Below are 72,089 nucleotides of genomic sequence, written 5' to 3'. Positions count from 1 at the left end.
GATGAATTCAATGGGACAGGAGCAGCCGGTGCCAATTAGTCTACCAAGGCAGCCAGCTTTGTGGATTTTGGGCAAGAATTAGAACCAGGTGGTGTGGGGTTGGTGAACTATGAGGTTGGTGAATTATGAGCCTGTGGTTGGGAGATCCCCTGAGGTGATAAGATTGTGGATGGTTTGGGAGATAATGGTTTGATGATGAGAGGTGGAGTCGTGATCAAGGGGCAGTAAGAGGGGGTGTCAACAAGTTGGTATCTGGCTTTGGCAAGGTCAAGGTAAGTAAACCACACTACCACTGCACCCCCATTGTCAGCTGGTTTAATGGTGAGGTTGGGGTTGGAGCAGAGTGTGTGGAGGGCTGCACATTGCAAGGGTGAGAGGTTAGAGTGGGTGAGAAGGGTGGACATATTGAGGTAGTCAATGGCAATTGGAGATAAAGAAGTTGAGGGAGGGTAAAAGGCCAGCATGGGGTGTCCAAGAGAATGGAGTATGTTGGAGAGGGGAGAAAGGGTCTTTAGAGGGTTGGTGGGAGTCACGATTGAAAAGGTAAGCACGGAGGTGGTGAAAGAAAAGTTCAATGTCGCAACACATGCAGAATTTATTGACCCGGGAGCATAGTTGGATGAAAGCAAGACCTTTACTGAGGACTAATTGTTCATCCTCAGTGAGGGGGATATCTAGGGGAATGGTGAATATCCAGTAGGGCCTGGGGCTGGGACCTGGTGTAGAGCTGAAATTGGGAACGGGGGTGGAGACTGTTTCTGGAGCGGGGGCAGTCATGTGATCATTGGTAACATCATCACAAATGATGTAAATGTTGGTGGTAATGGAGGTAGCAGTAGCATGTTTGGTGAGGAAGTTCCAGTGAGTGACATCAGTGGGGGCAGAAGTAGCATTGGTAGTGATGACCACAGCGACAAAAGTGATGTGGTGGGCAGCATTTGCGGAGGCTGTAGTTCTGGCGAGAATTGCAGAAGCAGTATGGTCGGCAATGACCACAGCGAGTTCGACTGTGGGAGAGTGAAAGTGACACAGATACTATCTTACTCCTGACTGTTTAATTTGAGAGACATCTTGAGATAACAAGGGCCTGGCAAACAGCAGATGCAGTGAAATTTGGGAAACAGAATTAAATCTTTAGTCTTATGACCTTCAAACCATGTGATTTGCCCCCAAATGTTGCTCAGAACCTTAGAATCACAGAAATAATGCAGCATATTTTTTTCTTTCACAAAAATGAATCATTAAATTTCATTTGGCACGTGTCCACTATTTCATCAACCTACCTATATCTTTTTGAAGTTCTACAATATCGTCCTCATGGTAGACAGTACTTCAAGTTTTGTACCATCTGCATGTTTTGGAAGATTATTGATGCATCAAGGTCTAGGTCATTAATATATCAGGAACTGCAAACACGGAACCCTGGGAAACATGATTATAAAACTTCCTTATTCTGAAAAACAAGTATTCAGCACTAGTGTTTTCCTTCACTCAGCCAATTTTGTACCCACAGTTGTGCTATCCCTTTTGTTTCATGAGCTAAAACATTGTTAACAGCGATATGCTATCAAATGGTTTTTACAAATCCAAGTATGCTACATCAACAGTATTACCCTTTATCAATTCTCAAAAATCTCAAGCAACTTACCAGGGTTTTCCCATAACAAATCCTTAATTCTTTAATTTTATACCAAATTGCCATTCTAGAGGCTACCAACATTCTAATTTTTTTCTTTCTTTCCCTGATTCCCACCCACCTGGTCACATCACTGTAACATACAAACACCAACCTCTCACCTCACTACTTTCAGGCATACCAGAATGAACACAATTTGCTAATTAACTCTCTGCTAGCATCAGCAACAACATTTTTTCAAGAGCGATGCTATGTCCAACTCTCAGAACAGACCTTTGCATTCACAGGCCTGTATAATATGTATATTTCATGGTCCTTGACACCATCTTATCCCAAGATAAGCATGCTGATCTTTGTAATCTAATAGCTGAATTTTAGCAGACACTGCAGTTTCTGTGAATGTAATACTTGTGCATAATAGTTAGTTGTAATATGTATCTGTTGGACCAATACCACAATATTCATACCCAATTTCTTATGTAATGGGGGTAACATAAGCATTGCTACATCAGAGGAAACAATGCTGGAGGCAGAAGTCACATAATAGTCATTAGCATTGCTATCTGTAACAAAAAGACTCAAAGATCTTGCCAGTAGATATTTGAAAAACTAGTTGAACAATAACCGACAAAAGCTTTGGATATTGGAGAATTTGTGCAATTAGCAGCATCAGTTTCTGTAAATCAAACAGCTGTACAGATCTCTAGATAAGACTGACAATAAGACACAGCTAATTTCCTTTTGAATACAATGTGTAGTTCTTTCATGTTAATATAAATTTCCAAGATTGCCTCACTTGTAAATGCAAAGTCTGAAGTTACAAATACAATCAATATTGAAGTTTACACATCTGTACCTCTACCTGGCGAGGAGGAAAAAAGGAATGGCTGCTTATCTGGTTTATTAAAAATAATCAAAGCTAAACTGTTCTACGAACTGATCCAAATCTCCTGTAAAAAGTAAGACTGTTTAAAAACTCTTTCAAAAGGCTCTACATTAAAAGGTTTTACCTCCATGCAGATCTCTGTCAGTTCTGTCATTTTCTGTCTCCAAATCAGCATAAAAATGTACAAAGCCCATGTGATGCCATCATTCCTTATTTGGTGTGAACAGCACCTGCAGGCTGAAACCTATAACTAGATGCCTACAATTTTTAAAGAAGCATTTAAAAAGGAACCAAGACCAGTGGAGCAGTAATATTAATTTACACTGACAAAGTCAGTGACACACTGCTTAAGATGGACAGTGCAATGTTTTTAAGGCATATTCATAAATAATTATAGATTGAAACACATCCAGTAACACTCTTACTGAATTACAACAATGCAAATGATGTATACAGTGGAGGGACGGTCTGTGCAGATTTAACACAACTAGTCTTCCCACTGATGGACAGAAAAATCCAGAAAATATCAGGAAGGTGCTCAAAGGCAAGCTCAAGATAACAATTAATTTCAGAATCAACAAACTCCAGTTCATATCATATAGACAGGCATCCTAAGAGTCTATTGATCAGTTTGTCAGAAGATCCCATCGGAAAGGGCATGAGTGAGGTTTTTCAGAAGAGTAACTGTCATAAGGGCTCAGTGAGCCAGTCTTTGCTTCTACACCAATAAAAGCCATTAGACAGGATCTTCCGGACAAGGGAAATGGGCATGGCATTAATGCATTACCTGAGGGTGGATGCAAGTCTCAAGCCATAATGGCAGGCAAACAGCAATTATATGGCTTTATCATAGAATTCCTAAAGTGTGGAAACAGACCCTTTGGCCCAACAAGTCCACACCAAACCTCCAAACAGTATCTCACCTAACCATTCCCCTACCCTGTCACTCTGTATTTACACCGAACTAACACATCCCTGAACACTATGGGCAAATTAGCATGGCCAATTCACCTATCCTGCACATCTTTGGATTGTGGGAGGAAACCCGCACAGACACGGAGTGTGTGAAAATTCCACACAGTCGCCCAAGGCTGGAATCGAACCTGAGCCCCTGGTGCTGTGAGGCATCAGTGCTAACCAATGATCCACCGTGCCGCCACTTTAGGTGCTACAGTCGGCAAAGCATAAAGTCTGTAACAGATGCTATTTGCCACATCACCAAAGGTTGTCCAGTCTTTTTGGATATCGATAAAGCATGTGGCACCAAGGAACAATGGGGGCAGATGTGCAGGAAATCTGGTTGCAAATGATAAGGCAGGTTATCAACAGGATGGCACAACATCACAATGCTGGAAACAATGTAAATGTGAAGAAGGTGCACAAACACAAACACTTCACTGTGGTTCAGAGTCAACCAATGAAAGGCAATTTCAGAAGATGAACAGGCTTTCCATATTGTGATTCCTACACACCATGTCAACATCGTAAGGCAATCAGGAGCTTTTACACCCATGAATATCATATGGCCTGAACAGGCAGTACACTACTGGGCGGCATGGTGGCCCAGTGGTTAGCACTGTTGCCTCACAGCGCCAGAGACCCGGGTTCAATTCCCGCCTCAGGCGACTGACTGTGTGGAGTTTTCACGTTCTCCCCGTGTCTGCGTGGGTTTCCTCCGGGTGCTCCGGTTTCCTCCCACAGTCCAAAGATGTGCAGGTCAGGTGAATTGGCCATACTAAATTGCCCGTAGTGATAGGTTAAGGGGTAAATGTAGGGGTATGGGTGGGTTGCGCTTCGGCGGGTCGGTGTGGACTTGTTGGGCCGAAGGGCCTGTTTCCACACTGTAATGTAATCTAATCTAATCTACACATTAACAGCCAGAATTAGCAAGGTAGCTTATACCAACATATTACCAATTTGCATCCTGAAAGGGAAGTACCCCAATAAATGGCATTCCATGAGCTCATTAAGAAGCTGTTTCACATCAATACAATAGATCTCTATTCATGCTTTACCAAAATCACAAGAGTGTCAAAACACAAGATAAATTTGGCTTGCTGACATCTTCCACTTAACAAATATCAATCTTTCAGAAGTGGCCAGGACTACCAGAATCTACTGATTTCAGTGAAGTCACAGCTCATGAAATTCAAGCCAGACCCATTGTGGCAGAATAGACTTTAAACAGCACAATTGAGTTAATCAATTGTCTCCAAGAATATAACTTTGAAGTGAGATATAAGCTAGGCACCATGTTGATTGCAATTAACATGCTAAGCAGAATACCCAACCTCATCCCTGCAGAAGGCAAACTCTCATGATTATCTGCGTGGGTTTCCTTCGGGTGCTCCGGTTTCCTCCCACAATCCAAAGATGTGCAGGTTAGGTGAATTAGTCTGCTAAATTGCCCACAGTGTTCAGGGGTGTGTTAGTTTGGGGTAAATGTGGAGTTGTCTCCACAAGTACAAAAACACCCAGCCCAAAAGACATTGTCCCTCTCCATTAGGACCAAAAAAGTGCCAAATAAACATTGCCATACTTGACAAGTGCACAAATCCATTTTGGCAGATAATCTCAGCTCAGTGGATCCTTGCACGTGTTTAGATAGGGAGCACAGAAGCAGTGTACAGCAGGAGGCATTAGAGGAGAGGCAGATGTGACCATGTTTCTCAGTGGAGGGAGTACCAACACAGCCAGGCTCAGCTAGAGATAGACACAAGACCGCAGGCATCTCTGCAAAGTAGATTCTACCAGCATTAGTAGATGTGCTCCCCCATGCCAGAGTTTCTGTGGTAATGATGGGCCATGACCAGGGAACAGAAGAGTTTATCTAGTACATGTGCACCAAAAGTTCACAGCAATGAACACAATGTCCTCCATGGAGTTGGTGACTAGTCCCTTGTAGAACTTGATGTAGCAGCAATTGGAGTTTGTGCAGAAACGAAACACTTTCCTGATGAAGGGCTTTTGCCTAAAACAGCGATTTTCCGGCTCCTTGGATGCTGCCTGGCCTGCTGTGCTATTCCAGCACCACTCTAATCTTGAGAAATTAAACAATGACATTCACTGTGTAGCTTGGAATGGTCAATGGTGCAGGGACATTTGGTAGGAATGCCAGGTATTTCCTCTAACCAGCCAGTACAACTGTCAAGAGTGAAACATATCACCAAGAAAGATGAAGGTGCCTTCAGCAGGGTGTACTTTCTGATAAAAAGTTAGGGGAAGCTTCCAGTCCTAATGGTGAGACCTGTGACCTAGCAATAAATCTCAATCTCATGTTAATGTCTCACATTTGTTCTTTTTCAGCTGAACCTGCCATGACCTGATAAATATTTCAGGCATTTTCTGTTTTCAATTTCAATGGATGATTTAATTGCAACTCCAGTTACTACAGTATGATAAAATTAAGGTGCTGAATGTTTCCTCTCCAATATCAGGATAATAATGAACAGAAAAGAACAGTGCATCAGATTGCAAAGGAAAACAGATACCAATAGATAATACATCAATTTGCAATCTGGGCCTTGTGACTATTTTCCTTTCTAATGAATACTGTAAAGCTTTGTAAGAACTATAAAAACTTGGAAGGAGACCAATACTTACAGAATCTACAATATCTTAAAATTACCATTAAGTTATATGAACAAAATAAGGAATGATACTGTACTCATGTAATTTTACCCTTGTCCAAATAGACAACAGAAACTTTATATGAAACAGGTTGACTTTGGGAGACCTCCACATGATTGTTTGGGTCTGCAATAATTGTGGCAGCTTACAGACACAATTTGTCCAACTGTCCCCAAAGGAACCACCTCGCGGCAATGAAGAAGCTCATAGGAATTCCTCTGCCTCAAAGATCAGTTAATCATCCTCGAGGTCTGTTCCCAAAAGGGAATCATCTTGAAGCAGGATCATAATGAATGATAGATCAACACAAACTGCATCCTTTCCAATCAGCAAGGGAATATGTTCCTATATGTGCTTTAATGCTAGTCAATACATCATACAACTTACACACTAGCTTTTTTTTCTCTTCATCTTTATCGGAGGGCACCTCAGTGCTGGTTGCTCAATTTGGATGCATTTTCATGCAGATGTTTAAATCGGGTATTTCATTTGCAATACCAGATGTTTAGATCTGTGTATATTGTAATATAATCTACATACATGGCCTCCGTGAAATTCATGACCATATTACCCATTTGTGTGATCAGTCAAGTGTATGTGTTACTTGTAGTAACATTGTTAAACAGTGGGCTTCACTTGTTGCTCAAACATTGAGATACTTTCCCCTTCCAGTGTTATCTGAGATAAACCAGGCCCATTGCAGGGCTGAGAGTGACCACCTTAGAGTCTTTCAGGAGTTTACCTGATATATAGCAAGGCGTAATCTAATAAGGGTAGCCATTATCACTCAAGATAGCATTGATGCATCACATTTAAAAATCAAATTGCACAGTGAAAAGAAATGGACTTTGACCCTGTTTGAGTTTGCCAGTAAAGACAACCTTCTAGCACGTGGAACTGTAGGAATGCCAACATGTATAGTGATGAATACAGGTAGGTTTGTAATGGGGCATACTCAGGCTAATTTTGTCACCAGTATAATAGAGGAAAGAGAGCCCATTTGACTTTTCCTTTCAAAGTTCTTTTGAAAGTGGATTGGAACACAGGAACAGATCCATTAAAACATAGGAGGAAATTCATTTGTGCAACTGCAGGTTCAATTGGAGCAACCTTATCATTTATACATCAGAATGATAGTAGAAGGTTAGATGTCATCCCATCAACAACACATTTCCAATGTAATCCAACAACATTTTTGAATGCTTGGTCTCAAGGGGAATCCCATGGCAAAACCATTAATTTTGGTATACATGGTATCATCAAACTTGAACAAAATTAAATTGTGATGCTAAGTATGTAGACAGTATGTCCCAAACACTGGCAGGTTTTATGGAAGTGCATATTACTTTAGCTTTTCCCAAAAAGCAAAGTACTGACAGTACTTGACAACTTCCAAAATTAGGCGAGATTCTGCATTAGATGACCTAACTCTGACTGTGATGAATTACACTGACAACTAATTTTAAATTCTGCATTAGGCTTGAAGTGTGGCACACATGCATTTACTGGACATTCCATACATTGATACACAGGGCCCTTTTGTTTGCCAACTCAACAAAATAGGTGAGAGTCATTTGCTAGCTCATTTCTCAGGGCAATGCCCTCACCAGAGGCAAAGGCAATCTGCCTGGTTTAAATTATAAATGAATCATGAAACTTTACAGTACAACACAAGTTATTTCAATCCATCACATCTTTACTAGTCCCTGAAAGACCTACCTAGCAAGTCCCTTTCTCCAGCCTTGTCTCCATAACCCTCAAAATTCATCACTTTCAAATATATACCCAGCTCACTTTTGAAACCTCCTATGGAATCCACCTCCCCTATTCTCCCAGCTAGCATATTCCAAATCCTAACAATTCTGAGTAAAAAAGATTCCCCTCCTCTCACTCCTAGCTCTCTTGCTGAAAATCTTGAAATTATGACCTCTCGTTACTGACATATCAACTAGTTGAAACAAAATATTTTTTTTACCTTGTCAAAATTGTTCATAACTTTGAACATCTTAATAAGCTTCAAGGAAAATAACTCAATTTATTTCACCTTGCTTTGTATCTTTAACAAAAATTCCTAATTTCTGCTATTATCCCAGTAAATCTCTCTTGTATTGTCTACAGGGCATAGAACATCCTTCCTTAAATAAGATACCCACAGCTGAACACAATAACAGCCTGGCTGTTAATTGTCAATTATAAATGATTGGTACAAACTCCCTTGAATTGGTATTTATGTGAATTATTCTGATGAGTATAAGACTAAAGCTCATTTCTCCCTCCAACTCTATTTTGATTTAGTCCCTACCCTCCATTTCACTGTTTTGATCACACAGCACTGCCCTTTGATGTGAAGGGCAGTGTTTGTCACTGGCCACCCGGATGTTTTCCTATCTTCCTGGTGGTGGAAATTGAATAAAGATTCGTGCACTTTGTGTCTTTCACTGTGTCTCACACGTATACACACACACCATATAAAGAAAAAAAAAGAAGAAAAAAAAGACTAAAGCTTCCATAAAATGTATTTCTTTTAGCAATATTTTATTTTGCTGCAATGTGAGATCAGTTGTGTATCTTCCGCCACATTCCATCTGAGACCTTTCAGCTCCCACAGTGGCAGTGCAAAAATTCTCTGCCTAGGTTTATTCATACTCAGATCCCTGTTCTATTCTAAACCATAGCTGATATGGTAGCAGAACTATGGCCAGATTTTAATTCTTCTGCTATTAACTAACGTGTTAAATACTGTATTGATATGTTCACAGTGAAGACATGAATGATGGGTGTTGTGATATGATGACATACATTCATAATGACAGTATATCTTAACCTACTGTCAATCATGACACACCTCAAGGTACAAGCGGATGCATTAGTCATATGGCTTGTTGCTAGTCTACTACACCTAGATCTCAGTGAACATTATTTTGTCATCCTGCAGCCATGTCTCTTTAGTGGCTAAAAGACCGGTACATACTTATTTCTAGATGCAGTCTCAGTTAATTTGTTTGTTTTTGAATGTTATATGCATTTAACTATCCTCTAATGTTACCTGTTAATTTACTCTTAGATTTGAATGAACATAAGAACAAGAAGCAAGAGTTGACCATTCAGGACATCCAGCCTGTTCCTCGTTCACAAATTGCTGATCCAATTATAACCTCAAACCCCCATTTCCAACATCCCTGAAAACCTTTCGCCCAGCTTCACTAGAATCTATCCAACTCTGCCTTAAAGAAATTCAAGAACTCCACTACTCCCTATGGCTTCCTGTCAGAATCTACTTATCATTTCTCACATTAAGACCTGGTTCTTTCCATTTTCTCTATTCTTAGTTGAATCTTCTAAAATCTCATCTCTTGCTCCATGATTCAATGTAAAACCTGTCTATGTTCCTGGTTATGCAACTCACAAGATCACCAATCCACACACTGTTCAGGTGGAGACTGTCTTTTCAGTTCAGGTTCTACTTTCTCCAATACTGATGCCAGTGTCCCATGAACCTGATCCAATTTCTAAAACATCAGACTTTGATCCGTCATTCATCTCTCTTATTTGATTTGTTCTGTGCTTTTATGCTAATAGTTCAGTTAATAATCCAGATGTCATGACATTTGAAGTTTTGCTTCTTATATTGGTGCCTAGCTCTTCATACTTTTAAAAAGATACACATATTTTTACAAGTATCTTTTTCCTTAACCTTTTCTTTAACTGGTTTTATCATGATAACTGGATGCTTCTTGATCCATGGGCACCAGTCACATGTACCCTTCATCCACAGACATTGGTATCTGACAGTTGCCAGCCCCTCAGGATCCTCATCGCATGTCTATGATCCACTTACAGGCACTCAGGAAGCAGAAACAAGCATTTCAGGGCCCTCCAGCATCGATACTGTGCTGTAAGTGTATTGCTTTGTGTTGTTACTTTCAGACACTATTTCTTTTCTGTCTTACTGAATAGTATGTTTTTCAAGAGCAAATGTTTAGTTCAGAAAAAAAGGATAATGTATGATGGCATGATCCTTTAAGGGAATATAAACTCCTATTATTCATTATATATCTCAAATTAGGATGCAAACATATTCACCCCATGGCTTGTGAGTCTCTTTGGTCAGCAATGATGGAAGTCATATGCATTAGTTTGTTGGGCAAAAATCGTGGAATTCCCATCCTAATGGCATTGTGGGTCTACCTACAGCTTACCACCACCTTCCCAAGTACAACTGGGATGGTCAATAGATCCTGGCCCAGCCAGTGAAGCCCACATCCTACGAGTGAACATAAAAAATTAGCTACCAGTGAATATTACTTGTATGTAATCCTATTTTTAAAGAATGTATTTAACATTCCTTAAGTATTGTGCAATTGATTTATATTTTTTGAAGAAAAGAACCTAACAATGTATCAGTGCAACTTGATGTGAATTACATGAGCAATAGCTTTGTACATAAGCTGAAATTTTCAGAGGATGGAGAATGAGAGACTGGTCAAGAGTATATTAAGAATCATCAAATGTAGAGATACAAAATTGGCAGCATGAGGTTTCAGTAGCTTATGAGCTGAGACAGGATAAGCTATGATTTATGTTATGGAGGAGAAAGAAGAATATTTGGTAATGGAATAGATCTGTGACTGCAGGTTTATCTCAGGGTTACTTCGGATGCAAACATATCCCCTGTGCTCGCAGGACCACAGTGTTATCATCAGTCTTAGCATCAAGAACATAAATAGAAGCAGCAAAAGAGGTATCTCTTCCTGGTTATCATGCCTGAAAAGGTGGTCAGATTGCACATGAACACATTATGAAAGCTGCCCACATCTTAGCAATTCATTTGCAGATTCCTTGGCAATGCAATCCATCTGACAGGCCTTTTAAGTGAAATAATTTACATAATTCTCAATTTGAGATTTAATTGTCATGTACATTCCATCAATCACCGATAGCACTGTGGAAAATCCATGAAGTCTATATACAACTGGTGCATGTCCCGCTGTGTGTTTTTTTTTAAATAGCTCATGAGATGTGGGTGTTGCTGACGAGGCCAGCATTTATTGTCCGTCCCTAATTTCCCAGAGGGCTGTTAAGAATTAACCACATTGCAATGAGTCCAGAGTCACATATAACTCAGACCAGGTAAGGATGACAGATTTCCTTTCCTAAAGAACATTAGTGTACCAGATGAGTTTTTTTTTAACAATCAGCAATGGTTACGTAGTTGCCATTAGGCTAACTTTCAATTCCAGAGTTTTATTAAATTATAATTTTACCACCAATTTGAACCCATATCCCTGGAACATTAAGTTGGAGCAAATTACTGTAGATGCTGGAATCTAAACTGAAAGCAACAAGTGCTGGAGATCACAACGGGTCAGGCAGAATCCATGGGGAGAAAGCAGGCTAACATTTCAATTCTGGATGACTCTTCTTCAGAGCAGGTGAAATGTGTAGGGAGCAGTATTTATGCAATAGTGGGGTAGGGTGTCAAACTAGGTACTCTACAACCTTCTGGGTTCAACATCTTCAAATTGTGAACCCACTCCCACTCCTTCCATTTTAGCTTTATTTGTTGCATTCTCTGTCACCATTCCCTCTCTCCCTTCCCCCCTGTCCAGAGGGACTGTCTGTTCTTTCCAGTTTGGCAGTTAGACACACCATTGCTCTGGCATTTTCACATTCTGATCACTTAAACCAAACTATCAACATCCTTTCTCCCCCAGCAACCTATCTTCTCCAATACCCCTCCACAATTGCATAAATACTGCCCCTCCACACTTCACTACAGTTCTGATGAAGAATCATCTAGACTTGAAATGTTGGCTTGTTTTCTTTCCATGGATGCTTCCTGACCTGTTGAGGTCCAATAGTTTTTTTTGTTCCTGTGAAAATGAGCGAAGCTCAGCGCAAGCTGCAAGATCAGCATCTCATTTTCCATGTGGGGACCCTATAGCCTTCAGAACTCAAGATCAAGTTCAATAACTTTAGGATCTGAACATCTTCTTCCATATCCTTTAACACACCCACACACCCTTGTCATAACATGGGCTGCTTTCAGTATAGCCAACTCATTTTCACGACTTATAGTCCCCATTATCAGCTTTCTTTTCCTCCCTGTCTTGCCATCATCCATCTTTGTCTTCCAAATGTTGTTCTTTCTATCTGGGCTCCATTTCCACCTATCCCACTACTCCTTTTATCCCATCCACTGTCTTCAGTGTAAATACTATCTGAAATAACTCCACAGAGGTGGGTAACTGTCACCAGTCATCCTTTATTTACACAGACATAGTACTTGATACTGATCCAGCTTCCTCAGAGCCAGCTCGCACTATTCATATTCATTTTCTCAGTAATGTATTCTTTACTCGTACTGGGCCCAGTCTTTGGCAGAAGTATCGAATGGGTCAAGCTTCCCAAATAACAGCATGATGCATGAAATGCTTATCCCAGCTCAAAGACAGCTGTTGCGAGCAAATTTCTTCAGGAACATATTTTCTCATTGCCACTGAAATAGCTCCTCAGAGGCTGGTATCCCATCATCAAGTCACCCTTTATTTACGCATGCATATACAAACCTCTAACACTCCTGTTTATGTCTGTCAGCCAGAGCTCCCTGATTAGACCAGATTAACAACCCTAATTAGGGAACTCATTCTATGAAGTCCACCTGGCTGACCTCATTACCATCACTACACTGTCAGTTCTGAAGAAGGGTCACTGAGCCCAAAACAATAATTGTCCTTTCCTTCCACAGATGCTGCCAACCTGCTGATTTTCTCCAGCAATCTCTGTTTTGTTTTCCAGCACATTAGCATAAGATTCTGGATTACTAGTCCAGTCACAATTATTATGCCACTGCCTCCCCCCAACTATACTGTGGTTATGTCACATTTGAGCAATGCTGCTACCCTCAGGAACAGGGTGTTGGTAACTTTTCAAGTTCAGGTCCTTATGGCTCCTTGACTAATGTTTCAAATACTGTTGCTGAGAAAAAAAAGCCAGAGCCACAAATGTTGAAGCTTATTCCACATACTTATTGGTATTCTGTCCCACAAATTTATAAACCTCTTTCAAAAAGCTTTGCTTTAAATTTTTATTGGTGACTTCAATTTTAACATACACGTTGAAACATTTTGACCATGGCTGGAGGTCATTGCAGAGCTTGTCAAAGTGGCTTGCTCTTCATAAACTGAAGTCATCTGATAGATAGTTCTTCTGATAATAGATCCTCACATGACAAAACATTTACTGTCTGGGGACAACAGCATCTTGTTAGCTGCTAATTCAATTCATGGCACTTTATTCTCTAGACCTAGCTGTCTCTGCAGCTCCTCTTCCTCTTCCATTATTATGACAAAGAGTGGTTATTCTAGAAAAGCCACATCAAATGAAAAAAAAACAGCATGCAGTAATCAAACTAATCAATATTCCCAGAAATGCATGACTTATGCTGTCCTCAGTGATTGTGGAGCTTTATCAGTCTCAAAACTGATTTATTCACATGACCAAAGACATGGACAAAACTACAAAAGGTCTATGTGAAAGTTTAAAGAATTATCACATAATATTCAGGAAGTTTGAAAGGATTTTTCATCAGTTAGGAGAAGCAAAGTCTTACTTTTATTAAAAATATTTTTCAATAGATATAGCACATATTGTTACAGGAAGTACGGTATTGTACACAAGATTTCATCATTAAGTAGCTTTTTTTTATTTTGAAGTCAACTAATTAAGAGGATGATAAATTTATGGGACAGAAAACAAATGAATGTGATGCAATAGGAATTAACAATACACTTTATCATGGTCCTAATACATTTCTTTCAGGAAAGAAAAAAAAATCTATTTTTTTTTTAAAACCAGAAAACCACTGAAAAGTATAACAGCCTGAACTTTCGAGGCTCAAAACCTACATTCTTACTGAACTAAAGAAGTTTTCACACTGTGTGAAATGTTATGCATATAGTAATCAGGGCAAAAGGAACATAATTTAGCAAGCATCCACCAGACACAGTTTTGACCTGTGACAAGCTCCAATCATTTCAACCTCAAGGAAAAAATCTAATGATTGTTTTCCATTTATGATTAAGTTCTCTGCTTAGTATTTTGTGCCAACAATAACCCCAAGTCTTGTCACTATGTAAGTAACATTGATTGACATGTTGTCAAAAGTACGTAATCAAAATCAATGGCTGTGTCTAATAGTTATATATTTCAACACAAGTCTATATGATTGATTATATTATTTTACGCAAATATTTACTATAGTTTCCAATGCATTTTGATTCCTGGCTAGAGCATTATGTTATAAATTCACTCCAGACATAACATTTTCAGAAAAATGTTGACTGTGAATGCTTGTAAGCATCAACCTTTGACTTTTTATATATTCTTCTTTGTTTGGAGAGGTAACCGTGTAATACAACAATAACCATCATAGTTTTATAGAGTCAGATGTACAGCACGAAAGCAGACCCTCCAGTTCAGCTGGTCCATGCCAACTAACTATCCTAAATTAATCTAATCCCATTTGCCAACATTTGGCCCATATCCATCCAAACACTTCCTATTCATATACCCATCCAGATGCCTTTTAGATGTGTATGGAAGGACCTTCCACACCTCCTCTGGCAGCTCATTCCATTCACATGCTGTGAAAAAGTTGGTCTTTAGGTTCTTTTAAATATTTCCCCTCTCACCTTAAACCTATGCCCTCTAGTTTTGAACTCCCCTACCCTCGGGAAAAGACCTTGGCTATTCATCCTATCCAAGCCCCTCAATTTGAAAAACCTCTAAGCTCACCCCTCACCCTCCAACACTCCAGGGAAAATAGCCCAAGACTATTTAGCCTCTCCAAGTAGCTCCATACCTGGCAACATTCTTAGAAATCTTTTCTAAACCTTTAAGTTTCACAATATCTTTCCTTTGGCAGAAAGATCAGAATTGAATGCGGTATTCCAAAAATAGCCGAACCAATGTCCTACACAACTGCAACATGACCTCCCAACTCCCATACTCAATGTACTGACCAATAAAGGCAATTTTGATATGGAAAAATGGGTATTGGTGCTAATAAAGTTATCAAATTTAAAAATGACAAATGTAAAAGATAAGAAATATTTGATTGTTCTTGACTGAACAAAGAGGGACTAAAAATAAAATGTGAGAAAGAACTATAGAAATAACACAGAGCAGATAGTGAATCCAAGGAGTCATGAGCATCTACTTCGTTCTAATGTTATGTCTATAGTGTTTGCCTATAGTTCCAATCTCTAGAAAAGCAAGTTGCATAGGTAAGTGGGACAAAATGGAGGGTTCAATCATTCCAATCTCATCTACAAGCCCTGTCCACGCTACTATTCTGCTATAACAAATTACACTTCCCGCGCACCCATTCTTTGTTTTTACCTTTGTCTTGTTTTCACATCCTTTTGCCTTGCATCGTCATCATCATCATTTTTGTTGTTTGATTATTTTTGTCCTCCACTCTATCAGATCTCACTTCCTTTTATTCTTTCGTGCTCTCACTCTACAGGAATCTTAAAAGCTGTTCCTCCTCAATGTCTTCCAGTCCTGATGAAAGGCAATAAAAATGAAGAATGTTGGAAATATTCAACAGGCCAGGGAACATCCACGAACACACAAAAAGAGCTAACATTACAAACCAATAAACATTCATCACAGGAATGTGTTGGCTACACCATACATCAGAAATGTCTTTAACCTGGTGAAGTATTTCCGGCATTTTCTGTTTCCATTTCAGATTTCTGCAAAATTATGTTTCTACTGTAAGATATATCACCTGAAATGTCAATTGAATGTATGCTTGTTGCTCTGTAAAGTCCTTTCCTTCTATTTAGTAATACATCTCTTTGCAAAGTTCAGAAAAGAGAGTGCAGGTGTTCTTTGTGACAGACAGAGAGAGATGCAATATAATTTCTACTTTTTCTCCATCTAGAGCCTGACCACAACAATGATGTATTTTTCAGAAGAAGTTTTAATCCCTTGCATGCTGTAACATTTAACAACAGGCAAAACAGGCTGTCCAGCCACAAGGAAAAATAAATATTTAACACACACACACACACACAATAAATGAATGACATAATTCACACCTCTTTATGTTAATTTGGTTCCCTCAGATCCCTCTTTGTCAGACTTCAAAATTACAGACACCAAATCTGGAGCAACTATCACATTTGAGTTTCTTTAAATATTCAGATATTAGCAACTGTAAATTCCAAACGTGATCTTGCATTCTTATACCACTTCAGGTCTCTACAAGGACATTTACATTTTAGAGGCCTGTTCAGCCTCTAATGTATTAGGTGAGAGTTGAATCGAGGAATTTGAAATGTTTAACTAATTCTACATACAGTGGACTTTACCAAAATATGTGTGCCACTTTTTTAAAAATAAAGTTATTCACTTAATGTAACAATATCTTGGGCTATCTCTTTGGATGTTGTTTAAAAATGCATGAATTTGTTTTTTTTTTCAGTTATCAGTTTTCAGGGGAAAAAAATTCTTATTTAATATTCCTAGCAAGAATGTATGACCATGAATGGCAAAGGATTACAAGTAATTGCTAATAGTTAATACTTAGAATTTATTATTAGCTCAAAACTCAAATTCCCCAAAAAATCAACCATATAGTTTTCAAGCTTTTGTGTATGTGAAATGATACAATGGCTTTCAGAGGTATTTTTGTCCTTTTCTGTTTGAAAAAACTTTTGAGACCCAGATGCAAAGTTGTCTCTTCTAAGAATTATTAGAGTGATAGCATCAAACTTTAAAAGATCATTGTTGTGGTTCTGTTCGCAGACATTTGTGTTGCAGACATTTCATCCTCTGTCTAGGTGACATCCTCAGTGCTTGGGAGCCTCCTGTGAAATGCTTCTGTGATGTTTCCTCCGGCATTTATAGTGATATGTCCGGTTGTCAGTTCCAGCTGTCCGCTGCAGTGGCCGGTATATTGGGTCCAGGTCGATGTGCTTATTGATTGAATCTGTGGATGAATGCCATGCCTCTAGGAATTCCCTGGCTGTTCTCTGTTTGGCTTGTCCTATAATAGTAGTGTTGGCCCAGTCGAACTCATGTTGCTTGTCAGCTGAGTGTGTGGCTACTAAGGATAGCTGGTCGTGTCGTTTCGTGGCTAGTTGGTGTTCATGGATGCGGATCATTAGCTGTCTTCTGTTTGTCCTATGTAGTGTTTTGTGCAGTCCTTGCATGGGATTTTGTACACTACATTGGGGAGAGAACCACTGAAATTAATTAAGGAAAAATTGAATTTGGAGAGCACACGTTTGGACTGTGTGTAAAATTTTAGTCAAAATGTAAATAGAGTGGATGAATTGGCTAGACAGCATTAAAAGTAACACAGCATGTAATGAAACAGGCAAGAAATCAAAAACTTGTACTAACACATTATCTCAGAGGAGATAATGTGTTAGTATTACTACCAATGATAGGTGAATCTTTAATAGCAAGTTTCGTGGGCCTTATCAAACTGAAAAGAAAATTGAGTGAAGGGAATTATTTGATAAGACCGCCAGGTAGAAGGAAAACTCACAGTGTGTCGTGTGAATATCCTCAAATGGTATTTTGATATGGAAGGATAGCAATGAGGGAATATAGAACTTGTTACAACTTGGAATGAAGAACTAAATCCAAATAAATTTCATTTTGATATTCTTCAAATTAAATTGGATAATAAAGGAAGTTCTCAAACATTTGTATAAATTATTGAGTTACTTTCCAGAGAAAAATCAAAATGATCTTAAAGAGTTATTGCAATCACATGAAGATTTATGTGGGAATAAGCTGGGAAGTACTAACGTGATTACACATGATGTAGACATAGGAAATGCTATTCCAGTTAAGTAACATGCTTATAAAAACTTAAACCTTTAAAATTGGCACAGGTTTAAAAGAGATTGAAAGTATGCTCAAAAACGATATAATAGGAGTGAGTTGCAGCGAATGAAGCTCATTTATTGTAATAGTGCCGAAACCAAATGGTACCCAACAACTGTGTATTGAAAACTGTATTGAAAAAGTGGGACAAGGAACTTATATTTCGAAGCTGAACTTACTCAAAAGGATACTGGCAGGTACCTATATCTGAGAAACGAAGGAAATTTTGGCTTTCGTGGCACCAAATGCACATTACCAGTTTAACATTATCCTATTTGGTATGGAAAATGCACTACTACATTTCAAAGACTACCCAATAAAGTCATTTCAGGATTACCCAATTGTGTGGCAGACATCAATGATCTGGTGATTTTCAATCACATATAGAAAGAGCAATTGGATTGTAGAATTGTAGGCTTGGTGATAAACCTAGCTAAGAGTGAATTTGCAAAAGCCCAAGTCAAATTCCTAGGCCAAATTATTGGACATGGTCAAATGGCTCCTCAGGATGTGAAAACAAATTTTATTGTGGGTTTTCCCATACCATCATCAAAGTACTATGATTCCAGAATGGTTTTTAGTCGAATATTTGTACTAAATCTTATCAGCAGGTTGCTCCACTGACTGACTTGAAGAAATGCAGGAAATTTCAGTGTAATGTCAGAAAGCATTTGACAGCCTAAAAGCTGTGTTAACCACTGGTCCAGTGTTAGACACACCTAATTGCTCAAAGCCATTCAAAGTGGCTATAGATGAACACGATGTAGGTGTCAGTGCTATACTCTTGCAAGAAGACAATGAGAAGATAGAAAGACCTAGTGTGTAATTTTCCAGAAAGTTGAATATTCATCAACAGAAATATTCTACAATTGAGAAGGAGACCTTGAATTTAGATTGGTATTGCAAAAGTTCGTCATTTATGTTGCCAGTAACATGTCTGAGTCAACTGTAGATACCGATCATAACCCTTTTATGGTTTTGGAAAACTTTAAAGATAAAACTACTGATCTGTTTAAATGAAGTTTATTATTACAGCCATTTAATTTGCAAAGTATACATGTAGTAGAATAAGAGAATGTAATTGTTGACATGTTGTTGTGACTTCGATGAAGATGAAGTTGTTCATTGACAGAAGAAACAGGCTAAAATGGACTGAGCACTGAATGTCTGCATGCTTCGAGTCAATGTAATGTATATTAGTGTACTAAAGCGTAAGGTTAAAGATTTTTTTAAAAACTAAGCCATCTGGTATATTGATGGTTCATTTCTTTAAGGAGGGGTGCCGATATTATGGCTTTGAGAGGTGCATTTTGTTCTTTTTTTTGAAGAGAGGGTTTGAGACAGTTATTGCTTCCAAGCCATGAAAGTAAATATCTTATGAGGCCCTGGGTTTTTTTTTAAAGATAGAACAATAGAAGCAGCATGAAAGGGTGGAGTCAGGCTCCCACAGTTTTAGTTTAGTTTTCAGTGGTTGAAGTTTTTAAGTTAGTTATAGAAGCTGCTATACATCTCTCTTGGCCACAGCAAAAAGTTGGAGTTCTTTCTCTCTCTCTCTGTCTTTGCCCAAATCTTGTCTTTTCTCCTGGACTGGAAAAGATCGTATGTGAGACAATCTACTTCACTGAATTTGCATTTGCCAAGGGGTTGTTTATGGGATGTTACTTTATTAGAAGAGTTATTGTTTAGTAGTTGAATAATCAATTATTCTATTAAGTTTTCCAATAGAGTTCAAGTTATGCCAATTCTTCTTTCTTTTGTTTGTACCGAGTGTAAGAATATCATATTTTTGCTTAAAGCTGAGTAGTGTGACCAATTGAATTACATCTGGAACATAGCACCTTACATTTGCTATTAAATAAAATGAAAGTTAGTGTCTAAGTTACCTCCTTAATACATTTGGTATTACCTCCTTTATACATTTGGGTTTGGTCTGGTTCATAACATGCAATATCTAGATAGAGAAAGGTCACTTGTTATAGGACATGGAGCCCATATGTGCCTTATGCTTTACAGCTACTTTTATACAGTATGTTTATAAAGTCCTTGTGCAAATTTAAATTCTAACAAATTTGGACTTATAGGTAACAAAAGTCAATTGTAAAAAACATGAAAATATATTTTGCAGTTTTCAAGGTTGTTATTAATACATTAATTATGCTGAAACTAATTGAAAATTATGGCAGTAATAACAAAGATGTACTATTGGAAAATTGGATTGAATGATGTACAATGTATCACTAAAGATAGTTGTCATGTTGAAATCTATATAGCTTCACTGTACTATGCTTAAACATTATGAACAAAGCTCAATTTTCTTCATAATCTTAGATATATCCAAAATTGTTAAAGTTCTACAATAACTTTAGAAATACATTGACTGTAGTCTGGTGAAATCATCTCCAAAGGTCATAATTATTTTAACTGGTCACCAGAGGGTGCTATGGAAATGTTTCCAGTCAGGTTTTAAGCTATTCCTAATAAACCTTACATGTTAATTTTACGACATTCGCAAATTATCATTTTACACTTATTGTTTCATTGAATCCAAGCCAAACTCTACCACCTACAATATTGAACAAGCACATTATGTTAAAAAAAAATAAGGGTTTCCTCAGGAACTAAAAAAGTGACAAATACTTACATAACTTTATCTTAAATTAACCTGCAGAGAGGAAAGGAATTAACTGAAAACTAATCTATTTCTTTCAAATGCAGACAGAAAACGAGACAGATGAATCTCAGTGACACAGAAGGTAACAATAACTTCAGAACAGAAGCGAGGGTCTAATGCGGCTCAGTGGTGGACCCAAAAAAGAAATATTTATGACAGTAATGGTAAAATCAGTCACAAAAACAGAAATTGCTGGATAAAGTCATCAGGTCTGGCACCATCTGTGGAGACAGAAACAGATTCAGGTCCAGTGACCCTTCTTTAGAATTGATTGTAGCAATGAAAGATTTGGTAAATATAAACTGAAGCGGGGGGGGGGAAACAAGGAGGAGGACAGGTATAAATGATACATGCAGATAGAACCCACAAAGAGAGAGAAACAATTGGGCAGGCAAAGGAAGGGTTAAAGGTCAGTCTGGGAGAATTAATAGCTGCTAATGGGGCCATTAATGGCTGACAATACGATGGTTATGGTAGCAGTCAAGGCCTGATGTATGGAGTTGGGGTAAGGACATGAGAGAAGGTGCTTAGGCCCTAAAAGTATTGAACTTATAGCTGCAGAGGTCCCAAGCAGAAAACCAGTTGTTGTTCTTCCAGCTTGTACTGAGCTTCACTGGATCATGACAACAAGTCCAATACAGAGATATTGGCCAGGGAACACAGTGCTGTGTTGAAGTGGCAGACAACAGGAAGCTTTAGACAACTTTTGTGGACAGAACATAGATATTCTGTAAAGTGATTGCCCATTCTGCATTTTGACTCCTCAATGTGGAGGAGACCCCATTGTGAACAGCAAATACGGTGGACTAGGTTGAGTGAAGTGAAGATAAATTGCAGCTTCACCTGGAAAGTGATTCCAGAATGGTCTTCCAGTCTTGAGAGCCTCGAAGTGAAGTCCGGCACCATTTGAAGTTCAGACCTGTCACAGAACAGATCGAAGTTCCAGCGTGGACTAGGTTGGAAGGATGTTATTCTGAACTTTTTAATTTCTTTATTTTTCTAATATATTCCTATGATCTGTAATGTTGCGCTTATTTCTTTCATTTTTCTATTTTTTCCCCCTTAAGTATTTGTACTTAGGTACCTTTGTACCTAAGATGGTGCCTTAAATGGCGACTTGTAAACTTTCACTGTACACATTTGAGTACTTGTGACACTAAGGCTAATTCTAAAGATTCTAAGGTGTGTCTTTGGCCTTGGATAGTGAGGAAGGAGGTAAATTGGCAGATTTAACACTGTCTGTGATTGCATGGTAAGGTACAGCAGGGGGTGTGGGGAAGTGGTGGGAGTGGACTAAAGTTTCCCAGAGGAAACAGTCTCTGCAGAAGACTTATAAGGGAGGAGAGGGGAGTGTGTGTCTGATGTTGGCATCCCACTGGAGGTAAAATTGATGGCTAATGATCCTTTGGATGTGGATGCTAGTGGGATAATAAGTGAGGACCAGGGGACCCTATTGCTGTTGTAGGAGGGAACGGAACGGATGGGGCCAGAGTGCAGGAGATGGGTCAAACATGGCTGAGGACCCTGTCAACCACACTAGCCACTGTTGAGGAAGAAGGTGGACATTTTAGAGGCCCCCTTGTCGAAGTTGGCATCATTGAAACAGATGCAACTGAGTCCGAGAAACCGGGAGAATGGAATAGAGTCTTGAGAGGAAGGAGGACGTGAGGATGTATAGTCAATGTAACTGTGGGAGTCAGTGGGCGTGGAGTGGAGAGAAATGGCCAGCTTATCCCCAGAAATGGTAACAGAGATTTTGAGAAAGGGAAGGGAGGATTTAGAGATGAACCAGGTGAAGGTGAGGGCAGGGTGAAAATTGGAAGCAAAACATTGATAAACTTTTCCAATTCCAGACAAAAGGGAAACAGCACTAAAGTCATTGGTGAAACAGATAAAGAGTTGTGGGGAGGGGCTTCAAGTAGGACTGGAGTAAGGAATGTTCCACATACCCCACAAAAAGACAGGCATAACTGGGGCCCATGTGGGTACCACGGCCCCTACTCTGACCTGAAGAAAGTGAGAGGAGTTAAAAGAGAAGTTGTTCAGGTGAGGCCAAGCTCAGCCAATCAGAGAACAGTTATACAAGGTATAGTGATCACACTTTTTTCCCCCCTGAAGTGGAGAGCCCTAAAGCCATCCTGATTGGGGATGGATGTGTAAAAAGATTGCGACTGGAGCCTTCAAACTAGAAATTGATGTAAAGCATCAGAAGAATAGTGGATGAAATTGGGATGGAACTGAGCAAAGGAAGAAAGCAAAATTGAGTTGAGATAAGATGAATCTGGTGGGATAGGAGCACGCTGAAACAATGGATCTGCATGGGAAGTAGGTAGAAGCAAGCTGTGTGCAGTTGGGAGGGTGAAGCACAATAGGTGAGGGAGAGGCACCTGACGCCTGGAGGAAGAACGCCTCATCTTCCACCTCGGAACATTTCAATGCCAGGGCATCAATGTGGACTTCACCAGTTTCCTCATTTCCCCTTACCCCACCTCACCACAGTTCCAAACTTCCAGCTCAGCACTGTCCCCATGACTTGTCCTACCTGCCTATCTTCCTTTCCATCTATCCACTCCACCCTCCTCTCTGACCTATCACCTTCATCCCACCCCCATTGTACTCTTAGCAACCTTCCCCCACCCTCCTCCCTGACCTATCACCTTCATCCCCACCCCCACTCACCTATTGTACTCTATGCTACTTTCTCCCCACCACCACCCTCCTCTCATTTATCTCTCCACCCTTCAAGCACTCTGCCTCTTTCCTGATGAAGGGCTTTTGCCCGAAACATTGATTTCCCTGCTCCTCGGATGCTGCCTGAACTGCTATGCTTTTCCAGGACCACTCTAATCCATACTTCCTCTTGTTAATGGGTTGATCTCAAAGAATTGTGTCCCTCACGTCAGTTTCTTATGACCGAGGGTCTTACCATCTGCTGATGCCTATGTTGCAATTCATGAGGAAAGCCTTCACAGAATCTTTAAAATGCTCCCTTTGACCTCCTCTCAATGGAGTTCCTTCCTTGAGTTGAGCGAAGATGATTTGCTTTGGCACTGAACTGGAAGTCCAGAGGCCTAGACTAATATACACGTGAGCAGGGCAAAAGTGAGGACTGTAGATGCTGGAAACCAAAGTTTTGATCAGACTGGTGCTGGAAAAGCACAGCAGGTCAGGCAGCATCTGAGTAGCAGGAAAATTGACGTTTTGAGCAAAAGCCCTTCTTCCTGATGAAGGGCTTTTGCCTGAAACGTCGATTTTCCTGCTCCTTGGATGCTGCCTGACCTGCTGTGCTTTTCCAGCACCACTCTGATCTAATATACACAGGATATGAGTTCAAATCCATCTATGGCAACTGGTGCAATTTAAATTTGAATTAATATTTGGAATTAGTCTAAGTAATGGTAACTGTGAAATTAATTTTGTTTGCCAATTATTTAAAACCCATCTGGTTTTTTAAATAAAAATCTGCCAACCTTACCTGGTCTGCCCTAAAAGTTATTTCAGACACATAATGGTAGACTCTTAATTGCTCTTTGTAATGGTCTAACACTTACACCAAGTACAATTAGGGATGGACAACAAATGTCCCTGAAAGAATAAAGAATATGACATTTGCCATCCTTTGTGGCTGCAATCGTGTCCAGTGTTAGCTGAGAATCCTTAATCTCAGGTTGCCTGACTTCATGTCAAGGGTAAATGAGGTGAATTGGTGGTCTCTTTCAAGGAGAGTACCAGTGATATCCTGGATGCATTTAGGAGTTGAAAATTTGCGATTTTATTAGAAATGCCCAGTAGATCCCTGAAACAATCTACTGGCAAACAAATAAATGGCAGCTATTACCTTTAGCACTATCAATTGCCAACTAGTCCATGTGACTCCAGGTCCAGCAGCTAGCATTGTTGTTACATAATGAATCAGGACATCCTGGGTCATCTTTGCCACAAGCTCTCACATCTGCAGATACCTGCATTTTAGCCTTTAGATTTTGTTTCAAGCAAGATCTCTCCTTCTCTTCCTTAAGGACATATTCAATACCTCCCAAATATAATATATTATACTCCAGAGAGAAATAATGATTATAAGCAGGAATAAAGAATCCATGTCTAAGCAAGGAAGTTAAAACATGACAAAGGCAAAAACTAAGGCATGCTATACTGCAAAGTTGGTGGCAGACGAGAAGATCAGAAATCACGACCAATACGAGGTATCTGAAGTAGCAATAAAAAAAAGTGCAGGAAAGAATTATGGAAGAAAACTAGTGGAAACCATAAAAAACAGATAGTGAAAGCTTCCTTAAGTATATAAAAAGGAAGAGAGTAATTAAAGTGAATATTGGTCTCTTAGAAGTCAAGTTTGGGGAGTTAATAATGGAACACCCAAATGGAGAATGCTGACATTCTTCCAATAGTAACAGGTAATACAGAATTTGTAGAAAAGGAAGAAATTAAAACAATCGCCATCAGTAGGGAAAACGTGCTGAGCAAACTATTGGGTTTAAGGTCAGACAAATGCCCAGGAGCTGATAGCCGACACCCTAGGGTCTTAAAGGTAGTGGGAACAGAGATAGTGGATGCATTGGCCATAACATTCCAAATTTTCTTAGATTCTTGAAAGTTTGCAGTGGTTTGGAAAAATGCTAATGAAATGCCCTTATTCAAAAAGAGAGGGCAGCAGAAAGTAGGAAACTAAAGACTAGTTTAACATATTGAAATGAATTATTTAGGAAATAGGTGATGGGAAATTTGGAGAGTCAAAACACAATCCATCAGAGTCAGCATGGTTTTATGAAAGGTAAATAGTGTTTTACTCATTTGCTAGAGTTCTCAAAAGATCTAACAAACAAAGTGGATAATTGGCAGTTGTAGATGTAGTAAATCTGGACTTCCAAATGACATTTGATATGTCAACACAAATGTATGATCATATGGAGTTCGATTAATATATTATTTAGATAGAGGATTGGCTAACCAGCGGAAGGCAGAGAGTTTGAATGAATGAGTCTTTTTCTGGTTGGCAAGCTGTAACTAATGACATGCCACAGGGTGCAGTTCTCAGATCCCAATAGGCGTCTTTATAATCTATATGAATGATTTGGATGTAGGGATAAAACATACTATAGCCACATTTGCAGATGACACTAAAAAGTAAATTTAAATTAAGCACTTCAGCTAAAATTTGGCAGATCAAGTTCACCATGGATAAGACTGGGGTTATCCAATTTTGGTGAAAGATTAAAGAAGACAGCTTATAATCTAAATGGAGAGAAACTTCAAAATGCTTCAATGCAGAGGTATCGAGATATCCTCAATCATGAAATGGAAAACTTGTATGTCAGTACAGCAGGTAATAAGTAGGATAAATGGAATTTTGGCATTTATTGTGAAAAGAATAGAGCATATAAGAGCAGGGAAATATCATTGTATTTGTGCACAGCATTGGGGAAATAAAATCTGGAGTATAGCACACAGTTTTGGTCCCCTTATTTGAGAACGTATGTAATTGCATTAGACGCAGTTCAGAGAAGGTTCATTAGATTAATTCCATAGATGGAATGCATGTCTAATGAGGAGAAATTAAGCAATTCTCCCACATCAGACTTTGAGCCACACATTCATCCCTCAAAGTGTACATACACCATGTCAAATTACATGTGCCTCAGTTAATAACCTAGAGAAAATAACCCTTCTAAACTAGCATGTAACTCCCCCGAGAATCTTTTTCCTTGTCCTGCTAATTATGTTGATACCAATATTGGTCACAACTGGATTTTCTCCCTCATAATACAAGTTACTCTCCAGCATTATGCAAATATCCTGAACTGATACCAGGCAGGCAACAACGATCTTTGCTGCAGGGAATTATGTCACTCTCTCTTACTTTACCAGGCCCAACAATCACTACATTCTTTGGCTACGAGTTGAGTTTTGGAGGCGGTAGAATGAGAAGAACCTAACTTCTTTAGCAAACGCTAGCTGTGGTTCTAGAATTCACTGCTTTATTGCAGAATCTCTACATCATTGGCTTCTATATTGCAGATTCTCTGTGCTTCAGAAATGATCTGATCAAGGTAGACATTATCTAGATAAGTGTCTGATCAGAATTTCACACCATGTTGCCCATACTCTTGAGGGCCAAAGGCAGCCACTCACTCTAAAACCATACATTAGCATCACAGGTGGAATTCTATCAAACAATTGAGTAAGGTTGCATATCATTTTCAGTGCCAGTATGATGCAATGTATGTAGGCCAATAGTTCCAAAGACTGACAGGTCATACCAAACAGTATGTGGTTTTGGTTGTTTACAGAAAGCAAGTTACAAGACATTGGTAAGGCCACATTTGGAGTTCTACATACAACTCTGGTGAAAAACGATTTACAAGGATGTTACTGAAATTATAACGTTTGCGTTATGAGTGGCTGAATAAACATCTCTATGACTTTTCACCAGAGTACGGGATTCCAAAACAAGAAGGCATAGGCTCAGAGGTGAGAGGGGAAAAGATTTAACAAGGGCCTGAGGGGTAACATTGTCACACAGGGGTGATGCATAAATGGAAACAGCTACCAGAGGGAGTGGTAGAGGTAGGTACAACTACATTTAAAATACATTTGGGAAGGTACCTGGATAGGAAAGGATTACAGGGATACGGGCCAAACACAGGCAAATGGGACCAGTTCAGTTTCGGAAACCTGGTTGGTATGGATGCGTTGGCCCAAAGCGCGTGTATCTGTGCTGTATGACTAGAAGTTAACAATGAAACCCAAATAATGCACTTGAAACACACACAACATACAACAATAGATTGGATTCCACAAATTAATCTGTATTGCAGACACTTGAAATCATAAACCATTTATACCGCGAGTCCCCTCCGTTGCTGAACACCCCCATACCGTGAACTCTTCACTGTTTTATAATCGATTGAAAATTACTTCCTAAATCACTGACTCATTACTGCGCATGTGCACTTTATAGCTGCCTCAAAAGGTCGCCAAGATATCCGACTCTGAATCTTATTGAAAAACCTCTGGAGTATAATTCCGTGAGTAAGATCGTTGAGTACAAGCAGAGACTTTATTTTAATGGGATGATTTGATGATGATGGTTGTTTCCTATTAGCGGGCATTCTCATAGTCACCCCAGCGGTGTGGGTCCTATTCTTTCACGTGTTGCGCTAAGATGGCGGATCTTCAGATGAAAATTATCCGCAAAAGGTTACAGAAGAAAAACGCCAAAATTAAACAGATCAATTTAGCGGCGAGAGAAGAAGGTTAGTGAATGTGAGGCGGGCAGAGGGGGTGAGTTACAGCCGAGAATCTCAATGTAAGTTTAAACTTATAGCGTCTCCCTCATCCTCAGAGTCATGCAGCATGGAAACAGAGCCTTCGGTTCAATCAGTCCGCGCTGGTCATGTTCCTAAACTCGACTAATCTCACCCTGCCTGCACTTGGTCCTTATCCCACCAAACCTTTCCTACTCACGAACTTATCTTAGTGTCTTTTAAACGTTGAAACTCTCCCTCGGCCACCACTTTCTCAGTCAGTTCATTCTATATAGAGTCATAGAGATGTACAGCATGGAAACAGACCCTTCGGTCCAACCCATCCATGTCGACCAGATATCCCAACCAAATCTAGTCCCACCTGCCAGCACTCGGCCCATATCCCTCTAAACCTTTCCTATTCATATCCATCCAGATGCCTTTTAAATGTTGCAATTGTACCAGCCTCCACCACTTCCTCTGGCAGCACATTCCACACACGCACCACTCTCCGTGTTAAAAAGTTGCCCCTTAGGTCTCTTTTATATCTTTCCCCTCTCACCCTAAACCTATGCTCTTTAATTCTGGACTCCCCCACTCCAGGGAAGAGACTTTATTCTATCCATGTCCCTCATGATTTTGTAAACTTCTATAATGTTGCCCCTCAGCCACTGGGGTGCGGGGAAATGTTCTTCATGTCCTTTTTAAGCCTTAAACATATATCCTTCTTTTTGCACTTCCCCCAACCTAGGGAAAAGACCCTTGTCATTTACCTTATTTATGCCCTCATGATTTTATAAACCTCAACAAGGTCATCCCTCAACCTCCTACCCTCCAGTGAACAAAGTCCCAGCAAATTCAGCCTATTTTTATAACTCGAGCCCTCCCTTTTCAGCAGCATCCTGGCAAATCTTTTCTGAACCTTCACCAGTTTAATTATATCCTTCCTATAAGAAGGCAACCAGAACTGTGCGCACTACTTCCAGAAGAGGCCTCACTCACCAACATCTCTTACGATCTCAATGAGCTGTCCCAACTCCGATACTCGAAGACAAGCATACTAAATGCCTTATTAACACAAATGACACAAATTTCATAGAATTGTACACCTGAACCCCTGAGGTCTCTCTGTCCAGGGTCCTACAATTAATTGTATACAATATCTGCTGAGCAGTTCTCACCCACCCTCCCGCCACCGCCATTCACTCTTCAGTTGCTCCTGCATTTGCTCTCCCTTCCCCCAATTCACCCACCTTGCCCCATCAGCCCTCAGATCAACCATCTTTTCATTCAATGACAGAGAAGGCTCAAGGGCCTAATTGGTTCACTCCTATTGCAGTGTGGTATGGACCTCTCCTGATGTGGTCTTCTGTACATCAGTTAGACTGAGTAAGTATCTGAGCCAGGACTGCAGGGACCGACCTGACCACCAAGTCACCGCCCATTTTAATTCCCATTCCTTCTGACATGACCATTTTTGGTCGCCTCTATTTCCACAGCAAATCAGACTGCAAATTGGAGGAACAACACCTCATCTTACGTCTGGGCAGCCTACAGCCTAGAGGACGCAACGTTGAGTTCTCCAATTTCAAATAACCTCCTTTCCCATCCCCTGACTCTCTCCCTTCTGTTCCTCTGATCGACCCTTCTTTCCAGCTACCAACCGGATTCATTCCTTCCAATGACTAATCAGGTTGTACCCTCTACCTGTTCACCTACCTACCACCCTCCCCCCAGTTTATCTACAGCTCCCCTTACACCCACCACCAGTCCTGAAGAAGGGTTATACCCGAAACATTGACTTCTTCACCTCCTGATGCTGCCTGGCTTGCTGTGTTCTTCCAGTCTCCTGTTTGTCTACCCTCTATCTCCTTTTCCTTCCCCCACCCCCTAAATCCCTCACTGATGCCCACCTCCTATCTGTGTCCCTTGCTAACCAATCTTAACTTTCTTCACTGACCTTGTTTTCAAATCTACAGGTGACCTTCTGATTTCTCTTATTTGTTGGCTGTTGTTATGCATGTTGCTAAATTTTTACTTTGCAACACTGACTATAATTCAAAAGCAAATGGACTGCGAAGTCATTTGGAATGAGATGAGATCATGAAAGGTGCAATGCAAGTTTTCATACTGTTTTTGGAGTTGATTCGTTTATAGTTAAATTCTAGTTTCATTAGTTAGAATTCTAGATTCTGTAACCAAGTAAAAGATCAGAGCCTGTGTGCAACTCTGATACATGAAAATGGTGTGAATTTGGACTCTATATATAAACAGATTACATTTTCTCTTTAGTGGTCAAACAAAAGAATGTGGAAAATGAAAAACCACAAGAGTCAACAACTGATCAGGAAATCATGCCAGAAGTATTGAAGGAAGAACTAAAGCTTATAAAGGATGAAACTGAACAAAAGTCGGTGACAAAAATCAAAAAGAAAAACAAAAGAAAGCTTGCAACTAACATCCAGGAAATTGGTAATTTTGCTTTGAGTACTTCAGTAATACATGTGCAATAGCTTGTCAGACATGAGTACAACTTGTGTTTTGGTGAAAATATATGCTGGTGGAGCTTATCATTTTGTATTCAACAGGATGGAATTCCAAGAACACCAAATTTCAATGGGAAAAAGACATTTATGCTACATGAGAAACATTAACACATGCAAATGCTCAGGCCCTATATGAGGTTGCCAGTGAAGCCAATTTTGTAGCTCATGGAGATGCAGGAATTGTAAAGTGTATATTAACCAATGAAGATGAGCTCATGGTTGGCCTGTATTTTCCAAACATTTTTCCCCACTGAACTCTGTTTGACAGCTTGAAATTTACCACATGAGGCAGGTTGGTATTGAGGAACTGAGAGCCTGAAGAGACAGTGTTTGACCTTCAGGAACTTTTAAATTCCTATCTTGTTCCTTTTTGTTTTTGGAGAGGAATTGGACACCAAAGAGCTCTTGGTTAAGCTATGTCCATGATTTCAACAACAGAGGATTTAAGAAGGGACTCACAGGTGTTCTCTCTCTCTTTCTTCTTCTGCACGGATAACCTAGATCCATGTGCAACATCTATCTCCAGAGCCAGAATTCAGTGCTTTGATCTGCATCAGCACCTCAATCATAATGTGTGGAACATAAGAGCAGTTGTGTGCAGTTAAAGGAAATGGTGTTCATTGCTGTTAACTGAGGTTCAAGCTTCATGGCAGCCATTTCTAGCTTGGAGCTTGTGGCCCCAGAAATTGGGATATTCTGTTGTAAAATAGTAGCGACTCCATCAGTGGAGTTCTCATTTACTACATATAGAAAGGGAGTTTGTTAGACAACTCCATTTCACATATGAAATTGAACCAATTAAGGTGTGTATGTGTAGACTGCAGATTGAAATATAACAAATGTATCACCTATCTATCAGAAATATGCAAGAAGCAAGAGTCATTCCATCAAAATTAGTGTCTTTGGAAGCTGATAAACATGTTGTCAACAGCTATCCCAAAAGGCGATTCCATGGCTTGCGTTCAGGTAAATGGTGTTGAAGCTGAAATTAACTGTACAAGTAACTTATGTTCATAAATTCAGTTAATATAGATTCGGGTACTGACAGCATGTGTAGATTGCTAGGATATGGTGATGGAGCATAAATGTCTTTGGCTTCCTTGATCAGCACATTGCGAATATGCTAGCAATGTCCACTGAGCACATGGGTATGGTATTTTGATATGTAGGCCTATTATAATTTTGTGATTAAGAAGAAATCTTTCACCATGCATTTGGAAAAGTTGCTCAGAACTGGTTTTGGCAAGTCACTCAATTTAGCCAATTCATGAGTAATAATTGCTATTCTAGTTAACACTAATATCAAGTGCACAAGTTGTAAAAAAAAAAGTCACGTAATCGTTCACATACAAGATAATGCTTACAGGGATATCACTTGTGTGTCTTGCATAGCCCATACTAAGTGGATGCAGCAAACCTGGGGGACAAACTGAAATACATCTCTGGCAAACTGCTACACCTTGTCAATTCTAACAAACAATTTTGTTCAGTCACAGTTGAGTCGGGTCACGTGGTCGTGTGTTATAGTAGATCCGATGGCTCCAAATTTGCATCCATTGTTAAAAATTAAATGTATTTTGTCATTACAGTTTCACTGATTACATACTCTGTAAAATCTGGTTATGCTAGGCATAATTGCACTGCTTAAACACTTCTGTTTAAGTGAATTTACAGTCGAGATATGTTTCAAATAGTATTGCTTTTGGTGGAATCATGTGTTGAGGCAAGATAAAATCAAAAAATGGAAAGGAGTTTAATCACCTGAGATCAAGCGGTTTATGTCAGTCTAAGTTAGTAATTTTCAACCAGTCTGATCAGGCCATTTCCAAAACGCAATCAGTCCACATGGCAACCAATCAGCATACTATGTGCAATATAAATTCTTGTTCTTAGAAATTTGGTAATGCTGTCGTGACGAGTACAAGACAAAGCTTCAACAGCATGTCATTCTTTTTTTTGTCAAAAATTCAAAATAATTTTGTCATTGAAGTTGTAGAATCAAGAAGTAATTTAACTTGGAATTGGTCAACTTTGCAATATGACAATAATTGTTTGTATAAATTAAGAACAGGCACATTTAGCACAAAGCTTTTTTTTAAAATAATATCCCAGTATTGAACACGGAGTAGATATTGTGCAGTTGATCGGTTTAACTCCCAACTTAGATGAAAAGAAACTTTAAATTATTAGAATTACACTAGATTTCAATTGGTTTATTTTGTCTATCTAATGTAATTATTATGTATGTTTACAGATATTAGGGACACTTAAGGAAGAATGTAGAATGATATCGTCATATTCTATATTGGTAGCAAAAGGAAGCTTGTTGCTGAATTTTTAAAAACAAAAGTGATGGGATAAAAACATTTTCCTGATTTTCATGGTGTTTCATCCTCCAAAATTGATACTCTGTATTACTGCGATTCATAACTGATTGGGAAAATGAGTTTTTTTTTTATACAATAGGGCACTTTATGGTCTCCCCTTGAAAGCCACATTTTCATTCTTCATACACTTTTCATTTCGCTAACTCCTTTATTAGGTAATACAGTCACGTGGTAACATTACCTTATATATCAACACAATTACAGAAAGTATTTGGGCCTTCACTGTAGTAGTAGAGGGACTAATCAATGTCTGCAATCATCAATCACATTACATTGAAAGGCACAGCACACAGGGAAAATGAATTTCCTAGATGTCACAGTATTTAAATTGGCATGAAACAACAGGCATTTTAACAAAAATTGACAATCATGCACTTCTACACAAAGCAATTACTATAAGATTCGATCTAATGTAATTGCATCACACATCCAAAAAGCTGGAATATTTTAACACAGGCAGTTATTACTCTTTTGTTAGGTCAAACCGACATTAACCTAGGAGTTACGATTGACCAGAAACTGAACTAGACTAGACGTTTAAATAATGTGATTATAAGATTGAGTCAGAGGTTAAGTATCCTGCAGTGGCTAATTCATCCTCTGACTCCCCAAAATCAATACACAATATTCAAGGCAAAAGTCAGGAGAGTGATGGAATACGCTCAACTTGTCTGAATGAGTGCAGGTCCAACAACACTATCAAGGATAAAGCAGGTTGCCTAATTGGCATTATATCCACAAATATTCACTCCTTCCAGTACTGACGCTTGGTAGTAATGTGTACCATCTACAAGATATACTGCAGAAATTAAGCAAGTTTCCTTAGCACCTTCCAAACCCACAATCACTACCATCTAGCAGAGCAACAGAAGTAGATGCATGGGAATCTCCAAACCACTCACCATTCTGAGTTACAAATACATCATCATTCCTTCAGTATCACTAGTTAAAATTCTGAGACCTCCTCTTTAAGAGAATTATGGGGTACGTACATTAAATTGTCTGCAGCCGTTCGAGAAGGCAGCACATTGTTATCTTCTCATAGGCAAAAAGAAGCAGACAATAAAGCTGGGATGCCAGTCACACTTGCATCTCATAAATGAATTAGAAATACTGAATACTCCAATCTAAATTTATCATAGTGTTCATTGCAGCAGGATCCATTACAATCTTGCCCACGTATAGTTCCTGAACATATTCAACCTTAAAGTAGACTAGAACATTGAGATTCCACATTCTCCTGAAAGTAATTAATTACCTCAATGATTTCAAGTTTTCCAGCTTCCAGTCAACCAAGTAATTCTCCGTTGACGAGCTTGAACCTTTTATCTCTTCTTTACAATACCTCTCTCCCTCCTTCCCACCCTGTGCTTTTCCAATCACAAGTGACTTACCAGTAAACCTATTAGCAGCAAGCACATGACACAGTCAGCCTTAATTGGAGGAGTACTTCTCACTCTGCTTCCATTCAGCTTACAAAGACAACTTTGTGTGTGTTTCAGGGCAATTTGGGACTTGCAGGGAAAAATTTGTACTTTGTCCTTATGTATTTTGAGGATTCTAATACATGGCCCATGACACTCTGTTTATTTTAGTTATATCACACAGTTTGCAGAAATCAATAATTTAGAATCCAGATTCTGGATATTTAAGCTCTTGTTACAGATTAATTTTGTATTGGGAGAGAGCTTCATTGTATTGTGGAGTTACAGCGTAGGCAAAGATGCTAAGCTTTAGTATTGCTAATGCACCTGTCAATAATCTAACTTGGGTTTTATTCTTTTACTGTAGAAATCAAAAAACCAAAGAATATTGAACCAAAAGAGGCTGGTGACCTGGAGGTGAACGAAGCTGATGACTTAGTGATACAGAATGAAAAGGATGAGGAAAATGAAGAACAGTCTGAAGATGATGGAGGACCAACTTTGCCTTTCGGGTTGACGGGTAAACATGTTTTGATGTTTAACCCTTTGACTGCTGGTGAATTGTTGCTGCTACGTGTGAAAGCAAGTTGGAATCCAATATCTTGGAGAAAAATATGTGAACTTGATCTTCAGGACTGAATTAGATAGACAGGTACTGCGAGTCAATGGATTGGTCAGGAATGGTTGAGATGATGACGTAGAGCTGGCTGTTTTACCATAATTAATAACAAATCTGATATAAGTACTGATGTTGCCAGAGCAGCATGTCAAGGATCTTAGATTTTGGGAGTTCGTGATCATTGCTAGGCAGTTGATTATTTTAAAAAATATGTGGTTGGTTTACTGATGCCAAAAGATGATTAGGCAGTTGACAGTGTGTCGAACTCATCAAAGTTGTGAAAGCTGCATCCTGTTCAGTCGTTGAAGTGTTAGGGAACTCTTCTGGTTCTTTGTCCTCCCCTTCTAGTCAATCTTTCATCTGAAGAAAATAGCCACCTAGCAATCACTGCAATCTAATAAGGACTGTCCTCTGCTTGAGTATTTTTTGATACTTCCTATGTTTATGGCTGGCAATCTACCCTGACTAAAAAGATTCAGACAAGTGACAATGAGCGCAGGACAGATGTAGATCTGTCTGATATAACTGTTTCCCCTTTGCCCATCTTCTGAAGGTTAGTTTTTATTCATTTTGGGAACAAACATCTATTTTCCCAAGCACTGCATTGATAACTTTTTTCAAATTTGTTTTCTTGCATCACACTCCTGACAAGTGCAAGACAAAATGCTTTGGCTATTTTTCTCCTTTTTAGGAATGTTTGCCTTCTGTACTGCCAACCTCTTGTAGAGCTGAGTCAGGTTGGAAACCATATATGAGCGGGTTCAAACATAGAATTTTTTTTAAAATTGCATTAATTTGTAACAATCTTTCAAGGTTCCAAGAAAGGGAGATTGGAAATGGGCTGTAGACTGCAAGGACCTGAGTAGTTCAGGGTAGATTTTTCAGTACCAGTAACATGGAAGGAAAAAAACCGCTTGAGGAGGGGAAACCTTTTACATACCAACATGCAGAGAGGCAGGAAGGTGAAGTTGGATGTTCAGCAGTTTTGTTAAAGCTGTGTTGATATTGTAAATGTCAAGGCAGGTGTTCTCATCTCTCTCTTGTGTTTAGCTCTTGAATCAAGGCTATGATGCATTCTGAAGAGGAGTGGTTCTGTTGGAATTTGAAATGAACATTGGTCCTCAGGCTGTTGGTGCATTGGTGTTGATTGAAGATTCAGTTAATGAATCCTTGTATCACATGATGATCATGGCATGGCTTTTAAGAAAATACTTTGTCAGAATAGGTTATCTTCTTTGATAGTTGTAATATACATGGGAAATCTTTCATTTTATTCTATGTAACTCAATCCAGTTTCCCAAAGGGAGCAGATGATGCACAGGACTTCAGCATCAGAGACAGAATAATCCTGACTTCCCAGAGTCCGAGCACAAATCAGGAATGTGATGAGTTATTTGGATGAGAGTGCAGATCCAGCAAATCTCAGACAGCTTGACGCACAGAAGAGAAATCAATCCATTTGATTGGTACTGCATCCATCTTAAATATTTACTCCCTCCACCATCAATGCATGGTAGCAGGAGTATGTATCATTGCCAAGGTTTCTTTGACAAATTTTTTTCAAAACCTCATCACCTACTATCCAAATGAGCAAGGACAGCAGGCACAATGGAAAACAACCACCTGATTCCCCAGCAAATAACTACCACTGATCCAAATCCTAGAAGTTCTCCTTCACAGTTCTATACATATGGACTGCAGCAGTTGGAAAAAGGTGACGCATTATTCCCTTCTCAAGTGGATCAGGGGATGAGAAATAAATCCTGTTTTAATCTGTTGCTTGCACATTGTAAAACTGTTGAAATAAGAAGCCTCTTGACAATTATGAGGCTTGCATGCTGACAGGGTACCATGTCAGGTTTTATTAGTTCAGACCAGATTAAATTAGAAATTAAAAAAAAACAAGTGTCTCCTTAAACTTCAATTGTTGAAATTTTTCAAAACCTAAAAAGAGAGTATGTAAAGAATGTATTTTTGTTAAGGTCCGCTTTTCACAAAAAAATTGTCTAGGGTATTGCAGTTTAAGTGCAATAATCATCTTGGACCAGAGTTGAGGAAAAAATTTGAGATGCAAAGTAGGAGCATTCAATGGCCCTGCCTCTAACAATCTTATGAGGTAGAATATTTCCAAAATTGCACAATCCTCAGAGGGAAATATTTCCTTCCAATCTCTATCAGAAAAGGGTCATCTGTAGTTTTAAACAGTTTCCTATACATCTGGGTTTGCCCACAAGAGGAAATGTTCTTTTCATGTTCATCTTGACAGAACCAGTCATGGTCTCGTGTGTTTCAATCAAGTTATCCCTCGCCCTTCTAAACTCCAGTAAAAGCAAGCCTGTCCTGTCTAACTTATCCTCATAAGAATCTAGCAAGCCTTGTGTAAACCACTTCCAATATGTTTACATCCTCCTTTTAAGTAAGGAGACAAAATCTGCAGTGCATTAAATCTGTGCTGTCACCAATGCCCTATCTCTGAGCCACCGCATCCTACTTTCATAATGCCTCTCATAATAAAGGATAGCATTCCATTAGACTTCTAGATTATTTGCTGTATCTGCATACTAACCTTTTGTGATTCATACACCAGAACATCAAAATCCCTTTGCACATCAGAGTTCTGCAGTCAGTTTCCACTTATTTAATAGTCTGCTTTTTGTATTCTTCTGGTCAAAGTGAGCAATTTCACATTTTCCAACATTATACACCATCTGCCAATTCTTTGTCCGCTCACACAGCCTATCTATCTGTCTGCACGTTCTTTGTGTCTTCACAGCATATTTTCCAACAGATTTTGGTGTTTTCTACACAGGAAGTGTTAGATGAGTTGGAATCCTTGGAAGTGGGTATGTTGCCAGGGCTGGATGGATTGCTCCCTTGGATGTTGAAGGAGGGCAGAGAGGAAATAGCAAATGCTCTGAAGATTGTTTACCAGACTTCACTAGACATTAGTGTGGTGCCAGAGGACTTGAGGAATGCAAGTGTGATTCCATTGTTTAAAAAGGATACAAAGAAAATGCCAAACAATTAGAGGCCAGATAGCCTTACTTTCGTGAGCAAATTGTTAAAATCAGTCCTGAGAAATCTGAAACTGTCACATAGTAAGGCATGGACTAGTCAGGGATAGTCAGCATGGCTTTGTTCAGGGAAGGTCATACTTTACAAATTTGATTAATTATTTGAGGAAGTGACAAGGAGGATCGATAAGGGTAGTCAGCATAGCTTTATTAAGGGAAGAATTGCTAACTCAAAACTTGTAAATGTGTTATGTAATGAAGTCGTCTACTAACTTTCTCCACGAATTCTCTTAAGACTTGACAATCTTAAAATTATCTAATTCTTTTTGTACCATCCATAAATATACAATAGTCCCCTACTTGAGCTATTCTTTAGAAGTAAAGTTTCCATTCACAGTCTCTTGACTATGGGCAACTAAATCCATATTCTGCATACTTTTCAATACTTCTGAGTGAATCTGCTGGTTGCTATCATTTACTTTGGCTATCTTCTCTCAGTAAGCTAAAAACCACCTGCACCCAACTCTCAGAAACTGTGTCCAAATTGAAACCAGAGAACTTCTCTAAGCTCCACCGATCTCCAAGATGATGCAAAACAGTGTGTACTGGAGAAACTTAAGTAAGTTTGGCAGCATCTGTGTAGAGAAAAACAAAATTAGTTTCACCCCTTCAAAGGGTCACCGGACTCTAAACGTTACTTCTGTTTTTTTTCTAAAGAGGATATCAGATCTGCTGAGGTTCTCCAGCACTTCTTGTTTATGTTTCAGATTTTCAACATTCACAGTTCTTTGTTTTATTATCCATAACAACGTAGGCTACACTGAGCTACTTTCAAATTGATCTTTAAGTTATGCCTTGTTTACAATTTCCTAATTGATCTGAAGAAGAGGATTTATAACCTTTTGGGATTTTTAATTTTGTAAACTAATTTGGCTCTAATTCATAAATCAGCATCTCTTTGGATTGCACTTCCATTCATATTGTAGTGGTTACGTCTCCAGCTCTTTTGCTAAGTCAGCCTATCTGCTGTATTAATGCTCTATCTCTTCTACCTTGTCTCCATTAAACAAATATGGATGATCTTTTGAACTTACTTTTCTTTAGGTGTTCTAGCAATCTCTAAGGCCCAGCATTTTAGCTAGTTGTTACTATCTTTAGATAGGATGGCACCAAGTTTTTAAGCTTTAATTTAACACTTACATATAATATGCACTAGCTTGCTTTAGATATATTTATTCATTTTCTACAGCTAAAATTCAGTTCATAAAATTACATTACATTTTAAAAACTATCCATTCTCACACACCATGAACTAGACTTTCACAACAGTGCTTATCTCCTTTGCTATAAACATGGAAACATTGGATTGTTTTAGAACTCATCTGGTTGACAAACACCCTTTCCAAAAAGAAATCTGCCACCAATATCTGCACTGGCCTTTATGTGACTCTGGACTCATAGAAATGCAGTGGACTCTTGAGTACCTTTCTGAAATAACTGAACATATCCTTCAGTATGGAATAATTGGAGATAGGCTATAAATTGTTGGCCTTGCAGCAATACACTCATGACAATCAAGTAAAAACCTGTACCATAGTTAGCAAATGTCTTTTGGGAAAAAAAATTGTGAAAGCATACGAGCTTGATTTATATAAAAATCTAATTGGTGAATGGCAGTCACATGCCATCATTTGAAGTGATAAATTTTAAAGAAGCTGCAATTTTGCCACAACTTCATTCAGTGTGATCAGATTAAGGTACATGCCATCTGAGAACGTGGTCAAGGTGATTAACATAAATACATTAAAAAGGAAACTATATAAGGACATGAAAGGGCATGAACAATAAAAGGATGTATTATCAGTTGAGCTGAAGACAGTAAGAGAATTAATATTGACATGAATCTAATTGGTCAAATGGTCCATCTCTGTATGGTGATAGTTCAGAGTTTTGGCAATATTTTTGAAATTTTAGTGTGTGTTGAAGTAACTGAAACCTTTCATCAAAATTTGAATCCAGTAGTGTGGTGAGTGTCATTCGTCTTTGTGATAAGTAGCACCTTCAGGCGATGCTTTCAGTTAATTTCATGCTCTTTGTATTCAGGTGCTTTTGAAGACACTGCTTTTTCTTCTTTGGCTGACAAGATCAGTGAAAATACTTTAAAAGGGATTGCTGACATGAACTTTACTCATATGACACCCATTCAACAGAAAAGTATCCGACCTTTACTGGAGGGCAGGTAGGTTGTGTTTACCATATATTTCATACAAGTTCGAACATTATTTGTATAATTTTTTAAAAGTATTTCTTCTTTTGTTCAGTGCTGTTTTGTCAACCTGATCAATGATTTAGGGTGCATTACTTAGATAAGCCATCAGAAGTAGCACAGGATCAACTTCTCTGAACTTGCCGCCTTCACTGCAAATGGAGATGTACAAATTGTTGTTTTTGTACCACTGCCCTTGGGATTTCCAATAACTTATGGCATTTTTTTTTTCATCTCCTGCTCCTCCTTCATAATCATCCACAGACCTATGTTCAGCTCCTGTTTGTATGCTGTTAACATCCACCTTTTAATTTTTCACAATTCTTAGCTGCTGTTCTATCTCTTTATCAGGCTGTATGTCCAGTGCCTTGTCTTTGAATTGTAATTTTGCATATCTAAATGTCTAGGCAAAATTTGAAGTTGTCATATTTGATTTCTGCTGCAATCTCAATACCAGAGCTGGCACCTTTATCCTCATGTTGACGTTTGTGAGCAATGTTAGGTCAAGTATCTAAGAAAGGATATGTTGGTCTTGGAGGGAGTCCAGAGGAGGTTCATAAGCATGATCTCGGGGATGAAAGCCTTTCATAAGACGAGTGGTTGAGGTCTGTGGGTCTCCTCAATTGAATTTAGAGGGATGAGCGGGAATCTTGTTGAAACTTAATGAATACTGAGAGGCTTGTATAGATTAGACATGGAGAAGATGCTTACACTGGTAGATACTCGGACCTGAGGGCACAGTGAGTGAAAGGATTATCTTTTAGAACTGAGATGTGAGGGAATTTTTTTCAACCAGAGGATGGTGAATCTGTGGAACTCCTTGCCACAGAAGGCCGTGGAGACCAAGTCATTGAGTGTATTTACAGTACAGATTTTTGATTAGTAAGGAAGAAGGCAGGATGGCAGGCTGAGAAGAAGGGCTTATGCCCGAAATGTCAATTCTCCTGGATGCTGCCTGACCTGCTGCGCTTTTCCAGCAACACATTTTTCAGCTCTGATCTCCAGCACCTGCAGTCTTCACTTTCTCCTGAGAAACCTATTGGTCATGATTGAATGGCAGTGCAGACTCGGTGGACCAAATGACATAATTCTGCTCCTACATCTTATGATCTCAGGTTGAATTAGTCTGTATGCAACCTCAGCAACCTGTTTGATTCCAAGTGGAGTTTCTAACCTCATAATTTTCACTACCTCAAAAGCTATCTACTTTCCTTTCTTTGTATTGTCCTTCTCCCAATTGCTTTGTCACTGCTACTGCCACTTCATCCATGCTTTTGTCACACCAGCCTTGCGTTCTTATGGCCTGCCTCCTAACCTCCATACCTGTTGGCTTCAATTATCTAAACTATACTATCTATACCCCATCCCACAAAAAGACTTGCTTGCACATTTCCAATATACTCACTGAGGGACATTGGTATCCTGTCCAACTTTGTATCAAATTTAATGATTTTGCATCTTTTAATTTTTAAGTCTCTTCGGATGTACACTTCATATTTCTGAATTCCCTACAGCCCGCAAAACCTCTAAAGTTATTTGTGTTTCTCACCCCCCCATTTTACTCTAATCGTTGGTGATAATCATCTTGCCGTAATACTTTTTTAAGAGTCTTTTAAAAACCCACCCCTGTAAGCATTTACTCTTAACTATCCTTATTGTCTTCTTTGGTTTAGTGTGCCATCTTTGAGAATGCTTCTATGAAACATTCTGGGACAATTTGTGCATTAAACATAGAAATGGTTGGTGCGGCAAAAGAATTGAGAGAGCTATTTCTTTTAAAATACATATTTAAAGTTATTTGTATCCTTTTTCTGAAATTGCTATTTTTGATCATTAGTATTTGATTCCAGAATCATTTAAGGTTCCTTACTCAGTAGTAAGCGTGTGGAATGCCCTGCCTGCAACAGTAGTAGACTCACCAACGTTAAGGGCATTTAAATGGTCATTGGATAAACATGTGGATGATAATGGAATACTGTAGGTTGGATGGGCTTCAGATTGGTTTCACAGATCGGCACAACAATTGAAGGCTGAAGGGCCTGTACTCTACTGTTGTGTTCTGTGGACGGTAGGACAGTGTGTAAGACCTGTTTTTCCAGACGTGATATATTTATCCAATAGGAGTAATAAAATTCCGATGGAAGATGAAATTCAAAGCTATGAAATTAAAACCTAACTGTTTATTTTAGGGATATTTTGGCTGCTGCCAAGACAGGCAGTGGGAAGACATTGGCATTTCTCATTCCTGCCATTGAACTGATCTACAAACTTAAGTTCATGCCCAGAAACGGTAAGCAAATAGCTCAGGTTTGCTTGATTGAAGTTGAATAGTGGTTCACTCATTGAACATAATTCATAATTTTAATGATTTATGTAGAACTTGTTTGATTTGTTACGTTTGGAACAGCATCTAATGCATTTTGATAGCAAATAATGTTTTTAATTTTTAAAAACTGATGCAAGAGTTAAACAAGTCTGATAGCATCTATGGATAGCGAAACAAAGTTAGCATTTCTGGTGTTCTTTCATCAGAGTTGATTCTGCTAAACGTGTAAATTGCCAATCTTTCGGTTATTTGAGATTTACAGCAACGGTATTTTGTTTTGCTAATACTCCATTATAACCGTATGTCTTCAGTCATTGGAATTGTTTCTGAAAGAAAATCTGAATATCAAATATGTGTAGTTGGTTTACCTTAATTTCAAGCCTTATAAATGTTGTCGCTTTGAAAAATCTAGTAAAATCTAAACAGTAAAAGTCTCTTAATTTAGCCTGTTTTTGAGCCCTCTTTCCCCTCAGCCCCAATTATACTTCAATTCATCATTACAGTCATCCAATTTTTGAAGTAGAAATAGTTTAGAGGTATTCATAAAACTACACTGTGGTTGTGGTCTGTAATTGAAAATAATCTTGTTTCGTCAGGAACTGGTATCCTCGTTCTTTCACCAACTCGAGAATTAGCCATGCAGACATTTGGTGTTCTGAAAGAGCTAATGGCACACCATGTTCATACTTATGGCTTACTCATGGGAGGCAGCAACAGAACAGCAGAAGCACAAAAATTGGCAAATGGAATCAACATCTTAATTGCAACTCCTGGCAGACTTCTGGATCATTTGCAGGTAATAAGCATTTATCATGTGAAAGTCTCATAAATATATATAAAAAAGAACTTCCATTGGCTAGTATCCTTCACAACTTCAGGAAATTGCAACACATTTTGCAATCTATTATATACTTTTCAGAATGGCATATATTATGCAACAACATAGATAAACAAATCGTTTTGGTGATGTTGATTGAGGGATAAATATTGGTCATGCCTTTGGGAGAGCTCCCCCAAATCCCCATTTAATACTGCCAGGAAATCTTGTATGCTCAACTAAGTGAGAGAGAGGCCCACAATTTTAACATTTGAGCTAAAAAGAAATTACCACCAACAGTGCCGCATTTCTTAGATACAGCACTAACATGAGAGCTTAAGATTCTGATCAACACTGTGGATTGGGGCTTAAACTCAAACTACTGTATCAGACAAGTGTATTACCACTGATTGAAGTTGGCACTTCAAAATGATGATTCTTTCTTGTAAACCTTGATTGCATAATTTGTTTTTGTAAATAAGTTTTCTTCCTCTTGTACTGGCTCAGTTCATAAGACACAGTAGTTGTAAGCACCAGGTTAACAGCTTTAAAACTAGTTGCCCTTGTTGAATCCTGTAATCAGTTAGGAGATAGGCTGTTGATTAAAATACTTTGCTCATAAATACTGTGTCTTATACCTTCCTATCATACCACTCCTGAGAAAGGAGTGAAGTTCCGAATGCTTGCAATCTCAAATAAACCTTTTGGACTATAACCTGGTGTCTGATTTTTAATTATGTAGAACCATCCTGTCAATTAATTTTTGTATAAAGATTGTTGAATATAGCTAGCTTCTATAAAGAAATTTCATTCAGCACATGTTCTTTGTCAAAGATAGTTTAGGCTATAACGACTTTGTTAAGCAGTAGAACCCAGGATGATGTTGAATCTATCTTAACTGCTTTCTTTTAAGATTTAGTATCTTGACTTTTTCATGTGGTGTGGGAGTTGATTTCCAGGCCAGCATTTATTGTACGTTCTTGGTTGCCTTGGAAAGTAATAATGAACAGCCTTGAATTGCTACGGGTTTTTTTGGTATAGATATACCCACTGTGCTGTTGAGGAAGGCAGTTCCAGGATTTTTGACCAAGCAACAGTGAAAGAACAACCGCCCGTTTACAAATCCGAATGGTGTGTGGCTTGCGTGTTGTGATGTTGCCATGCAGATGCTGCCCTTGTTCTTTGTGTTTGCAAAACCCAAAATATAACTGTTCATCTGACTCAGTGTAAACGGCACTTGCTGAACAATTGAGTGTGCAAGTAGCTATACTAATATTCAATTTGTGATTATCAGTCAAGCTTACTAGAAGCAACGTAGGGACTGAAGTACTATGTTCAAACATTGTACTTTACAGGGCAATCCAAAGAAAAGTAATGTGTGATATGTTATAGTTTAGGATACAAGTACTTGTAGGATCTTCTTATAATCATATAGGTCTACTTTCTACCTTAAAGCACATTTGCTCCTCCTGTGCTATGGACTTGCTATGTTAGGATTCAAATGTCTAAAGGAATAAGCTGATTTAAGAATATACACTGCACTTAGAGCTATGTTAAAATGCCACTGTATCTCCCTTTTTCAGTGCTGCTATCAGGAGGGATCCTCATTCTTGGAATTTAGATGTCTATGCTTGACTTCAAATACAAATTAATCTACTCCTCATTACACAATTCTCATGTTGTGGTAGGCAACACCTTCAGCTCATCTTCGCATTGTCTTTATGCCTTTTCAAATTTCCGTTTTGCATTATAATCCTTCCTGGTAATTGCTTTACTTAGCTCTGATTCCTCTGTTGTAGACTTGGAAATTTACAATGTAAATGTTTCAAAATTCACATTAATTCCTTTCTTCAGAATATATCTTCTTGACTTCACACCATACATAATGGATTTACAATTTTAATTTTTGAAACTTTCGAATGGAGGTGGTATTCAGATCATTGAGATTTTAAAATCTTCCATTTGAGATATTATTTGGATGGTTCATTTTGTTAATCTCCTCTTGGCAGAACACACCAGGATTTATGTACAAGAACCTGCAATGTCTGATAATAGATGAAGCGGACCGTATCCTCGAAGTGGGATTTGAAGAAGAGTTGAAACAGATAATTAGACTTCTGCCGAGTGAGTTAATTCAGTCATTTTATTTGTACTTTTGAAGGCAATATAGTCGTGTTATATTAAAATAGTAATAGTTATTACCATAGTAACTTGTTTCCAAAATCCCAGAAATGCAATATTAAATGTTTTCTATTTCAAATTAATTTTAACCTTTCTAGTCAAGATAAGTTAAGACTTTGTCCATGACTACTTTTGGAATTTTGGATGCACTAAGTTCATGTAGCCTCAGATCATTGCAACTTTGATCTACCATTGCATTCAAATCTAGCATAATCATTATGGAAACCACTAGCTTGTTTTAAGTAAGTTTACATTAACATTTGGATTTTTAAATACTCAGGGAATGTAACCTGTGTGTTTTCCCTTTTTGAGCATACTGTATTAATTAGCATACTTGGCAGATTGTGGTAAGCATTTGCAGTTTAATGGTGAGGTTTTTCTTGCATTAATACAATCTTTAGTTTGGGAATTATTTTTGAGTAATTGATGGACTCTAAAATGTTAGTTCTATCTTATCAAACAGATTCTGAAGAAGGTTCACTCGATCCGAAACATTAACTCTGATTTCTGTCCACAGATGCTGCTAGACCTGCTGAAGTTTTCTAGCAATTTCTCGCTTTATTTCTGTTTCATCAAACCTTGTCTGAATATTCAGTATATTTTCTGTTTCATTAATTGTCTTATTTCTACGCTTGATGTGGAATGTGAGCAAAGTGTAACAATCTGAAAATATTCACCCAAGTTTGCCCTTATTTTTGCCTGACATCCCAACTTATATTTTCCAGCATAAGTCCTAAAAGAAACAAGATTCCATCTGCATCTCCATCTCTTGCCCAGCTTGCAGATTTTCAATTTCCTATTTTTAAGATTTACTTTTATTTGCCTACATGGTCTAAAAATATCTACAAAATTAGAGGCTACACAAACTTAAAAAGCAAGCTGTCACTGAGGTCAACCGTTATTTACAAAGGGAAAAAAATGGAGTGACACAGGTGCATTAGTGCAGGAACGTTTTCCCTAATCGCTCCACATCAAATACTTTTGGATGTTTAACAGTTTATGGTGCACTTCATAAGTTGTTTGTTTGGTTCTGACTTTCATTATTTTTCAACTTGGAATGAGAATATGTAAAGGATACGAGCAGGTAGGGACAGAGTTAAGTTGAGTTTTGTGAAACTATGTTCAGCTGAGCATGACTCAGATCAGATAAGTAGATGCAGTTAACAATGACGTGCTGGAGCAAGGTTAATGGGTTAACAAGATGGAAAAGCATTCATTATGTAGAGTAATTTAATAATATTGGAAGAATTCAGTATGTAAGGTCAGTTAACAAGGTGAAAAGTATTCCTTATGTGAAATCAGTTAAAGTTAAGAATATTCATTGTGTAATAGCAGATGGCTTAATCTTTACTGTTGGTGCCCGCTGATTGTAACAGTCATCATTTCAATATATACCATGTTGCCTTATCTGGATGCTGCTCCCTGTAAATGACTATATAATTCAATAAGAAACTGCAGTCACAGAAGACCCAAGAACCTGTGTCCCTGTGCACATGGGCGGTCGTTCTGTCTCCCTCCAGGGCCCAGAATAGAGGTGGCGTTAAAAGCATACTGTGTCTCTGAGCATTTTGCTTCGACTGAAGGGTAAAGGGGATGACCGGAACATTTATAGTTTAATACGAGGAGATATATTCTAGTTTGTTGACTGATTGTAAAATACCTTTCTGGCCAATTTAGCAATTCGGGAGATAAAAATAAATTAAGTGGAGGTCTTTGAAACAAAAATGAATTAATCCTTAATAGCTTGTATATAACCTTTACAGAGCGACGACAAACAATGCTTTTCTCTGCAACACAAACTCGTAGAGTGGAAGATTTAGCTAAAATCTCACTGAAGAAAGAACCTTTGTATGTTGGTGTTGATGATGACAAAGAAACTGCTACTGTAGAAGGCCTTGAGCAAGTAAGATGAATTTTTTTTTTGCTTGCATTTTTGTCTTGTTACTGATCAAGCCAACGCACAGTAAACTTTGTCAGAGTTTACTATGAATAATTTTAATATATTAAGCAGTTCAATATGCAGTGTTTTCAAAGACTCATTGGTGATTTACTTATCAAAATAGTTCAAAATGGAGAGCAATTTTATCATGAGAAATATTCTAGCCCATGATCCACATTGCCATATTACATTAGTTTGTGGTATTATGAAAAGACGCAGACTTGCTGTTCAAGAAGCTGTTCATACTGGATGCTGATCTCATTGTACCTGACTTATTAGCAAATAGAAATTAGTAAAAAAAAAAGCAGCAACTAGCACTTTCCCTGGCAAGTGCAGTCAGTGTAACAAATTCAGCCTGTGCTTACATAGATATTGGATTAGAACCACAAAATCATAAGTAGGGACAGATTTGTGGATCATTCTGTTTATTGAGCCAGCTCTGCCATTCAATAAGATTATGGGTGATCTGATTGTGACCCTAACTACATGTACCCTTGATCATTAATAACGTGTCTAACTCTACCTTGAATATCTTCACTGACCCAGCTTCCACTTCTTGTGAGATAGAGAATTCCCAAAGACCAGCAACCCTCGAAAAACATTTCACCTTACCTCTGCTTTGAATTTGAGTTGACTCATTTTTAAACTAGTACTAGACTCTCCCACATTTGAAAACTGTATGAACGTAAGTGGTTTTCAGAGTCCTATTTTTTGCAGATAGAAAGAACAGGTATACACTACACCTGTTTCAACTCACCAAAATAAGTGAGTGGGTTATTTCTCGGGAGAATGTCTTAATAAACAGAATCAACTTGCCTGATTTAGTATTTAGACCATGCTCTGTAGTTGACTGTCAGTCTAACTGGTGCATTCACCATGGCAACATCTTTGCCAATCAGAGTCTGCTTGCTAAACAATCATTCTTCTCTCCGACAATGTAAATGTTGTTTTCCCTTTATGTTGGTGTCCTTGCCAATTCTCCTGATGAGTATAAGATGAAAAGCTTTCACAAAGTGTAATTTTTCCAGCTGTCCTAAGAGATCTGTACTTCCAAATCACTAATTACATACATGTAGCACAGACTATTAAGGCCCATTAATTAACTACATTGAAATGATGCACCTGGCTTGCAAACATTTGTTGCTTCTCGTCTCTCGCGGATTTTAGCTGGTCTTATGAAATACCACATTATTTTCCCAATTATGACCAACTTCACTGCTAATGTGTCTGCTGACTAAAGTGGCTTAGCCAAGCCCAACAGTACCATCAGGTTTAGAGGGGAATTGCAGCTTTTCATAAGATCTACGTGCCCTCAATAATTGCCATTCTGGAAGTTCAAAATTGCAGTTCAAAAATATACCCCAGCAAGTTAAAAGAATGTTATTTCTAAGTATTGATTTGGAGATGCCAGTGTTGGACTGGGGTGTAGAAAGCTAAAAATAACACAACACAACACCAGGTTATAGTCCAACAGGTTTAATTGGAAGCACTAGCTTTCAGAGCGCTGCTCCTTCAGGTGATGGTGTTTAACTTTGTGTATTCGAGAATGCTGTTTAGCTGACTTTTTAAAAATTTAACGTTCTACAGCACTTTTCTATTACTTTGAAGTGTTTTTGATTATAATGTCACAATGTGCATTTGCCATGTTTATAATAAGATAATTCTGCCCTTTTGCAGCATTGTGTGTTTTATAAGGAAAAGGGGGAGTAATTGAATGATGGATGCAACTTGTGAAGTTGTTTTGCTACAGATATTTCACTCAATACAATGCTAGTTCCCTGTTTCGTTATAGAATCATAGAAAAGTTAATGGCATAGTAGGAAAGCATTAGGCCCATTGTATTCATACAGGGGGGGAAAAAAAAGAGTATCCAAACTTCTCCACTGACAGAAATAGGTCTTATAGATCCTGACAATCTATTCTATCCTTCATACATTATTATACCCCAATTGAATCTCCCCTCTGTTTCAAAGGAAGGCAATCCAGCTTATCTAGTCTTTCTTGTGGATAAAACTTTCCATTCCAGGTGACATCCTTGCAGCTTGCCTTTCTACCCTCGGTCAGGCCACATCTTTCCTGATATGCAGTGACCAGAAATGTGAATGGTACCCTAGCTCCATACTAACTAATGTTCTATACATTTCAAGCTTAACCTTCCTGATCATGCTCGCTGTCTCAACCAAATTCAGAAAACATTTCCCAGAATTCCACAATTTATTGTATATTTCGTTTCCTCTTTTGACGACTGAAATGCATTGCGTCATACTTCCTCAGATTGTGTTGTAGGCCTAACCATCTTCAACTGCTTCATCAACTATCTTGCCTCTATCGTAAGATCAGAGCGGAGTTTTGCTGATGTTTGCACAATGCATGTGTGATGGAATATTCTACACCGGAAGCAGTTACAACAACTAACTCACAACAGTCTGCTTGATTGGCACTCCCTCACCACCTTCAACATTCACTGTCTTCACCACAGCTGCTCAGTGGCAGCAGTGTGCACCATAGACAAAATGCACTGTAGTAACTCACCAAGATTTTCTCTTAAAGCTCCTTCCATGACTTCTGCACTTAAAAAGACAGTGGCAGCAGTTTCATGGGAATACTACCTCCCGAGTATCCCTCCGAACCACTCATCATCCTAACTTAGAACTTTATCACTGTTCTTTCACTGTGGGGAAAAAAAAATTTGGTCAAAATCCTGGGACCCCATTCCTTTCAGCGTTAGTTGTCCCTGCACCCCAAGATTTGCAAGGTTAAACAAAACGACTCATCAAAACTACCTTTGTGGTAATTAGGGATGGACAATACAGAGGAACCTCAGTTATCCAGCATTTGAGTATCTGAAATTCGGATTATAGACAATAGGTGCAGGAGTAGGCCATTCTGCCCTTACAGCCTGCACCACCATTCATTATGATCATGGCTGATCATCCTCAGTCAGTATCCTGTTCCTGCCTTATTTCCATAACCCTTGATTCCACTATCCTTGAGAGCACTATCCAACTCTTTCTTAAATGAATCCAGAAACTGGGCCTCCGCTGCCTTCTGGGGCAGAGCATTCCACACACCCACCACTCTCTGGGCGAAGAAGTTTCTCCTCACCTCTGTCCTAAATGGCCTACCCCTTATTTTTAAGCTGTGTCCTCTGGTTCGGGACTCACTCTTCAGTGGAAACATGTTTCCTGCCTCCAGAGTGTCCAATCCTTTAATAATCTTATACGTCGCAATCAGATCCCCTCTCAGTCTTCTAAACTCAAGCGTATACAAGTCCAGTTGCTCCAATCTTTCAACATAAGGTAGTCCTGCCATTCCAGGAATTGGCCTCGTGAACTTACGTTGCACTCCCTCAATAGCCAGAATGTCTTTCCTCAAATTGGAGACCAGAACTGCACACAATATTCCAGGTGAGGTCTCACCAGGGCCCTGTACAGCTGCAGAAGAACCTTTTTGCTTCTATACTCAATCCCTCTTGTTATGAAGGCCAGTATGCTATTAGCCTTCTTCACTGCCTGCTGTACCTGTATGCTTGCCTTTATTGACTGGTGTACAAGAACACCCAGATCTCTTTGTACTTCCCCTTTACCTAACTTGACTCCATTTAGGTAGTAATCTGCCTTCCTGTTCTTGCCACCAAAGTGGATAACCATACATTTATCCACATTAAACTGCATCGGCCATGTATCTGTTCACTCACCTAACCTGTCCAGGTCACCTGTAACCTCTTAACATCCTCCTCACATTTCACCCTGCCACCCAGCTTTGTATCATCAGCAAATTTGCTAATGTTACTATTAATACCATCTTCTATATCATTAATATGTTGTAAAAAGCTGCGGTCCCAGCACTGATCCCTACAGTACCGCCTGCCATTCCGAAAGGGAGCTGTTTATCACTACTCTTTGTTTCCTGTCAGCCAACCAATTTTCAATCCAAGTCAGTACTTTGCCCCCAATACCATGCGCCTAATTCTGCTCACTAACCTCCTATGTGGGATTTTATCTGAAAGTCCAAGTACACTACATCCACTGAATCTCCCTTGTCCATCTTCAGAGTTACATCCTCAAAAAATTCCAGAAGATTAGTCACTCACCAAGGTTTATCCAGACAAGATCACAAGTCCCCAATGCTTGGCTAAAGTGTGTTATCCAGCATTCGATTATCCGAACAAAATACTCCCCGCCTGTGTCATTCAGATAATCACGGTTCTTCTATAAGTGCCTACATCCTTTAAATGAATAAAAATAAAATCTTCTCAGATTGAGTTCCAAACATCACTTTTCTCCCTACTGGACCAATCCACTGGCCTTCTGTAGTCTGCATTTCCTCACTGTCAACTACATGACCAATTTTCATACCTTTCCTAAACATATACATGCCACCTACATTTACTTCTAAACCACTGCTGAATACTATAAACAGCTGGAAATTCCATATTGAGCCTTTGTGTCAGCGTCAATTTTAAATGCTCTTTGATCCATTAACTTTTAATTTTCCGACATAAGACCATAAGACATAGGAGCGGAAGTAAGGCCATTTGGCCCATCAAGTCCACTCCGCCATTCAATCATGGCCGATGGGCATTTCAACTCCACTTACCCACATTCTCCCCGTAGCCCTTAATTCTTTGTGACATCAAGAACTTATCAATTTCTGCCTTTAAGACATTTAGCGTCCCAGCCTCCACTGCACTCTGCGGCAATGAATTCCACAGGCCCACCACTCTCTGGCTGAAGAAATGTCTCCGCATTTCTGTTCTGAATTTACCCCCTCTAATTCTAAGGCTGTGTCCACGGGTCCTAATCTCCTCACCTAATGGAAACAATTTCCAAGCGTCCATCCTCTTCAAGCCATGTATTATCTTGTAAGTTTCTATTAGATCTCCCCTTAATCTTCTAAACTCCAATGAATACAATCCCAGGATCCTCAGCCGTTTCTCATATGTTAGACCTACCATCCAGGGATCATCCGTGTGAATCTCCGCTGGACACGCTCCAGTGCCAGTATGTCCTTCCTGAGGTGTGTGGGGACCAAAACTGGACACAGTACTCCAAATGGGGCCTAACCAGAGCTTTATAAAGTCTCAGTAGCATAACCGTGCTTTTATATTCCAACCCCCTTGAGATAATTGACAACATTGCATTTGCTTTCTTAATCACGGACTCAACCTGCATGTTTACCTTTAGAGAATCCTCAACTAGCACTCCCAGATCCCTCTGAACTTTGGCTTTACGAATTTTCTCACCGTTTAGAAAGAAACTTTTCCAAAGTGCAAGACTTCACATTTGCTCACATTGAATTCCATCAGCCATTTCCTGGACCATTCTTCCAAACTGTCTAGATTCTTCTTCAGCCTCCCCACTTCTTCAGCACTACCTGCCTGACCACCGAACTTTGTATCATCGGCAAACTTCGCTAGAATGCCCCCAGTCCCTTCATCCAGATCATCAATATATAATGTGAACAGCTGCGGCCCCAACACTGAACTCTGTGGGACACCACTTGTCACCGGCTGCCATTCCGAAAAAGAACCTTTTATCCCAGCTCTCTGCCTTCTGTCAGACAGCCAATCCTCAATCCATACCAGTAGCTCACCTCGAACACCATGGGCTCTCACCTTGCTCAGCAGCCTCCCATGTGGCACCTTATCAAAGGCCTTTTGGAAGTCTAGGTAGACTACATCCACTGGGTTTCCCCAGTCTAACCTACTTGTCACCTCTTCAAAGTAAGGGGGCACGACCTCCCCTTACTAAATCCATGTTGACTTGTTCTAATCCGACCCTGCTCTTCCAAGAATTTAGAAACCTCATTCTTAATGATGGATTCTAGAATTTTACCAACAACCAAGGTTAGGCTAATTGGCCTATAATTTTCCATCTTTTGTCTTGATCCTTTCTTGAACAAGGGGGTTACAACAGCAATCTTCCAATCATCCGGGACTTTCCCTGACTCCAGTGACTTTTGAAAGATCTCAACCAACGCCTCCACTATTTCCTCAGCCATCTCCCTCAGAACTCTAGGATGTAACCCATCGGGGCCAGGAGATTTATCAATTTTAAGACCTTTTAGCTTTTCTAGCACTATCTCTTTTGTAATGGCAACCATACTCAACTCAGCCCCCTGACTCCCTTTAATTGTTGGGATATTACTCATGTCTTCCACTGTGAAGACTGACGCAAAGTACTTATTAAGTTCTCCTGCTATTTCCTTATCTCCCATCACTTCCACATCCGTTTGAAGTGGCCCAATGTCTACTTTTGCCTGTCGTTTGTTTCTTATGTATTGAAAGAAACTTTTATTATCATTTCTAATATTACTGGCTAGCCTACCTTCATATTTGATTCTCTCCTTCCTTATTTCTCTCTTTGTTATCCTCTGTTTGTTTTTGTAGCCTTCCCAATCTTCTGATTTCCCAGTGCTCTTGGCCAATTTATAGGATCTCTCTTTTTCTTTGATACATTTCCTGACTTTCTTTGTCAGCCACGGCTGTCTAATCTCTCCCCGGATAATCTTTCTCTTCTTGGGGATGAACCTCTGTACAATGTCCTCAATTTTACCCACAAACTCCTGCCATTTTTGCTCTACTGTCTTCCCTGCTAGGCTCTGCTTCCAGTCTATTTTCGTCAGTTCCTCTCTCATGCCCTCATAATTACCTTTATTTAACTATAACACCATTACATCCGATTTTGCCTTCTCTCTTTCAAACTGCAGACTGAACTCTACCATATTATGATCGCTGCTTCCTAAGTGTTCTCTTACTTTAAGATTTTTTATAAAGTCTGGTTCATTACATAGCACTAGGTCCATAATAGCCTGCTCCCTTGTGGGCTCCATGACAAGCTGTTCCAAAAAGCCATCCTGTAAGCATTCCATGAATTCCTGTAAGCATTCCCTTTCTTTGGATCCACTGGCAACATTATTTACCCAGTCCACCTGCATATCAAAGTCTCCCATGATCACCGTGACCTTGCCTTTCTGACATGCCTTCTCTATTTCCCGGTACATGTTGCGCCCCTGGTCCTGACCACTGTTAGGAGGTCTGTACATAACTCCCACTATGGTTTTTTTGCCTTTGTGGTTCCTCAATTCCACCCACACAGACTCCACATCATCCAACAAATGCTGTGTTGTTTTGTCAAAAAACATTTCTAAAATTTATGTCGATTGTATGTAGCTGTACTTGTCACTATGTTCAAACGTTGAGTTTAGTCAGCCACAGCCTTCCCAAATTAACAAATCCAGGTTGATTGTTCTTAATAAATACTTTTCCAAATATTCCATATGGTGAAATATTTTTGAATAAATATCAGTTGCTTTCTGGTTTTACTGATGGAATGACTTTCATCTTCAAATAGCTAGCTGCAGCAAGAGTTAATCCATAGTAATGACTATGCATAGTAAGTACAAGAATAATACTATGGCTGTTTGAACATAAAGCATAGAACAGAATTAAAAAGTCACAAAACACCATGTTATAGTTCAACAGCTTTATTTGGAAGTACAAGCTTTCGGAGCACTGCTCCTTCATCTGGTAGATAGTGGAGTAGGATCATAGGACACCGAATTTATAGCAAAAGATCATAGTGTCATACAACTAATGCGCTATATGGAACAAACCTAGATTGCTGTTAAGTCTTTCATCTTTTAGAATGGGTTGCAGGTTTATATTCATTAATATGTAAATCCTGGAACATATTAATGAATTGAAGGTTTGTTCAATATACCGCATCAGTTGTATAACACTATGATCTTTTGCTATAAATTCCGTGTCCTATGGTCCTGCTCAACGTGCTACCTGATGAAGGAGCAGTCCTCTGAAAGCTTGTACTTCCAAATAAACCTGTTGGACCATAATCTGGTGTTTGTATGATTTTTAACTTTTGTCCACCCTAGTCCAACACCAGTACCTCCACAACATAACATAGAACACACAGTACAGGCCCTTCAGACCTTGATGTTATGCCACCCTTTTATCCTACTCTAAGATCAATCTAACACACATACCCTTGGTTTTAATTTCATCCATGTGCCTATTGAAGAATCGCTTAAATGTCGCTAATGTATCTGACTCTACCACCACCAGTAGCAGTGCATTCCATGCACCTACCACACTGTGTAAAGAAACGACCTCTGACATCTCCCCTAAACCTTCCTCCAGTCACCTTCGAATTATGCCCCCTCGTGATAACCATTTCTGCCCTGGGAAAAAGTCTCTGGCTATTCACTCTATCTATGCTTCTCTTCATTTTGTGCACCTCTGTCAAGTCGCCTCTCACCCTTCGTCGCTTCAATGATAAATTTCTCTCAACCAATTTCTTAGTTCTCTCAACCTTTTCTTTGTAAGACATGCCCTCCAGTCCAGGTAGCATGCTGGTAACTCTCCTCTGGCCCCTATCTAAAGCTTCCACACCTTTCCTATAATGAGGCGACCAGAACTGAACACAATTTTCCATGTGTGGTTTAACCAGGGCTCTATAGAGCTACAGCATAACTTTGCAGCTCTTAAACTCAGTCCTCCTGCTAATGAAAGCCAGCACACCATTCGCTATCTTAACAACCCTATCAACTTGGGTGGCAACTTTGAGGGAATCTGTGGACATGGACCCCAAGATCCCTCTGTTCCTCCGCACTGCCAAGAATCCTACCTTTAACCCTGTTATCTGCATTCAAATTTGACCTTCCAAAATGAATCACCTTGCACTTTATTTCCAGGTTGAACTCCATCTGCCACTTATCAGCCCACTTCTGTGTCCTATCAATGTCCCATTGCAACCTATAACAACCCTCCACACCATTCACCACTGCACCAATCTTCGTGTCATTGGCAAACTTAATAATCCATCCTTCGACCACGTCATCCAAGTCATTTATAAAAATCACAAAGAGCAGAGGTCCCAGAACCGATCCCTGCGGAACACCAATGGCCATTGAGCTCCAGGCTGAATACTTTCCGTCAACCACCACCCTCTGTCTTCTATGGCCAGCCAATTCTGTTCCCAGACAACCAGGTTTCCCTGTATCCATGCTTCCTTACTTGCTGAATGTGCCTATCTTGGACGACCTTATCAAGCGCCTTGCTAAAATCCATGTACATCACTTTAATATATTTTTGCATTAATTTATTTTTTCAATCCTCATCAGTGCTTGAAGTTAACATATATATGTTGATAAGAACAATGTCCATCTCTTCTCATTATTATTTCAATTATAAGCTTGTGAGAAGATTGAATTAGGGATTTCAAGAGCAGAATACTGTCTTTTAAATATTGTAACTAGATCATAATTAATTTTTCTCCAAAAATCTGTTTCAAGTTTGCTTATGTGTTGAGTCAGTTACAACTGATCAGAGTTATTAGTGTTTTTAAAAGTGGAATTTTTAAAAGTATGGTGCATTGTCCACAGAACGCACAAAGCTGCAAGCCTGCGCTGTGGAACAAATATTTTCCTGTGTTTTAGTTGTAAATGCATGTGCAATTCAAATGCAATATTCTGACTAATTTATCTTTATCTTTAGGGTTATGTAGTTTGCCCCTCTGAGAAAAGATTCCTCTTACTCTTCACTTTTCTAAAGAAGAATCGCAAGAAGAAAATCATGGTTTTTTTCTCTACATGCTTGTCTGTGAAGTATCACTATGAGCTTTTCAACTACATTGATCTACCTGTTCTGGCAATTCATGTGAGTAAAAAGGAAAAGCTTGTCAATCTTTTCTGCTCTTCGTTTCTGCTGGGATATGGTTCCATGCGTAACTTTTTTGTTGCTGATATCCAGTCCAACTGGTCATCATTCACGTTCGAACCAAGGTGATGAGTGTAGGGCAGATTATTCAAAACCATGAGAGAAATGTCAGTGAGCTTGAACCTGGTCTGCTTAGCTACAGTGATAGCATAGTTATCAAATCGTGATCAAGAGTGGACACTAGCCAATTTTCTCCTCTCTCTCTCTCCTCCATAGGCATTTAAAGATACTTGTGATAATGCTCATGCTGCCACTAGGATTTAATAATTTATTGTAGAGGAGGCACTGGCCTTGAGTTTCCTTTTATTCTGTGCAATTAAGCAAACACAGGCTGAAACACCAGATTGGATTATTCAACTGTATGGATAGCATAGAACATGATTGTTGCATTTTGAATTGAACACCCCTGGTATGGGAATTGAATAATTTAAATTCTCTCTTGGTAGCATTGATTAATTTCTAGCTGAGTATAATTAAACATGGTTATGTTCTTGAGCTATCTATTGATTGATTGTACTGTTGGGTACAGTGTTTTGATTGGTTTCAAGAGGCAAATATCAATCAATTTTGAACCTTTACTTTTCCTGATATGTATTAATGATATAAATGTTGGTGTGCAGAAGACCATTTCCAAATTTGCATCATGAGATGTGTGAATGATGCTGGAAGGTGAGAGTTTATTACTCTGTTGTGCTCCTGATAAGGAGTTACTGGGTTTTAAATAGCAATTGGGTAATGTTGTAGCATGAGTCTGGAGTGAGTGATTAGTGAGAGTAAAGGGTGCACTTTTTCCCTGCAATAGCCCTCACTTGTGAAATGTATTCCATATCCATAATATGCCCCAGGTGTGTTGCAAAATCTAATTGTCAGCCAGGCCTATAGGAGCTCCCTTGCACAGATGTTGAAGATAGTTTTCAAAGTGGTATGCTTAAGTTTTCACATGCTGTGTCTGCTGTTTTTGCCTAGTCTCCATTTGGGCCTGTCAGAGATGCTGAAAATGTCAGCACTTTTACAATGGTTTTTGTCAAAATTGTGTTGGCTTGGGAAAGAAATTCCCATTGGTTCATGTAGATGTTGCAATTCTTTGAAAAGGGTTTTGAAAACATCCTTGATGCATTACTTTGCCCTCCTGTTAACTACTGCTGTATAGAAGCTCATGTTCGAGAGCTTGTTTTGGGAAAGTCTACTGGCAAGGGTACTGATGTGGCCTACACTACATGGCCAACTGACCTGTAACCAGTACCTTGATACTGGAATGTTGGCCTGAGAGAAGGCACAGATAGTAAAGCACCAATTCTGCAATTGTATTTGAAGGAATTTGTGGATACATGGCTGGTGACATTTTTCTGGGGTTTTGAAGTCTCTGTGGTACATTGTCCATATCTACAAGGAGGGCATGTAACGACTTGACATTGCTGCCAGGTCTTGAGGTTTTTGTCGTGAAACACATTATTTCTCAGATGGCTGATGCCTTCCTGAGCAGCAGTGTCAAGTTTTACTGTCCCTGTCTCCCCTCGCTGAACGGAGGTTCTCAACGTGTGAAAACTGATCTACGATGTACATTGGCTTGCTAAGGATTTTAATCTTTATAGTAGAGCATACTGTTTCATGGAGGGAACAAGCTGGAAGAGGACCCTTGTCTTCCACATATTTAGCCTGAGCCCATTCACTCATATGCCTGAGTGAAGGCATTGATGGTATTTAAAGCTTGGTACCTGAATGTGTGTACTTACGAGTGCTGACCTTGGCCCTGGTCTGAAGGAGATATCAGTTGAACAGTTTTCTAGTTGTCTAGTGGGACAATTAATGGATTACAGGCAAATGTGGTGAGAAAGATAAAAATTTGATCAGATTAAATTGCCGACAGTATGGAAACAGGCCCTTCGGCCCAACAAGTCCATACCGACTCTCCGAAGAGTAATGTACCGTGACCCATTCCCCATATTTACCCCTGACTATGGGAATTTAGCATGACCAATTCATCTAATTTGCACATCATTGGATCGTGGGAGGAAACCGGAGCACCCAGAGGAAACCCATGCAGACACTGGGAGAATGTGCAAACTCCACACAGACAGTCACCCAAGACAGGAATTGAACCCGGGTCCCTGGCGCTGTGAGGCAACAGTGCTAACCACTGAGCCGCCATGCCACCCCCTGATGTGAGGTTCCAGCTTTGTTTTACCCCAGTTTGCAATTGTGTTTGATCTATAATGGATCAGTTGGTGAAAATCGTGGATTGCATGTCATACAGCAAGCAGAAGATAGCAGCAGTTTCTCCAGTCAGCCAAATTTAAGGATGCTCTGTAATCCCTCCCAGTTGGCAGAGTCAAGGCCTTTGTGCGATCCAAAAAGGCGAGGTATCAAGATAGCTGCTGCATATTTGATGTAAAGATCATATCCACTGTGACTAATAGCTGGAATCCACACTGTGAATCTGGGAGCAGGTTTTAGCCACAAGGAGGGAGCAACTTGCAATTTTTGCACTGTAATCACCTCCTTTCTCAAGGTGATCACAGTGATAGTGTCTCAGAGATTCCCATGCAAACTCAGATGAGGGAGATGATGTCATGTATTCCTGCCAAGAGTGCTTCACCATTGTATTTTAGTATTTCATTGGGGTTCCATCTGTGGTGGTGGCCTTGTTGGTTCTCAACTGTGGATGTCTCCACTTCAGGCTAAGGTGGCATTCAGCTGGTTGGATTTAGCATCCTGTGGTGTAATGTCAAGGGCATTTGTATCAATGACTGCATTTCAGTTGTGAAGACAATTGAACGCCACTTCCTACAAGCGCTAACTATCTTTTCGTCGTTGATAAGAATCACTCTGTTCTCAGTTGGATGTATAGGGACTGAAACACATTAACCACTTAATCCTAGGAGCCCACTGTTTTCCTTGTTTGTGGATAAGTGTTGAAGTGCATTCCATATTGATCAGCAAATGTTCACTGGGATGAAGGCTAAGAAGATAGCCAATCAGATATTCCTGCCTCATCAGTGCTATTTTTAATTCCTGATGTCACATTTCAAACTCTGGGCCTGAAGATCTCCTTTACCACTGCTGGTATAATTAGCTCCGTCCATCCTGTCTCCATACAGGTTTTTACTTTGAAGCTGCTCTTCCTTTTCAGGCTGTTTTGATAATACACCTTTCTGTGTTGTTTCTCAAGCTTTGGCTTGAAGTAATAAATCTTGGCTTCTCTCTTCTGAAATACAGTGCTGCATCTACTTTGAAGTACAGTTTCTATAAAACACTCAGTGTCTGCCTGGATTATGGGTTCAAATTATGTATATATTAATGATTACTGAAAAGAATTGTACAATTTGATCTACAAAATACTTGTAATGTCTAAATGCAAATCACTTCCCTTAATCGTTTCTCTGAATTGTCTTTGTTCAAAGGGAAAGCAAAAGCAAACAAAACGTACATCCACCTTCTTCCAGTTCTGTAATGCAACTAGTGGAATACTGCTGTGTACAGATGTCGCTGCCAGAGGGCTGGATATTCCTGAAGTAGACTGGATTGTACAGTATGATCCCCCAGATGATCCAAAGGTAGGTATAATATCACTTTAAAGTGAGCATTAATGTAAAAATACTAATTCTGAAGTTTGTTACCAGTTTTCTCTCCAGTGTATTCATAGATCAAACAGATTTAAGCCCATTGATTTGCTTAAGCGTAAAGTACACTTAAGTGGATCTGAATGTTTCAATTAACATTTCTTGTAGGATATCTTGTTTGCCGTGGAAGTGGCCTGATTTCTTTGTTAAAGGCAACATGCTTAACTTTCAACAGAGTTACGAATTAACAAGGCTTTGGAGTGACATTTAAGCTAGGTGTGGCCTTTTGAATTTCCCAGTTAGAGATTAGAGAACTGGTTTTAATGAGAATTCAATAACTTGGTGATCATTTATTTCCAAATTATCTATCAAACTGTATTCATTGCAAGCCCTTGAAAGTATTTATGCTGTACTTCTATCAAAATGAAATGTAAGTTCATTATGTACAATCTTTTCATTATCCTACCAGGAATATATCCACCGTGTGGGCAGAACTGCAAGAGGAATTAATGCACAAGGGAATGCATTACTTATTCTGAGAATGGAAGAACTGGGTTTCCTTCGTTATCTCAAACATGCCAGGGTAATTATTTTTTCACAGGCATTGAGAATTATTTCAAAGTTCAATTAACTAGTTAAAAACGTTGATGTGAATTGAGTAATTCCTAACTTTTGCTTTGGTTTTGGAATTTTTTTAATAAAACTGAATACAATTTAAGAATTCTCTGCTCATAATGGATAATTTCTAAATTCTTTCATGATAATGTCAAATTGCTCCTAATGAGCCAGTCACAGATGGAATTGCATTATCTTTTTTGGAAAAATTTAAACTCTGACTCTGACTTGAATACAAGTTCCCTAAACTTGTAATCTCTGGTTTCATTTTGCTAGTTGCTGTCTCTGGTTTGATAGTGATAAAGTAAATTGTGGGAATAGGTGCAATCATAGAAACTTGAAAATTTTTATAGTTTTGCATTAATAATTGTTGTTGGAGATTTGTCTAAAACTAATTGGTTTTGTAATAGAAGGAAAGCTTATACACTTTTGGCATTGCAAAGCACGAAGTAACCAATAATGTACTATTGAAGTTTAATTCCAGTTTTAATGTGAAGATTAACTATAGGCTCATCATAATGCATATGTTGTAGATATTGAGTTTAGGGTGTAGGTTTGCTCGCTGAGCTGTAGATCTGATATCCAGACATTTCATTACCTGGCTAGGTAACATTATCAGTGGCGACGTTCATGTGAAGCGAAGCTGTTGTCTCCTGCTTTCTATTTATACCTTTCTCCTGGATAGGGTTCCTGGGGTTGTTGAAGGTGAAGTGGGTGGTGAGGCACAGGTCCACTAGCTTCATGATGTTTTTGTTGGTAATGTGATTGGTGGTTGGGGTGTGTGTGATGGTCTCTTCTAAAAGTTGGTTGTTCCGGGTAGCTGGTGTTCCGGGTAGAGAGACTATGGGTCTGAGGGGAGCTCCTGGTTTATGGGTTTTTGGAACCAACTTAGAGACTGGCCAAAGAACTACACGCAAGACTGAAATACCTAGTAGAAGAGTCGCAGCACTCCATCCACTCCACCCAGAAATTCCTAAAAATCATCAAAAACACCAAAATAGAGGAAGATGAAACAATGATCTCATTCGACGTAACAGCACTGTTCACCTCCATCAACATCAACCTGGCAAAGGAAACACTTTTAGAAGAGACCATCACACACACCCCAACCACCATCAATCACATTACCAACGAAAACATCATGAAGCTAGTGGACCTGTGCCTCACCACCCACTTCACTTTCAACAACATAATCTACAAACAAACCAACGGCACACCCATGGGATCTCCGCTATCAGGATTCATAGCAGAAGCGGTAATGCAAAGACTAGAACAAACAGCCCTACCAACCATCAAACCAAAAATCTGGGTCCGCGACGTAGATGACACCTTTGTCATCACAAAACGAAACAAGATAGAAGAGACATTTAACATTATCAATGACACCCTCACAGGCATAAAGTTCACCAAGGAGGAAGAAACCGACAACAAACTCACATTCCTGGACATCACAGTCGAAAGAAAGGACAATGGAGAACTACAAACCTGCGTATACAGAAAACTGACAAACACTGACTAAATACTTAACTACACCAGCAACCATCCCAACACACACAAATGAATCTGTATCAGAACACTATTCCAACAAGCCACCACACACTGCAGCACAGACGAACTTCGGAAAACAGGAGAACCACCTATACAACGTATTCAAGAAGAACGGATACTCAAAAAAAAAACAGTCCGTAGATTCCTCAGGAACAAACCACGACATGCAGACCAAACACAGCCAGAAACCCTAACCACCTTATCATACATCCAAGTCATCTCAGAAATGACAGCCAGACTACTAAGACCCCTCGGAATCCTAGTAGCACACAAACCCACCAACACTCTCAAACAAAAACTAACAAACTTAAAAGACCCAATACAGCCCATGGACAAAACCAACGTCATCTACAAAATTCCATGCAAGGACTGCCACAAACACTACGTAGGACAAACAGGAAGAAAGTTAGCCACCAGAATACACGAACACCAGCTAGCCACAAAAAGACATGACCCTCTCTCCCTCGTAGCCCTACACACAGATGAAAAAAACTACCACTTCGACTGGGACAACACATCTATCCTAGGACAGGTTCAGCAAAGACATGCCAGAGAATTCCTAGGGGCCTGGCACTCCAACCACAACGCCATAAACAAATGCACAGATCTAGATACCATTTATCAACCCCTCAGAAAACGAACAGGAAATGACATCACCACAAATCCCAGGAACCCCATCCAGGAGAAAGATATAAATAGAAAGCAGGAGACAACAGCTTCGCTTCACTTGAAGTCGCCACTGATGATGTTACCTAGCCAGGTAATGAAACGTCTGGATATCAAACCTACAGCTCAGTGAGCAAACCTCAACCTAAGCTACAAACATTGCATATTTTTGAGTTATCTTCTGATTTGCTGGCGCAATATATAATCACATCTCCTGGTCAGACACAGGCGTTTGCAATCACTTGAGCTTGATTGAATTGGAAATGATTGAAGTTTTCACTTTATTTGAAGTCTTATTAATGTCAATGCTAAATTTTATTTTGATAGGTACCATTGAATGAATTTGAGTTTTCTTGGAGCAAGATTGCAAATATACAAGTTCAGGTAAAATTGCATGTCTACATTATAACAGTGATTTAAAGTATTTTTCGGAACAAATCTTTGGATTCAAAAATGAGGTTCGCTGGTTTCTCTGGGAACTTGCCAATTCCATGCATACAATGAAGCTACCGTGCAAAGTGATGAAATTTATATTTTAGGCCTTGAATTGGATTTGTTTAAAATCCCATGATATTAAAAGCTAGGACTGAGTCAGAAAAAGATGTTTCAAAAGGAAAACCTCAGTGCAACGGTGAATTTGGGAATGGTTTAGTCGCATGACTGGTTGGCAATCCTGCAATGCAATGCAATAGCTCTGGAGGCAAATACGAATGACATCAATTCTGGAGCAATTGTGTGCTTTTGAAAATATAATTTGTTCAGGAATCCTTTCTGGGATGTATGTTGTTTTTGTGGCAAATACTGAAGCAACAACTTGCAGTAATATACAAGAGAGTTTCTGGAGAGGAATAGTTATCAAATAGCTGCTGCATCGACTTCGGCAGCTGATTACAGAATGGTATTTAGTGGGATCTGACTGCGGGTGTGCCTCAGGAACTATGTGGATGAGAAAAACATTATAATAGAAATCGAACATTGCGACATGTAATTGATCAGCAGCTATCTTCAGCCATTTGTAAACTGCAGTGTTAATAACATTGCCTAACAACATTAGTTTCCCCATTTGCTGCAAAGTTTAGTTGCTCTTATTTAAAACTCTGTAGGGCATAATTACCTTTTATAGAACCATACCGCAAAGTAGAATACTCGATCACTGTGTTTACTTGAATAAAACACACAATTGTCTGTTTTCTCTCCAAGGCATATTTTAATTTCTGTTTAATACTGCAAATGGATTTATCTTGTGTGTTCACTCTGGCCACTGAACACCAACCAGCAATTGTGTCCACTATTCATTCTCATCTGTACGCATTAAACATGGGGACAATCATTTTAGGTTCACTTTATCATCCTTTCAGTTAAACAGAAATCGAGTGATGAGAAAAGTTTGCGCTCAGTGTTTTTCACTCTCCTTCCCGGCCCTCTGGTTACATCTATGTTAGAAGTGTCTTTCCGAAAGCTATATAATGAATCATGATCTCTTCAATTTGTAAACCTCAGAAATCAGGTATTACAGTTGTTGATCTCAGATTCCTGGTGATTGAAACTAATGTAAAAGGAAAGACACAATCTAAATATGTTTTTGTTCTTATTTCAGCTTGAAAAGTTAGTTGAACAAAATTATTACTTGCACAGATCAGCACAAGAAGCGTACAAGTCTTACATCCGTGCCTATGCTTCTCATTCTCTCAAAGACATATACAATGTCAGCACCCTGGATCTGCCCAAAGTAGCTCTTTCATTTGGCTTCAAAGTGCCACCATTTGTTGATCTTAGTATCCTTTTAAAAGTGGTTTCCTTTATTTATTTCTAGATTGAAATAGGTTATATATAATCATATTGACAGCCTTCAAAATAAATTGCTCTGTTTTTTTTCTAATCATTTCTTTGACCATCCTGATTTAAGCAGTGTAGATGGAAGCCATTTCAAGTGAAAGCATTTTCTTTGAAACAAGATTTGTGTATGTATGTATGTATGTATAAGAAAATGGTTAAGGTGCCATTGTGGTGTTTCTTGTAGTTTGAAATCTAATTTTGGTAATAAGCATAAAGTGAAGGGGTGCTTTGAGACGCTAATGAATGTTGGTATCTAAATCAGTTTGTCCCAAAGTTGTCATTTCATTTAAAATGAAATTAGATGGTTTAATTTAATTAGATGGTTGATTTTCCTTTCAAGTAATGCAAAGTAAATTGGAATACTGTTCCAAAATGGCAAGCTCTTAAATACTGTAGCGCATTTTGTACTTAAATGTTGACCCAAGAACAGTTAAAACAGAATTTCTAATTGGCAAGGAGCGTAAATGTTTATCATGACCATAATTATTTTTTTTTTAAAATCATCCATTTAGTTGTTGATTTTATGTAACTCTAAATTTGTATCCTCTTCCTGCTCTGCCCCCCTTGTTCTCCCAATAGTTATTTTACTGTTTGCAGCCTTGGGCTTGGGTATTTGTTAGTGAATCAAGCCTATTCTTACCAGCAATTTATAGAGTTACATAATGACTACAGTACAGAAAAAGGTTGTGTACAGGGTTCTGTTGGCATTTATGCTCCGCATAAGGTTTCTTTCTTTGCCTGGATGTCTAGCCCTATTATAATACCCTATTTCCTTTTGGTCAATCCAAATGTGGCTTCCTTTTAAGTGTGTCCACAATATTCACTTCCGCTACTCCTAGTGGGATTAATTGATATGAATATACATTTAAGCGAAGCTGCTTGTCGGTTGAAAGGATTGGAGTACGTAGCCATTTTGCCACCTTGTCCAAAAACATTAAGCCACTCAAACCAAATCTTTACCTTATGTATACTCTGCTCTTGTCTTTTCCTTATGGCTATTTTTTAATAGTTATTTAGATCCCATCTCAGATTTTTTAAACTGATAAAAATGTATATTTTTTCACATTCATGCAATTTATATTTTAATGATTTGGAACAATAAACAAAATGACTGTTTGAGAGTTGATCTGGCCATTGTTCTGAAAAAGGACAAGGGAAGATAATAACATGTCAAATGGAAGTTAAACCATGTCTCTCCAGCCTATTTAACTTTTTTAATTTTTGTTAGACATGTTTAAAGGTGTTTCATGTCTGAATTTTGTTATTAGTTTGCAAATGGTACTCAGTGTATTTCTTCCTAATCATTTCAGCTATAATTTGAACTTTTTCTTCCTGACGTAGTTTTTCCTTAACCAGAATTCTCTAGATATAAATGCATGCAGAGGGACGAAACTGAAGAAGAGAGGTGGTGGAGGTGGATTTGGGTACCAGAAGGCCAAAAATGTCCATAAAGCAAAGATCTTCAAGCAAGTTGGCAGGAGTAAACCAGACAAGAGGCAGTTTTCTCGTTGAATAGCTCAAACGCAACTGCAGTTTTATTTATCCTTTTTTAAAGCCAGAGCATTGGGATTTTCTTCTACAATAAATGCCTCTGATTAAGCAGCATTGGCAACTTCAGACAGTACTGATTTAAAGCAGTCAGTAACTGATTCAGTCACACTTCTACACATGTAAAACTATTGTCTTTACACACGATCTTTTATAGAATTTGCTACTTAAACGCATTTAGTTTGAATATAAAACCCTGATTTATAAATCAATCTGTAAATTGTGACAATGTTAGAGTACATTGAGTAATATTAAGGATTCAGCATAGCATTTCCCATTGAACTGATTTTTTTATTTTAAGATAATTAGCAGGACCAGGGATATTGATAGTTTTGTTGAATATATAGTCTAGAAATGAAAAAATGTTCACTTTTGCTGACTATAATAAACCATTCCATGTTTAGCTAATCTACACAAAGGTCAGTCCAATGCCATCCAAAGGAAGAAAAGCCAGAAGGAGCATAACGTGTTCAGTGCTCTACGAGTTCAAGCTGACTATAAAGCTTTGTTGATTAGTAGTCCCTTTTTTAATGTCATTTACAAATGTACATTTATCTTTTCCATAGTTGGTATTCTAAATCCATTTTTCGGGAGGCATTTTGCTGTGTTATTTGCATCACTTTCAAAATAGCATAGGTTTTATTTTAAGCATCTAGTCTTAACCTCAGCTACTCTTAGACCATAAGCATACAGGAACAGAAGTTAGTCATTTAACCCTTTCAGTCAGTTCTATCATTCAATAAGATCATGCCTCATCTGATTGTGGTCTCAGTTCTACTTTCCTATCTACACCCTATAACCATCAATTCTCTTTTCCTATGTTTATACTAAAGCCATAATAAATTCTTAATGTCGCAAGTTCATCCCAACCGCACAACTATTTACATTATTTCCAATGAGAATTGCTCTCGGGCCATATGTTCGTCGTTTATACTGAATTGTGTACAGTTATAAACAACTTTACTGGTTTTGTTAATACAAAGGAAGACGACTAACCAGTGCCATGGACTGATTTTTGTTACTTTTTTTTGCATAGTGCTTTTGTTGATACGTTTAATGATATCATTACACTCATTTCATGTGGTGACTGTACTATATTTTATTGTTGTTTTGTTAGGAGAAATAAATCCTAGTAGACAGCAAATAAAAACACTCAATCCAGGACCTGACATAGACATGCTATACATTTACTATAAGGTTAAACTTTTAATAGGAAGTTGTGCTGAAAATTGTACAACCAAGGTTGAGTAAGTTCACAGTAGGAATGCAAGCCTATTAATGCTAGACGACAAGTGACTTTGAGCGACTTTAAATGCCATTCTACTCACGCCATATTTCCAGCAATGTTCATCGAGTTTATGTGCAGACCTTAGTACTGATGGCAACAGCTATCCTAGTGGCAATGGGAGGTAGTAGTGAGATTTTTGCAACTATCTTTAATTCAAATTTCAGGTATTTCATTGTTTTAAGTTTTCATGCTCCGTGTTGTCTTTCAGAAAATATGCGGCCATGAGAAAATGATTTACCAACCAAAACTTAGTTAACAAACATTTGAATTACTGCTCAAGTTCTTGTCCACGAGCATGCTTAGAGTTAGTCTTAGGAATTAAGCTCAAAAACGATATTCGGTCAGTAAAAAGATTTTTGAACATTTGGATATAACTGAAAAAGCCTAGAATTTTTAGCATCAGAAGCTATCATGTTATTTCTATTATTATTAATGAAAAAATACAAGAAATATAAAGCAATAAATTCTCACTTTGAATGTACCTACTTAATAAATTCCTGTTGTACGATCTTGCCAGAAATGGGAAAGATGTCATTGACCCAATTCAGCTCTTTCTGGCCAGTTATGGTGCCTTTTTCTACTTATAGTGGCATCTCCCAGGAATTAGTGTTCTCCTGCTATATTGTGATGCTAAAAGGTCATTCTTCATTGGTTCCATGGGAGGGCCTCCTTTTTGAGTAGTCTTTGATTCATAGACAGGTTCCCTGTGGGAACTACACAAGCTTCCTTGAACACAGTCATGAGAGCCTGACTGATTCCAGCATCCTTCTGTACCTATTGACCTGAGCTTGAACATGTTAGTTACCTGTGCAGCCTCATCCATTAGATGCAACTACAACAGTGGCCTGTGCTGACCACAAAATCTCTCCCAACCTATGTTCAACTCCAGTTGCAAGACCTTGGCAGTCATCTTAAAATGCAGTGTACAGCCTTTCATTTTTGGAAAGCTTCATAACCTCCCAATACTTTTTGGGATCTCTAAATCTTGAACACGTGCATTAAAATATGAAAGAAAATGACCAATTTAATCACTTTAAATGTTCCAGTTGATGCATCTAAAAAAAGTCTCTGGACCTCAAACTAACAAATCTATATTTTTTTTGGATGGGTAGCTGATCAACTATTAATCCAACCATATATCTTCTGCCGTTGTTCTTCGAAATATTGCCAGGGTTGGAGGATCTGAGCTACAGGGAGAGGCTGAACCGGCTGAGTCTGTTTTCTCTGGAGCGTCGGAGGCTGAGGGATGACCTTATAGAGGTTTACAAAATTGAGTGGCATGGATAGGATAAATAGGCAAAGTCTTTTCCCTGGGGTTGTTGAGTCCAGAACTAGAGGACATAGTTTTAAGTTGAGAGGGGAAAGATATATAAAAGAGACCTACAGGGCAACTTCACACAGAGGGAGGTACGTGTATGGAATGAGCTGCCAGAGGATGTGGTGTAGGCTGGTACAATTGCAACATTTAAGAGGCATTTGGATGGATGTATGAATAGGAAGGGTTTGGAGGGATATGGACTGGGTGCTGGCAGGTGGGACAAGATTGGGTTGGGATATCTGGCATGGACAGGTTGGACCAAAGGGTCTGTTTCCATGCTGTACATCTCTATGGTCATGGGTTTGGAAGCTACTGCCTGAGGACCTTTTAGTGAATTTCTGTGGTTTATCTTTATAAATGGAATGCACTGCTGCTACTGAGTGTTGGTGGTGGAGTGAGTGGATGTGGGACAAACAAGTGGGTTGCTCTGTCCTGGATGATTTCTTGAATGTTATTGGAGCTGCACACATCCAGGTATGTAAAGTGCATTTCATCATACTTCTGACTTGTGCCTTGTAATCGGTGGATAGACTTTGTGGAATTAGGAAGTGAGTTTCTTGTCTATCCTCTGACTTGCTGTTTTAGCCACTATTTTTATGGTGAGTTCAGTTGAGTTTCTGGCCAATGATAACCCTCAGGATGTTGATTGTGGGAAATTCCGTGATGTTATTGTCAAGAGGCAATGGTTAGATTGTATCTTACTGGAGATGGTCACTGCCTGGCATGTGGTAGTGGAAATATGACTTGCCTCTTGTCCAGGTCTTGTTGCATGTGAACATAGACTGCTTCATTATTTGAGAAGTTACAAATGGTGCTGAATATTGTGCAATCATCAGTAAATATCCCTACTTCTGACCTGATGGTGGAAGCTGAAATGGCTGGGCCTAGGACACTGTCTTGAAGAACTCCTACTGAGATGCCCTTACACTTAGATGACTGAACTCCCAACAACTGCAACTGTCTGCTTATGTTGTTTGGCATGTGAGTAGCCCATTTGGTAGTTTCACCAGTTAACACCTCATTTTTCATATGGTCCTGGCATGCCCTTATACACTCAGTGTTGAACCAGGGTTAATCCTCCGGCTTGATGGTAAGATATACTGGGCCATGAGGTTGAAAATGGTGCAGGTGTACAATTCTGCTATTGATAGCCAAGTATATCATGGATGCCCAGTCTTGAGTTGCCAGATCTGTTCAAGGTCTGTCCCATTTAGCACAATGATACTGCCACATAACACAATGGAAGGTATTCTTACTGTGACAGCAAGACTTATCTTTCTGATACTGTCATGGACAGATTCATCTGCAACCAACAGATTGGTAAGGACGAGGTCAAGTATTTTTCTACAATGTTGGTTCCTTGATTTGCTGCAGACTGAGTCTAATTGTCCTTTTGGACCCAACCAGCTTGATCAGTAGTGTTGCACTGAAATCCTCCACTCGGAGTACATTTTGTGCTCTTGCCATTTTCAGTGCTTCCTCTAGGTATTGTTCAACATGGAGGAATGCTGATTATTCAACTGAGGGAGTATGGTATGTGGTAATCAGCAGGACCTTTCCTTACCCAAGCTTAACCTGAAACCATGAGACCTGGTAATTCTTTCTTGACTGAATACTACTGTGCTGCCATCTCTGCTAGTGGGGCAGGACATATCCAGGGGTGGTGATGGTAACATCTGGAATGTTGTAAGGTGTGATTCTGAATTTGTGACTGTGAAGCTGCTGCTTGACTCGTCAGAGACCGCTCTCCCAATTTTGGCAGTAGTTCCAAGATATTATTAGTACTGTGGAATTTGCAGAGTCAACAGAGCTGTTTGTGCCATTCAGCTCTAGTGCTTGGGTTAATACTAAGTGATTTGTCCAGTTTTGTTTACTTGTTGAGACTTCATAATGATTGATGCCTCTGCCTGGCTTGGTAATACACAGCAGAGGACAGTTGAGTCAACTGCATTGCTATTTGTCTAGTGTCACATATAGACTGTTACAATATATGACATATCTGACTCAGCAAAAACCTGTGTGCTATCCACAAGGGCCAGGTCAGAAGTGTGATCACTCTCCATTTGCTTGGATCAGTGTATTTCCAATGAGAGACAGCTGTATCCAGGACAAAGCAGCCTATTTGCATAGTACTGCATCTCCACTGTAGCAACAGTGTGTGCCATCTATAAAATGCAATGTCAAAATTCACCAAACCTCCTGACAAAGTAACTTCTAAACCTATAAGCAGTATCATCTAGAAGGACAAGGGCGGCAGATACATAGGGAACCACTATGTGCATTTGCATCTCCAATCATTCACCGTTCTGCATTGGAAATATATTGTTGCTGGATCAGAATCCTTGAATTTCCTCCTTAACAATATTCTGACTCCACACCAAATGAACAGATGCAGTTCAAGAAACCACCTTCTTTTCAAGTGCATTTAAGGATGGGCAGTAAATACTAGTACAGCTAGAG

General features: G+C 39.0%; 1 protein-coding gene across 2 annotated transcripts; it reads left to right on the top strand.

The window, feature by feature from the left end:
- Positions 1-27,886: 27,886 nt before the first annotated feature.
- On the top strand, positions 27,887-68,185 carry ddx18 (DEAD (Asp-Glu-Ala-Asp) box polypeptide 18). 2 transcript variants are annotated; one of them, XM_043694008.2, is made up of 14 exons: positions 27,887-28,004; positions 30,288-30,467; positions 34,720-34,872; positions 40,089-40,224; positions 42,441-42,541; positions 43,174-43,373; positions 45,404-45,518; positions 47,339-47,478; positions 57,029-57,190; positions 60,652-60,804; positions 61,280-61,393; positions 63,967-64,023; positions 65,237-65,414; positions 66,842-68,185. In XM_043694008.2, exons 1-14 carry the CDS (start codon positions 27,914-27,916, stop codon positions 66,985-66,987), a joined length of 1,926 nt encoding a protein of 641 aa, XP_043549943.1. In that variant the 5' UTR covers positions 27,887-27,913; the 3' UTR covers positions 66,988-68,185. The 2 variants fall into 2 exon arrangements, with proteins under 2 accessions (XP_043549943.1, XP_087845316.1); XM_087989190.1 differs by having other exon boundaries at positions 27,913-28,001.
- The last annotated feature ends 3,904 nt before the right edge of the window (positions 68,186-72,089 follow it).

This window comes from Chiloscyllium plagiosum, unplaced genomic scaffold, assembly GCF_037043375.1.
Source record: "Chiloscyllium plagiosum isolate Xiang-an unplaced genomic scaffold, Cpla_swu_hap1 HiC_scaffold_7, whole genome shotgun sequence".
NCBI lineage: Eukaryota > Metazoa > Chordata > Chondrichthyes > Orectolobiformes > Hemiscylliidae > Chiloscyllium > Chiloscyllium plagiosum.
The sequence above is the reverse complement of the archived record's forward strand: the minus strand, read 5'-3'. Positions and strand labels throughout refer to the sequence as shown.

What these genes read in the sequence shown, in the direction of transcription:
- ddx18 (XM_043694008.2), top strand. Translation starts at nt 27,914, where the DNA reads ATGGCGGATCTTCAGATGAAAATTATCCGCAAAAGGTTACAGAAGAAA. An exon ending in GATAATTAGACTTCTGCCGA is followed by an intron (nt 45,519 to 47,338) that starts GTGAGTTAATTC and finishes TAACCTTTACAG; the next exon opens with AGCGACGACAAACAATGCTT. An exon ending in TTGCAAATATACAAGTTCAG is followed by an intron (nt 64,024 to 65,236) that starts GTAAAATTGCAT and finishes TTCTTATTTCAG; the next exon opens with CTTGAAAAGTTAGTTGAACA.